Source organism: Vitis riparia, chromosome 15 (genome assembly GCF_004353265.1).
Source record: "Vitis riparia cultivar Riparia Gloire de Montpellier isolate 1030 chromosome 15, EGFV_Vit.rip_1.0, whole genome shotgun sequence".
In the NCBI taxonomy this organism is placed as follows: Eukaryota; Viridiplantae; Streptophyta; class Magnoliopsida; order Vitales; family Vitaceae; genus Vitis; species Vitis riparia.
Window position 1 is genome coordinate 3,636,848 of NC_048445.1, and position 51,803 is coordinate 3,688,650.

A 51,803-nucleotide genomic window follows, 5' to 3' on the forward strand; every position below is an offset into this window, starting at 1 on the left:
TATAAAGGGCCCATCAATCAAGGCATATTAACGAAAATGCCTCGATTTTTGTTCCACTCATTTTCTCACATGCAAATCATAGGTTCATAGCCCAACAACAACTACCGAGCATTATTAAATTAGACCGTGGAGGCCAGAAGTGTAATTAACCTATCTTTCAGGGGTAGTTTTGGCAATGAAAAAATAAAAAGTCTATACCCAAGAGTCTGAGTGGGAGTAAATTCGCATTGAAGCATTCAAACCTGACACAAAATAATCTTGGTGACGTATAAATTCATAGCGTAAAATAAAAGAAAACATTAATACATGCCCTTTCCATGTGTTTTTTTTTTTCCTGTATGTAAAAAATAATAATAATTTTCAATTTTATCTATCTAAAAAATAAAAAAATTAAACCAAATTAAAATTATACATTTAGTACCAAACTAAAGGGCTTTTTGTCTATACGACACTTCTTCAAAACTAGGAGGCCAAACTCGAGCCTTGTCCAAACGTTTATTAGGCCTGTCTCATTGAGCCCATGGGCTTCAAATACTGTGGGCCCATGACCGGCCCCTATCACGACCAGAGTCTGTATAGTGTATACCACTGAATAGGTGATGGCCAATGAAGAGAGTTCAGCCAGACGGTGGTAGGCGACAACGACGGGGTTGGGCGGCGGAGGCTGCAGCGACCACCACTCACACTGTAACCTATCTCAGTATTTGCAGTGTTGTTTGAGTTTCTTTTTTAGGTTCTTCCTTCTTTGTATTGAACAAAAGCTAAGGTTCGTTTGGCTGCTGAGAAAGTGTGGGAAGCCCGAGGAAATTGTAATTTTGAATCTTTAGATTTGGAGAACCCAATTAGACAGAAGCCTCAGCTGATCTAAACCTAATACAATCATATGACATTGTTGAGGGCGTGAGGCAGGTTTTCCATTTTTCTCTAAATTCAAATTCTCGTTATCTTTCTTTCTCTTTCTTTTATTTTCCCTAGTTTTCTAGAGAATTAAATTTGGATGCATTCTTTTCTATTGTAGCAAACAATGATTACATTTAGTTGTGAACATTTCTGGAGAGCAGAATATTATTTATGGCTTTTTAGAGAAAAAAAAAGCTTAAAAATAAAAAATATGATATTTTCTTATAATATATTTTAATTATTTTAAATTGTTTTCTTATTACATTTGAAAAAAAATAATAGGATAAATATAAAAAATAATCGAAAATAAAATAATACTTTAAAATTTTATTTTTAAAAAAATATTCAAGAAATAATATTTTTCCTTATTCACTTATAAATTTAATAATTAAACTCGTGTTTCTATCATTAATTCAATCCCCCATCTAAAAGCCTACAAAAAACATCGTAATTTAAATTTTATTTCATTCATCTTATTTAGGATTATACGTACTTTTTTTGTAATTTATAATCGTTTTGAAAATTCTAACATTACTGCGTAATCAACTTATGATTAAACAAGTATGATTGACTTAATTAATAATAATAACACAAAAGGAAATATAATGGACTTATAAAAATTTGGAATAAAATTAATTTGGAAAGAGGTTCAAGCTGTTAACAACTCCATTCTTGTCAACACCTCGATCCTGGACTGCATATGGAAGTTAGTCATTCTCATTCTTTGTTAATACAAATAAGATGTATTTATTTTTCTAGCATGATATTCTACCTTCACCCAACATCAATTGATTTTTTAAATAAAATTGTCAAAACTAAATAAAAAAAAATTGACATAGAACTAAGATTTAACATCGAGGTCATGGGTTTGGTCGCCAAAGGCTCATATTATAAAAAGGAAAATAAAATTTAAAAAAGAAAGAATTGAAATAAGTAATAAAATAAGATAACATAAATTTTTTATTTATGAGACAAAATTTTTGTCAATTACAATGTGGGATGGGTTTCATGGGTAGAAAATAAAAGTGGCAGTAGCATGGGGAATAAATAGCTAACATTGGACTTATGCAAACTTTATGTCAAGTTTTACAAAAAAAAATAAATAAATAATGTAACGTTGGGTTTTTATTTGGTTTTTTTTTTTTCAAGTTTCATTAATTTAAACTCTTAAATAAACATAAATATTTAAGTGAATATTTATTTTTATAATGATAAGTATTAAAATAATATAAATTAAATAATATAATAATTATTTTTAAATTTAAAAAAAATTATTCATTTAATTATATATAATAATAGGATATAAACGTGTATAATTAAAAAAAGATGTAATTTGGATCTTAAAAGGATGTTATTCGGATTCTAAAGAATTGTTTTTTTATATATATTTTTATCTAAAATATAAATATTATTTTAATTAATTATATATAATAATGATAAGATATATGAATTAATTACATATAATAATGATAGGATATAAGTATATATAATAGAAATGATAAGGTTATTTTAGGGGAAAAAAAAGTGTTTAAACACTCCCTACTTTTATATGTATATAGATACAGATTTTTTGTATAAGTTATGGACCGACTTATGGGCTTAGTTGGGTTTGAAGGGAGATTAACAAGGGTATTTTTGGAAAAAAAATGACATACACCTGTTACTTCTCTAATAGGAGTAGAGATATATAAAGATATATATGCACCGTGCCAAACCCTTCTCTCAACACTCACCTGTATTTTTCACACATTTTCTCACAAACCAAACAGCAATCGTCGCTTCAAGAAACAGCAAGAAACAGAAAGAGAGATATAGGACCAGAGATCATGGACCAGAACCCAGAAACCATGTACTACCAATGCATAGAAATGGCAACGGGGTGGGTTCGGGACGGGTCGCCCCCATCCCAACTCCGCCCCGTTTATTCAAAACAAATCCCATCCCCGTCCCATTTAAAAAATTAAACGGAGCGGGGCGGGGCGGGGCGGGTATGATAAATTCCCATACCCGCCCCGCCCCTCCCCGCCCCGTTTTTTTTTTTTTTTTAATTCATAACTGAAACAACTGCTGCCCCTCCTTCGCGTAACAACCTGGACTGGCCCTAAACTCCTCTGAACGGTGAGATTGAGCAGCAACTTGGTCAACCGTGGCCCTCCCTCCGGCGACAGTCCAGAGACACTCCTACTTGAGAGCAGGTCCAGCAAGGTCTTTGGACGGCGAAGCTCCGCCTGGTGGGCCATAGTCATCGGAATACCAGAGTGGAACGACGATGATCTCTAGGCCAGCTTCCTCTTCAGGTTCTTCTCTTTGTGTCCTCTCTGGTGAATCTTGGAAGTAGACATGATGATAATAGTAGATTTCTAAAAGGACGGGAAGGAAATTTCAATGAACAGATTATCTCAATTGGCAGTAATGGAAGAATCTGAGGTGAGGGAAGCCAAGAAATGGAGAAGAGCTAGTGCTCTTTGGTTTCCAGCGACAAGAAGCCATACCTAGAACGGTGGAAGAGTGAATAAAAGAAACATTAATCGGGAAAGGGCGGGTCGGGGTGGGGCAATACCCGAACCCGCCCCGGTTTTTTTAAACAATTCCCAAACCCGTTTATTTAAATTTAACCCCATCCCATTAGGGGTGGGGTGGGGTGGGTGGGGTGGGGCGGGGCGGGGTGGGTACCCGAAAAAACCCACCCCATTGCCATCCCTACCAATGCAATGCATGCGGTTCTCGTAAGAAAAGCGAGCATGCCTCCAGCGACGACTAACCCCAGCTCAAGAAGCTAGAAACAGCCTCCGTCCACGATTACCAACTAGGAGGTGGTTATCTCAGAGCCAATACTTGATCTCTGACCTACTCAGCCCTTCCCCTAGGATGCCTCACATTTAGGATCCAAGTTCTCGTATTTATGCTCCCTTATGAAACACACACCTTACTTGAAAATAAGACTTTTATATAAAATAAGACTTTTAAATTAATACGAAAATTAAAACATTAAGTGGCAATTCAACAAAATGAAATAGTTAATTGTTTACTAACTATTTTTTATTTATTTACTTTTAAATTAGTTTCAAACTTAATTTTGAAAATAAGACTTTTATATAAAATAAAAATAATAATTTCTACATTTGTACTAAAGCTATACATTAAAGATTTATTATCTAAAATTAGTTTAAAAATACAATTTCTAAATTTGTATTAAAGCCATAATTTTGAAATATGTTTTCAACAAACCTTGTTCGTTTTCAGAAAAAGAAAATTGAGGCATGCAGCTAATAGGATTATTTTGAACAAGAATTTTCAAAAAATCAAAATATATATTTTAATAGCCCAAATGAGTAGTTTGAATTGAAATTATCAACATTGATAGAAACTTAAGAGTATCCATGGGATATAAATAGTTTAAAAAATTATGGAAATATATAAGTGCATAGAATAAAAATAAATAAATAAATAAAAACCTTAGAATCGTCCGCATTGTGTGATCTGATTAGTCTCTATTTTTAGTTTTTACTACCTTTTACAAAGTCGATGTTCTAGCAGGAATCTATATATTTTATAAGCAAACTTAGTTCTGTCCATTCTCACTCTGCACCACAAGAAATGAGGGCTTCTATTAACGTATTGAGTGTCCAAATAGGGCCTAAACCTAATATGCTTAAATCAGGCCGAAGCCCACCTAATTGGCCACCGGGCAGCAAGCAAAAATTGTTCTTAAAGGCAAAACCATCTTGAACCCAATCCAAACCTACCCTAATCTAACCCAAGGGTCGGCAACAAGGCTCAATTTCATCCTGACCATATGCAATTTAAATATAAAACTTTCTAACAAAGAAATATTCATGTTTGTGTTTTAAATTCAGAAGAAAAACTCGTGGAATTGGCAAGATTGTGAAGGCAAAATCATTAAAAAAAAATTGTTCAGAAATCCTAACCAATTTCTTCTCCAATCGAAACCAAAAAAACAATATACTATAATCGATTTTCAAAAACCCTAAACTAGCTAACCTCAAGAGTATGAGAGATTGTCGCAGGCCAAATAGAGAGAGAAATCAACAAAAAAGGTAACCTAGTATTATATCAGCAATCGGCCCATGATTCATTTTCCAACAATCAACAACCAACAAAAAATTGAAATCACCCCATAATAAAACCACTTCACAAAAAATTGAAATATCCTAAAAGTACTGCATCAAAGCCTACTATGATTCATTTTCCAACCATCAACAACCAAGAAAAAATTGAAATCATCTCGTCATAAAATTGTTTCACTTGCACTTAATAGGAGTTGGTAGTTTTTACTACACGGGCATCCTCAACAAATCTTCAAGTAATCTTCAAGCCGGTCTGCGCTCACCTTCTCTTCTGTTTGATCATTCATAACTTCTTGCAAAATTCCTTTAGTTTCTTAGAAACCAAACACACCCCACCAAAAAAAAAAAAACATACACGTGTATTGTTCTGGTGAAAGCCAGTATTCTTTGTGTTTGTCTACAGAAAAGTTTTATATTTAAATTGTTCTTAAAGGCAAAACCATCTTGAACCCAATCCAAACGCACCCCACAAAAAAAAAAAAAACAAAAAACAAAAGACATCTAGTACGCATAAAATTAATTAAGCTTTTTCACTTTCAAAATCCTGGTTGTACTCCAAATCTTCAGAATGCAACCCAAGATGGCAACTAGAATTAAATTCAAAGTATTCAACATGAAAAATATGAGCAAGTATCAAATATGAAGAAAAATCTACTCAATCCTGTCGGGCTTTGTGGAACCTAGTCTTGTTTGATCTGGTTTGACAACCCGACTCATGCAATATTTTTAATGTGCAATATTCGTGCAATATTTTTTTAATGTGCAATATTCGTGCAATATTTTTTTAATGTGCAATATTCATGCAATATTTTTTTAATGTGCAATATTTGTGCAATATTTTTTAATGTGCAATATTCGTGCAATATTTTAAGTTGCTATTACAGTTGTGCAAATGATTGTCACTTCTCCATGGACAAGAGTCTTGGGCACGGGATCGCCGGTGATGGAACAAATCCCTAGTTGTGAGGTTGGTGCACTCGGTTACTTTTTATTTTTATTTTTTGGTTTTTTTATTGCTAAGAAAATTAAGAAGTTTTAAAAGAATTAAAACATGTATTTTAATTTCTAATGTTTCCACGAACATTTTATTTTAAAGATAAAACAAAAGTTGAAGAAGATGATGGGGAGTGTTACAAAAATGAAGAAGTGGTGGGAAGAAATGGAACTAGAGGTGGAAGAAGATGTAGGGGTTGTTTAGAACACTCAATTAGAGCAAGAAAGCGAAACTTAATGATGTTGGGAATAACAATGTAAGTTGGTTTTTAATGTGCAATATTCGTGCAATATTTTAAGTTGCTATTACAGTTGTGCAAGTGATTGTCACTTCTCCATGGACAAGAGTCTTGGGCACAGGATCGCCGGTGATGGAACAAATCCCTAGTTGTGAGGTTGGTGCACTCGGTTACTTTTGATTTTTATTTTTTGGTTTTTTTGTTGCTAAGAAAATTAAGAAGTTTTAAAAGAATTAAAACATGTATTTTAATTTCTAATGTTTCCACGAACATTTTATTTTCAAGATAAAACAAAAGTTGAAGAAGATGATGGGGAGTGTTACAAAAATGAAGAAGTGGTGGGAAGAAATGGAACTAGAGGTGGAAGAAGATGTAGAGGTTGTTTAGAACACTCAATTAGAGCAGGAAACCGAAACTTAATGATGTTGGGAATAACAATGTAAGTTGGTTTTTAATGTGCAATATTCGTGCAATATTTTTTAATGTGCAATATTCGTGCAATATTTTAAGTTGCTATTACAGTTGTGCAAGTGATTGTCACTTCTCCATGGACAAGAGTCTTGGGCACGGGATCACCGGTGATGGAACAAATCCCTAGTTGTGAGATTGGTACACTCGGTTACTTTTGATTTTTATTTTTTGGTTTTTTTGTTGCTAAGAAAATTAAGAAGTTTTAAAATAATTAAAACATGTATTTTAATTTCTAATGTTTCCACGAACATTTTATTTTAAAGATAAAACAAAAGTTGAAGAAGATGATGGGGAGTGTTACAAAAATGAAGAAGTGGTTGGAAGAAATGGAACTAAAGGTGGAAGAAGATGTAGGGGTTGTTTAGAACACTCAATTAGAGCAGGAAACCGAAACTTAATGATGTTGGGAATAACAATGTAAGTTGGTTTTGTTTTGTTTTTTTTTTTTTTTTTTGTCAGAAAATGGAAAGGGGCTAACACAATGATCGGAGTTGATGGATGCAGGTAGCAGGGGGGCAGGAGAGGCAGGCGAGGACGAAGAAGTTTGTATTCAAAAGGAATGGGAGTACTTGAGGATCGATCTCAAATGCCCATGCTCAAAGGCCTACCGAATCCTCCTATGACACTCCAATTGCTATTATAGCTAGTTGAGTGGTAGACTCTGGTGCAGTACTTTTATTACATCTGATCGAGGTTGTTCACAAGTAGGGAGTTATTGCCACTGGGACTGACAGCCACCTTAGAAATTCCTTGGACAAAGACAATTTGTATTTTTGAAACTCCTTGGACAAAGACAATTTGTATTTTTGCTAGGCAATTCGCATAGTCAAAATTCTTTATATGAGGTGAATGAGCAAATTGTAGGGAGCCACACACAATGCAGGAGTTAGAAATTGGTCTTTGGGGATCGTCTCTCTTCCTACTTCTTAGATGTCTCATCTCCGTTTGGCAGATAAGAAAATAGAAAGAAAATGCATGAAAGGTCACGGTTGAGAGAAGGGGTTTTACAAGGTTTCTGGATTGCTGTTTGGTAGGGGTTTAGACAAACAGGTGTTTGTGTACATATAGTTCTGGAACATTCTACTATGCGGTGTGAATTCTATGATAACCAGTGAATTCACTTGGACGTGCTTCCTACAATTCCGTTTACTTAAGAAGGTAAGGTTTGTGCAGCATGACCCAATGGTAGTATAAGAAAACAAGTTTCAATTAAACCGATATTCGAATCAACCCTTTTACATGATCTTCTAGTAACAAGCACTTGCACTTAATAGGAGTTGGTAGTTTTTACTACACGGGCATCCTAAACAAATTTTCAAGTAATCTCCAAGTCATTTTGCGCTCATCTCCTCTTCTATTTGATCATTCATAACTTCCTGCAAAATTCCTTTAGTTTCTTAGCAACCAAATGCCCTCCACGAAAAAAAAAAAAAAAAAAAAAAAAAAAAAACAACATGCACGTGTCTTGTTCTAGCGAGAGCCATTATTCTTTGCGTTTGCCTGCATAAAATTTTTTTTCCCTAGAATTTTTCGAGAACCAAACATAACCTAAATATAAAATGTAACTAGAATTTAAAGATTATTTGTGTCTGTTTATGACAAAAAAAAAAAAAAAAACAACAAATTCATTGTTCTAGTACAAAGGAAAGCTTGGGTCATTTGAGGTCATGTCTGATAAGTTGTACACTTATTTGATATTGTTTTTACTTTGGTAGAAAATTTTCCAAATGGACTAGAAGATATTGATTACCATTTTTTTCTGGCAGATACTAGTTTATGAACGGAATGCGATAAAATAGTAAAGAGTACCCATGCACAACTGTAATAGCAACTTGAATTACTAAGTATTGCACAATTGTAACAGCAACTTGAATTACTAAGTATTGAACATGAGGAAAAATCTAAGTCAATCCGAAAAAAGAAAAATGGGTTTGGACCTTTTTGTTGGTGCCATTCCTAAATTGGTATTCAAGTCAACCACTTTACATGATCTTATAGTAACAATCACTTGCACTTAATAGGAGTTGGTAGCTTTTACTACATGGGCATCCCAAGCAAATCTTCAAGTAGTCTCCAAGCCACTATACGCTCACCTCCTCTTATGTTTGATCATTCATAACTTCCTGCAAAATTCCTTTAGTTTCTTAGCAACCAAACACACCCCACCAAAAAAAAAAAACATGCACGTGTATTGTTCTAGCGAGAGCCAATATTCTCTGTGTTTGCCTACAGAAAAGTTTTTTATCCCTAGCATTTTTCGAGAACCAAACATAACCTAAATATAAAATGTAACTAGAATTTAAAGATTATTTGTGTCTTTTTATGAAAAAAGAAAAAGAAAAGATAAACTCATTATTCTAGTACAAAGGAAAGTTGAGGTCATTTGAGGTCCTGTTTGAGATGTTGTACACTTATTTGATACGGTTTTTACTTTGGTAAAAAAATTTCAAAATGGACTTTAAGATATTGATTACCATTGTTTTCTGGCAGATACTAGTTTATGAATGGAATGCGATAAAATAGTAAAGAGTGTCCATTCACAACTGTAATAGCAACTTGAATGACTAAGTATTGCACACCTGTAACAGTAACTTGAATTACTAAGTATTGAACATGAGGAAAAATTTGACTCAATCCGAAAGAAGAAAAATGGGTTTAGACCTTTTTGTTGTGGCCATGATCTTATAGTAACAATAACTTGCACTTAATAGGAGTTGGTAGTTTTTATTGCATGGACATTCTAAACAAATCTTCAAGTAGTCTCCAAGCTGCTCTACGCTCACCTCCTCTTCTGTTTGATCATTCATAACTTTTTGCAAAATTCCTTTAGTTTCTTAGCAACCAAACGCACCACACAAAAAAAAAAACATGCACGTGTGTTGTTCTAGCGAGAGCCAGTATTCTTTGTGTTTGTCTGCAAAAAAGTTTTTTTCCCTAGCATTTTTCGAGAACCAAACATAACATAAATATAAAATGTAACTAAAATTTAAAGATTATTTGTGTCTGTTTATGAAAAAAAAAAAAAAAGACAAACTCATTGTTATAGTACAAAGGAAAACTTGGGTCAATTGAGGTCATGTCTAAGATGTTATACACTTATTTGATACGATTTTTATTTGGGTAGAAAATTTTCAAAATGGACTAGAAGATATTGATTACCATTTTTTTTCTGGTAGATACTAGTTTATGAACAGAATGCGATAAAATAGTAAATAGTACCCATGCACAACTATAATAATAACTTGAATTACTAAGTATTGAACATGAGGAAAAATTTGAGTCAATCCGAAAAAAGAAAAATGGGTTTAGACCTTTTTGTTGTGGCCATTCTGAAACTGGTATTAGAATCAACTCCTTTACATGATCATATAGTAACAATCACTTGCACTTAATAAGAGGTGGTAGCTTTTACTACACGGGCATCCTAAACAAATCTTCAAGTAGTCTCCAAGTTGTTCAACGCTCACCTCCTTTTCTGTTTAATCATTCATAACTTCCTTCAAAATTTCTTTAGTTTCTTAGCAACCAAACGTCCCCCACAAAAAAAAACAAAAAAATGCACGTGTATTGTTCTAGCGAGAGCTAGTATTCTCTGTGTTTGCCTGTAGAAAACCTTTTTTCCCTAGCATTTTTTGAGAATCAAACATAACCTAAATATAAAATGTAACTAGAATTTAAAGATTATTTGTGTATGTTTATGAAAAAAAAAAAAAAAAAGACAAACTCATTGTTGTAGTACAAAGGAAAGCTTGGGTCATTTGAGGTCCTGTTTGAGATGTTGTACACTTATTTGATACGGTTTTTACTTGGGCATAAGATTTTCAAAATGGACTAGAAGATATACTAGTTTATGAACGGAATGCGATAAAATAGTAAAGAGTGTCCATGCACAATTGTAATAGCAACTTGAATTACTAAGTATTGAACATGAGGAAAAATCTGACTTAATCCGAAAAAAGAAAAATGGGTTTAGACCTTTTTGTTGTGCCCATTCCTAAACTAGTATTAGAATCAACCCCTTTACATAATCTTATATTAATAATTACTTGCACTTAATAGGAGTTCGTAGCTTTTACTACTCGGACTTCCTAAACAAATCTTCAAGTAGTCTCCAACCTCTGCGCTCACCTCTTCTTCTGTTTGATCATTCATAACTTCTTGCAAAATTCCTTTAGTTTCTTAGCAACCAAACGCCCCCCACAAATATATAAAAATAAGTAAAAAAAAAAAAAAAAAAACATGCATGTGGAAACAAAATTTTCCGCAGAAATATCGGTGGTCAACGCTAGTCAAACCATTGGGGCAAATTTGCCCCTTTTTAATAATCTTGCACCATATATACATATATTAAAAGTTTCATATACACAAAATATTAAAACAATACTTTAGATAACAAATTAATTATAATTATTTTATAATTAAATAAAAAAATTTCATTTAATTGAGTAGCAAAAAGTTTTTAATATCATTAATATATTAATTAAATATTAAAAAAAATTATACATTTATCATAATTTGTTTTATATCATTTAATACAATTAAATTAAATATATCATAATTTTAATATTAAATATATTTTAAAATTAAGCATATTATAATCAAATATCACAATATCACAATATTATTATCGAATAATATTTGATGTAATTTAATAATCAATATACACTTATATATATATATATATATATATGTTAATTTATTCAACAAAACAACTTTAAAATGTCTATTATACTTCTAATTTCATTTCTAAGAGCTTTATTTTACATTTTCAAAAGTTTAGATCAATTTTAAATCAATCGATATTTTATATCAAAATATCCGTCGATATCGATATATCTATAAAATCGAACTATCGACATATCCGTTATTACCGATATTTTTATCCTTGGTTAAAAGTACTATTACGATAGGAATTATATACTATTTTTTTTAGTTTATGATAAGGTATGTACAAATTTTAATTTTCAATCAAATTAAGAAAAAATTAATATAAATGATTAAATATAAATTTTTTATGAAAAATAATTTTATATTTTGTTTTATGTAATAAAAAATTAAAAATTTTAATAAATCAAAATCAAGTTTTTATCTTTTTTTTAATTAAAAATATTAAACATTTTAATTAAGAAAAAAAGTTAAAACCACGGTAAAGTTAGCAACCTATATAAGTAAAAAACTAAAATTTTTCATTATATATTTATTTTTATACTATTTTTTCTTATTAATTATTTATCATATATTATTATTATTATTTTATATTTAAAGTGTTCATAAATAATTAAAATCAAAAGATGAAAAGAGTGAAAAAATAAATTAAAAATATTTCATGAGAATGTGTAACTAACATATTAGACAAAAGTCAAAAACTAAAATGAAGAAAGAAGAAAAAGATTAAAATAAAATAAAATAATGTGGCATGTTGATTCACCAAATTTCAAGCTTAAAAACATTGATAAGCATGATAGAAAGAAAAAAGAAAAAAAAAGTGTGGTATGGTTGATTGTCATATGTCAATTTCTTTTTCTTTAAAATCAAAACAACAATTATGAGTTCTTTCCCTTGTCTTGTCAAATCTTAAAATAAATAATAAATAATAAATAAAAAAAATTATGGTGGTTGATGGTAAGCTGTGGAAGAAAGAAAAGTTGAAGGGCACTCTTGAAATTTTATTCATATCAATGTCAGAGTGTAAAATCCATATTTTTTTTGTTAATGTAGATTTATTGATTTTAATTTTATTTTTTAATACATTAAACACAAAATTGTAACTCATTTATTGTTCCTAGTTATTTCCTGAAATAATACAATCATGTGCATCACATAATCGAAGCATGTTTGTCATATTCATTCATTATTTAGTATTGATGTAAAAATAGAAGGATTTCGCATTAGTCAAAATTTATTTTAATGTTGGCTATTCAATGAGTAAGCCCTTGCACATGGAAGTTAGTCCTTCTCTTTCTTTGTTGTCGTAGATAAGATTTACTTATTTTTTTAGCGTGTTAACATATCTTTATTGAATATCGATTGGTTTTTAAATGATATTGTAAAAACATAATAAAAAAAAATCGGCATAAGAGCTAAGATTTGACATCAAGGTCATGAGTTTGATCATGAAAGTTGTATTATAAAAATCAAAGTAAAATAAAAAATAAAAAAATTGAAACAAGTAGTAAAATAAGATTAAATAATAATAATAATGAGGTGTACATACCTATTTTGAAAGTAATAATCATATGATTCATCGCAAGGGCACTCTACCTACCAACCAACAAGTTTATTGTTTCAAATTTGGCTATGCCTAGCTTTCCAACCTAGTACAATTTACACCTCTTTAATTTCATCTACCCTATGCCTACCAACCGATAAGTTTATTGTTTTTATCTTTTTATTTTTAATGATTTGGACAATTTTACACATAGTATCATTCTTTGTTACAATAGAAACACTTGTTATTTTCCCCAACTTTGATTTAGATCTAGATCAATTTTTTCTGCTATTATTTCTTTCTTGTTTTCCCTCTAGCCATCAAACCTTCATATGAGCCATTTTCTCTCCTCTTGAACACCTTTTTCTTCAATTCTTTTAAGTTTAAAGCTGTTCTAACATCCTCTATGGAGAGAGTATCTCTACTAGACATCATGGTATCCATAAAGTGTTCATAAGAATTCAGTAGGAAACACATCAAAATTATGGCTTGGTCTTCATTATCAATTTTAACATCAAAATTCCTTAAATTCATGACAGTCTTATTAAACTCATCAAGGTTGTTGTACTTTCTTTCATTTGGAGAGTAAACAACAATTTCTTTAAATACAAGCAATTTGCAAGAGATTCTATCATATATAGACTTTTTAGCCTTGACCATAACTTGATAGTTATATTCTTTTTTGCAGCCTCACGAAGTACCTCATTACTTGAACACAATAGAATAGCCTTGTGCGTTTTCTCCATAAGTTCATCATTCTCTTCATTAGACGTCATTGTTAGTAGAGTCTATCTACCTTTTAGTAGTATAGACAACCCCTATTGAACGGTAAGACACACATATTGATGTGTCACAAACTAAAATTGTTTCTTCCATCAAATTTCTCAACCTCAAAATTTGTTGTCATTCCATGACTAAAAACTAGTGCTCTAATACCAATTTGTTGTGAAAAATTACAATAAATAATAATAATAGGAATAAAAGAATAAGAGAATGAAAACAAAATACACAAAGCACATGATGATTTACGCGGTTTGACCTAAAGCCTACATCCATAGACGAAGACAAAAAAGAACTTTAACTGTTATTGGAGGTGATTAGAACACTTAAGCTCCCACATCTTGAAGGCTCAATTACACCCATAAAGAAACTCTCTATATTTTGGTCAAAATCTCTTCTTATATCTTTTCCTAATTAGAAAGTAAGATTACCAATTAACTAATGGGAGATACTTTTTAATATATACAATAGCTATAAGATATGCTTATGGGTGTGTTTGGATTGTAAGAAAAATCCTGATGAAAGAATAGATGAATGATAAGGAAGCAACAGTGCTTAGAGCCATCAGCATCAGGAGAATGGGCATGAGAAAATAGCATGACTTTTTTTATAAAAAAAAATTGTAAATTAAAATAATATTTAATTCATTTCTATAAAGGAAAATTTTTTTGAAACCCTCATGAAATTTGGCTTTTTATTTTTATTTTTAATTAAATAATATTTTATTCATTTCATTTAAAATAAAAAATTACTGAACTCTCATCACATTTTATATTTTTTATTTTTATATTCATTTCAATTAAAATATATAAAAAAAACTGAGACCCTCATGACATTTATTTTTTTTTAATTTCTTATCATAATATATATATATATATATATATATATTTGATATTTTTAAAACACTTATTTTCTAGAATATTCTTAAAAACTAATTTTGAGAAATCGATTGTTAAGAAAATATGATAAGACCAAAATAAATTTAATTTCCAGATTTATTGTATAAAATCTTGGTATTATTCTATATAAAATTAATTCATTTTTAATTCAATTATACTTTTAAAAAAATGAGACTAACAATCATAAAAATTTCTCCTTTATGATATAAGAATTTAATATTAATGTGTCTTTCAATATCTAATTTTTATTTAAATTATATAATAAAAATTCTTTTAATTTTATATCCTTTCAAATATTTATTTTTTTAGTTTTGCAATCCTTACTATTTTTAAATTAAAATATTTTTTTAACTTTTTTTAGTTATGAGCTTCCTATATATATATATATGTATGCACCCTGCTGAAGCCGTTCTCTCAACTTTCAACTGTATTTTTCCCTCATTTTCTCACAAAACAAACATCAATCGTAGCTTCAAGAAACAGAAAGAGAGATCTTCAAATGAATGATAAAGAACCTGAGATAATGTTCCAGAACCCAGAACTTCAGTTTCAAGAAAGCATCTCCGACTACTGCAATCTATGTGATTCTCTCAAGAAAAGAGACCTCACTACATCCCACGATGCCTCCGGCGATGGCCAACCCCAGCTCAAGAAGCGAGAAACGGTCTCCGTCCACGACTACCGCCTCCGCGGCTTCTCCAGGGTCGCTGTTCCTCCGCCAAATTTCTACCCCAGTCTCAGCCGCACGAGCTCAGATCTCATCAACTCTCCCGGCCTCGACCAGGCGAAACGGTCCTCCTTGGAGAATTTTTCCCGCTCGCCTCAGGCGATGAACCCCAATGTCTCCACGCTGTCGCCGTCACTGATGAAAGGGGGTTCCACGGAATTGCCTCCTCTTCGCCGGTCCGTTTCTGATCAGCTGCCGGTGGCTTCTCCACCAAGAACCGAAGTCAGTGGTCACGGCGAGATGGGTACTGGATCCCCGGCGGTGTCCCAAGAGAACCCTGATCCTGAGGTTGGTGCACTGTATTGTGTTAATTTTGAAGTTTTTGTTGTTTGGTTGCTGAGAAAATTGCGTTAATACTTTTAAGTTTGTTTTTCTTCTCTTTTTTCATTTCTATTTCTATTTCTATTTCAACTATCTTTTTTCCTTTTTATTTTTTTGTTTGTTACTAGTTTCTTGGCTCTTGAAAAATGGAGAAGATTCAAGATTCACGTATACAAGTAGTGTCAAAATTTTGGGTCTCTGAATAATTGGTTGTGTAATCTTATTTGGATGTATGATTTCTCTTGGGGGCCCTAAATGATGAAAAAGAAATTCAAGATTCAAATTCTGGGTTCCTCTTGTTTTCCCGCGTTTCCTAAGAACCCTTGCAGCCCACATACTTCTATGATACTAAGATGCTTTTACGTATTGTAATTTCAAATTATTGTGTGCTTGGTTTGCTGAGAAATTAAGGAAAAATGCAAAACAATTTACAGAGTATTTTGTTTCTGTTGTTTGTATTACAGCTAGTTTCTTGGGCCTTCTTGGGTCGTTTATATTCGACAGTTTTCCTGCCTTGTCTCAGAAACTAAAAGCCATTGAAAATTTTTGAATGGTTGCAGAGGTTGAAGAGAATGACAGAGAGGATTAAAGAGATGAAACAGTGGTGGCAAGAAGTAGTGCTGGAAGTAGAGGATTCTGAGTCTCACCACAACAATACAAATGCATGTGTTTTTTTTTTTTTTTATAATTATTATTATTATTATTGTGCGTTTGGTTGCTAAGAAAATTAATAGAAAAAGAATGACTCTGTTGGATGCAGGAGGAGGAAGTGAGCATAGAGAGGGTGGGGGAGTACCTGAGCATATACTTGAAGTGTCCCTGTTCCAAAGCCTACCAAGTTTTCATCTCTGAAAGCGACTGCTACTTCAAGCTCATGTAGTGTTAGGGTGTATTTCTGTCTTTACTGGTTTTTGGTACATGAATACTCTTCTTCATAGCTTCATCGGCTGATTTTAATACCAGTTTAAGTGAAAATAAGACAGATTTGAATGGCTTTAAACCATTTTTCAGATTGTATGAATTCAGACAACACGCCAATACATTTGTGCTTACATGTTTTTTTAGAGTTCTTTTCAATATTTCCCTCCTGAAATATTCCTATGATATTTCGCGGGGTCCTTTTTCTTGAGGTAACCACATAAGCAGCAATCGTGGGAGATGATTCTTATTATTTCAAATCTTATAAGTATATTTGTCATAATCTCATAGCAGTAATTAAATTACATGTTAGATTTAGCTTCCAAAGTTATATGATCAATATATGGTTTTGGAATTTTTATTTTTTTTATGTTGAATAATATATTTTTATTTATTATAATTGATTATCACAATGTAAATTTAGAAGTGATATATTAATAAAGTTCATCCTATGCCTTCATGAAATAAAATATTTAAAGAATATTAAAATTTATATATCTTTGTCTCCAAAATAATACCAATAAGAAAACATGAAATAAAAAAAATTATGAAATTCAAAATTTTTATGTAAAAATAAAAAATAAAAAAAGAATTGAAGCTTAAAATAATATAAAATGGAAAATAGAATTGGATATTGTGAGTTGTAATATGGGAGATTACGAGTTACTTTTAAGTGTTCGAATTCATGTGGGAAAGCTCAATGGAATCCATCTCAATGTCATTATTTCTTATTTCATTTCCTTCATTTTTATTTTTTATTTTTATTTTGTAAGTGATTGTAATTTTGTACTTCTTGTAATAAAACGACTCTATATAAATATTAAAGTTATATTTGGCTCTCAAAAAATTTAAGAGAAAGAAAATAGAGAAGAAAAATATAAGAAAAGAAAATGTGAAAAAAAATAAAATAAAAATAGAGTTAAAGTGAATAAATTATTTTTATTTGATATTTTAAACTTATTTTATTTATTTTAATTTATTAATATAAAGATAAAATAATTTAAAAATATATAAGTTTTTAACTAATTTTAATTTTTTTTTTTTTGAATTTTCTATAAAAACAACGGATGATCAAATTATTTTTCATAATATTTTTTTTTCTTTTTTTAGCACTTTTGGGAAACAAACATAACCTAAATTTTGGAGTTGTAGACAATGTGCATGGGCAAAAAATGTACCAAATATATATTAAGAAAAAAATTGACATAGAGCTAAGATTTGACATCAAGGGCATGGGCTTAATCGCCAAAGGTTCATATTATAAAAAGGAAAAAAATTAAAAAAAAAAAAAAAAGAATTAAAATAAGTAATAAAATAAGATAACAGAAAAAATAAAGTGTCCATGCCTATTTTGAAAACGATAATCATTTAATTAACTATAAGGACCACTTCAACTACCAACCGACAAATTTATTGTTTCAAATTTGGTCATGCCCACCTTTCCAACCTAGTACAATTTACATCTCCTTCATTTCAGCTACCTGCCAAAATGTTAATCCTCTTCTTTAATTACTCAACATGGTACTTATATTTGTCGGTGGAAGCTTTGGAAGGTAAGGGGCTGACACAATTCAAGACAAGGAAAAATAATGGCTTTCCCAATTCAAACATTGTTCCCCATTTGGGGGTGGGGGGAATGCAAATGTTAATGCCATTTCCATGGAAGAAAAATAAAATCCATTAAATTTTAGTACTTTTTTCATCTAGTAAATGGAAATAAATGATGGTGATTGAATGAATTTTGGGTCAAAGTATTCATCGGTAGTTTCAATCATGCACCCTACTCTAGAAAGTTCATGAAGTGGGTCCACGGGTCAAGGGACAAAAGGCCCTTTAGTGCCTTTAATAATGAGATCAACTTTGTAAACACAACCCTAAACATCATAAAGTATGGGTCACATTTCTTGGATTATGCCCCAAATCAAGGGACAAAGAGGAAGGATTATGGGCACTTTGCATATCCAATTCTTCAAATCCTACTCAAACCCAACTTTTTGTACCCCTTAATCCAAGTGGGTTTGGCCCAAAAGATTTGTTTAGATAATGGAAGCTACTCAAGAGGTGGAGAAGGCTTGAAATAAACAGTAGGACAAAGACCGGAGTACTACCAAATACTGATTGAAGCTAACCCTGTCTAATCATCTTTTCACTGTTGTTTTCTTCTTCTTTTACCAACTCCCACTTCTCCTTTCCTTTTATATGATTTAACAGCGGTGGGATATGCCAGTGGGTGTGTCTGGATTGTGAGAAAAAACCAGATGAAAGAGGAGATGAATGGAGCAGGGAGTCATGGTGATCAGAGCCATCAGGATCAAGAGAATGGGCACGAGAAAATAGACTATGTGTTTAAGGTGGTGGTGATTGGAGACTCAGCGGTTGGGAAAACTCAGATTCTCTCAAGGTTTACCAAGAATGAGTTCTGCTTCGACTCCAAGTCCACCATTGGAGTTGAGTTTCAGACTCGTACTGTCACCATTAAATCCAAAGTCATCAAGGCTCAGATCTGGGACACTGCTGGCCAAGAGAGGTTTCTCTTCTGCTTTGATCTCCCTCCACACATTCAATTATTTATTAATTGTTGGTTTTATAGTTTTGTTTCATGATTCTTCAAGTGGGTTTGGTTCCATTTGTACTGGATTTTGATTCTTTTGTCCTTTTTCAGATTAAGTTTCACATGGATTGGTCAAGAATCTAGGGAAATTTTGCAGAAATTTTTTGCCCATTTGGTTATGTTATTTCTTATTAGTTTTAATTTAAAAGTTTGACAAGTCAAATACGCAAATTTGGGTTTTTATTTTTTATTTTTTATTTTTTATTTTGTAAAATTAAATAATATTTTATTCATATCTATTAAAATAAAATAAAAATCTGAAACCCTCATGAAATTCGTCTTTTTATTTTTAAAAATAATATTCTATTCATTTCAACTAAAATAAAAAATTTCCGAACCCCTAAAAGAAATAAAACCATCCTTATTATTTTTAAATTAATAAATTTTATTTATCGAATAAATTTATTTTTTATTTTTTTTTTCTTTAGGTATAGGGCGGTTACGAGTGCGTACTACAGAGGTGCATTAGGGGCCATGCTGGTGTACGACATCACCAAGCGTCAAACGTTCGATCATGTGGCTAGGTGGGTGGAGGAGCTCCGGGCCCACGCCGACACTTCCATCGTGATCATGCTGGTTGGAAACAAGGCCGACCTGGTGGACCAGAGGGCGGTTCCATCAGAAGACGCTGTGGAGTTCTCAGAGGATCAAGGCCTCTTCTTCTCCGAGACCTCGGCTCTCAACGGTGACAACGTGGAGACCGCGTTTTTCAGGGTCTTGGAGGAAATCTACGGTGTTGTGTCGAAGAAGGCTTTAGAGTGTGACGGAAAATCCAACGGCTGCGATGCGTCAAATCTCAAGGGCTCAAAGATTGATGTGATTTCAGCATCTGATTTGGAAATAAGTGAGGTTAAGAAATTATCTGCTTGTACCTGTTAATCACATGGAAAATTCTATGATATCCATGATGAAAATTTTAAAAATAATTACATATAATGTTGTATGGTATTGAAAAATTATTTCCCTACATATGGATTTGGAATTTCTAGTTTGGTTTATGGGCTTTTGAATTTCTAGCTTGGCCCAATTTATAAGCCCAACCCAATTGGACCTTGTTGATTCAATATTTATTTTATTATATTGTTTACAATCATGACATGACCATATACAAAATCTCATATTAAATTATATTAATTAAAAAATTAACATAAATAGACATATATTAGAAAATTATCCAAAAACTACAACCCTCTTTATGGTTGGGACTTCAAAAAGTCATATTAGGTTGAGTTGGAAGAGTTAAAACTTCTTAATCTCAATCATATCTCGAAAGCTTAACCTAAAGTTCATTTAGTAATCAACTAGGTCCGATTAAATTAATTAGGTTAAAGCGTCCAAATTATAATGTTGGTCCAAAAGAAAAAGCACCCTCCAACATTAGAAAAAAATTTGGAAGTTTGTTGAGTTTAGTACCAATAAAAGACTAAGCTAAAACATCGGTGAATTAGGTGTTATCGATGACAATCACTAAACTTTAATCATGTCAATCATAAAATATTAGTCGATCATTTCCCAACATAATCATCACTTATTATCTTTTTTGTTAAGCATATATGTTAAAAGTTGCCAAGGCCACAAAAAATAGCAAGAATTTTTTAGAAAAAGTTTCGGGTATCAAAGAGGCACTGGTGTTTGTTTTTTTATTGAATAAAAAAAATCTAATATTTTGATTTTTTTTTTATTAAATAGAAAAACAAATAGCACCTAAATCAAAATATAAAATAAAGTGATTGGATTTGGTATAAAACAATGAAAGCTAAATACATATATGATTGATGTATGTTTTTATAGGTATCTAATTGGTACTATAATTGGCCCTACTTTTATCTCATGAGTTGTTGTACCGAATAATTCTGAAACTTTGAATTTATCAATGATTGTATACATTAATTTTGAACAATTGGTCGCGAAAGTAGTTGTGTATGGTAGAGGATCATTATTAGGGCAGGTAGCCCTACTTAAAAGCCCTTATAGGCATTAGAAAAGGTGGTGTAGGACACATCTTGGTGCCAGGCAGTTTGGTCTGTCCATCAACAGACCCAGCTGGCCTAAAAAAAAATTTTGCAATTGAAAAATAAAAAATGATTCCTAAATACATAAAAAAAAAAAAAAAGAGAGAGGAGAAAAACCCAGAATCATGACTCATTTTCATGGTAGTGGGTCAATTCAAATTCCCATTTTCCTTGAAGGAGAAGGGAAGTGGAAGTCACTAGTCAGTGTTGTTTTCCAGGAAAACAGTCCCTCAGTGTGATTCTGAGCAGTAATCCGAGTACCGAAAGCCTCATGTGACACTGGTTGGACTCGAACGATTCTTTGCGTATACTACAAAGGCTAAAGGACAAGTGACATTTACCAAGAAAAGTCAATTCATCATCACCAATCATCATAGCTTGAAAAAGCCGGCCTTTTTGGCTACAATAGAAAAAATGGGGGAAAACTGACTTTCCAATACTTCATATCAGACCCTCTTGTGTTGCCCAATGCCCACTTCCAAAAAAAAAACAGAAAAAAACCCCAAAAATTCTTCTCTTTCCTTTTCCTTTTGATGGGTGGGGGCCGGGGGGTGTTTTATAAAACTGTTTTCTAAAATGGAAAATATACTACCAAGAGTTTGTTTGGCTGTTAAAATCAATTTTTTGTTTTCAAAAATAGAAGATTATTTTAAAATTTTAACATTATTTGGTCATTGTTTTCTAAAAACAATTTTTAAAAATAAAATAAAATGAAATAAAAATAATAAAAATAATTTTCATCCATTTTTAAAGACGGGCTCTAAAATCGAGAAAACTAAACATCTATTTTGGTTCATTATCATGGGGTTGTGATTTGTTTGTTTAAAAATAATTTTTGAAACAAAATTGGTTATTATAGAATTCTTAACATAGAATTTCGTTTCTCTATCATTGTAGCCACTAATTCTGTCCCATTACCCGTAACGGTTGCATTAAGAATCAGATGAGACGTTTTCCCAAATTTTTGTAAATTTGAAAATATTTTTTAAATTATTATAAATTCAAATTTGTGTTCATAATTACCATTTCTTATAAATATAGTGATAAAAAAATATATGGAAATTAGGATGCATATATCATTCAAAAAAATCTTGTCATTTACAAGACTACAAAAAAAAAAAAAATCCCAAAGAAATAATAATTGTAATAAAAATAAATGATCAGATGACCAAATCTTGCTGCCTGAATTCACGTCACATGCAATTGCCCTTCGGCTTTGTTTTCGATGTATTCTAAATTTCTAAGTAGTACGCAAATTAATTCCTGTACTAATGAATCCTCCCAAAATATTATATATTAATTATTATCACGATCGTCGTCATCATCGTTCATTTTGGTTTGAATCTAAATCGAACGATCCAGATTTTCTGCTGCTCTTCAACCTCAAGAAGCCGTACAGTTTCCGGAACTCTCTCACTGTGTGCACACTTTCCCGGCAAAGAAAGCCGCCGCCCTGGTCGCCAGCTTCTTCCGCCGGTCTAGGCGGTTTATCGGCGCTCCGTTGCCCAATTTTCGCCGGGCTCCTTGAATCGCCATTGATTTGCAGAGCTGTGATGACGGATTTTAGAGCCCGGCTCGGGGAGCTTCGGTTGACGATCATGATCTCGCCGATCTCCGCCGGGCTGAGGGTGGCGCCGCTTTGGAAAATCTCCTCCAGTTGAGGGAAAAGCTTGTGATCCTTGACTCCCAGATAACTGTTGGCTAGGGTTTTGAAAGCGTTGAAATCGCAGAGAGGGAAGTAGATGTGGACATCGACTCTTCCTGGTCTCAACATGGCTGGATCGATGTGGTCTTTGGTGTTCATCGTGAAAACCATGACTCTCTCGTCTCCGCAGCAGGAATTCAATAGCCCATCCATGAAATTGAGAACGCCGGAGAAGCTCAGCGTCGTCGTTTTGTCGACCACGAATCGGTCGAGGTCTTCCACCACAATAACCGACTTGTTTCTCGTCTGCAACAGAAGCAGTTTCAGATCGGAGTCGTCGGAGACTCTCGATAAATCGACGTCGTACACGTCGTAGCAGAGGAACTTTGCCATTGCAGCGACAAAGCTCGATTTTCCTGTGCCGGAGGGGCCGTAGAGGAGAAAGCTTCTCTTCCAAACGCGGCCTAACCGGTGGTAGTACTGCTTCGATTTCAGAAACGACTCCAAGTCCGATTTGACTCTGTTCTTGAGGTCGGAATCCATGGCGATCGTCTCCAGCGTCGAGGGGTGCGAGAACGGCACCGACCGCCACCGCCCGTCGGCGCCGTTCATGTAGAGACTCACCTCCCTTTTTCTCTGCTCAAATTCGTCGAACACGGAGTGTATGTGCTGCAGATACGGCCGGAGAATTCGCCGCTTGTCCTTCTTCCTAATCTTCAACACGAAGGTCCTGCAACTGTTTGCATGGGCATTCGTCCACGAAACCCTAGCCCCCAGAAACGTGTCGTGGACGGTCTGATTCGGGTCCAGAGCCAGAACGATTTCGTTCGCCTTCTTCCCGGAGAATAGGTTCGTGAAATCAGAATCTTCCAGAGCAACCAACGAATTAATATATACCGAAACCTTTCTGTACAGATAATTGTCTTGCGTGTTTTCATTGAATTCCGGAACCTTGAAGAGCTGATACGCCTGAAACCAGTCTCCGACTCTCGACCATTTTTTCAGAGCAACCGCCACGAGACCGAGCACCAGAGCCAGAACCCAGATGGGATAATGGAAAACCATAATGGGTTTTGAAAGCTAAGAATTACGGTGAATGGAGACTTTATATACAGAGAAATGAGAAGAGAGGAGAAGAAGATTGAGGGGTCAGAGGCCAGAGAGAGCGAAGGGAGAGAAGGATAATATAAACTGCTTTGTTTTTTCTTTTTCCTTTTGCCTTTTCCTCCCTCTTTCTTATTATTATTAAATTAATTAATTAATTAATTAATTTTGAAAATTTTAATTTATGTTCTACAGTTTGGAAGGGATGGCAGAACTCCCTTTTGTTTGTATTTCGTTTCCACCCACTTCCTAAATAGACTTATTTAAAAGCTGAAGAAGCCATGTTTGATTGTGAATCATTTTTGTTTTTGTTTTTATTTTTATTTTTTGTGAAATATTTCTTAATTTATAATTTGTGAATATGGCATATTAAGATAAAAATACATATAAAATTTAGAAAAAAAATTGAAAAAAGAAACTTATCATATCTTTCTCAATTTTTAAGATTTTCTTTTAAAACTTCAAATTTCTAATTTTTTTAAAATTCTTATTAAAAAGGAATAATATCCAAACAATTTTGGATAAAGTAATTAATTTTAGAAACAAAAGTCATGAATGGAATTGGAATTGACTTCTGAGAAGTGAATTATCACATTCATCATTCATTATGCCAGCCAAAAACTGACCAAAATTAAGGAGAAGACAACACCCATTTCACAAGACCATCAATTCTCTTTCCCCTTCCCATGATATTTCTCACCAACCAAACACCCAAAAGGAAAAAATTACCAGCCTTTCCGCAAACATTTCGTGTGAATTACGTGTAAACTCCCCAAATGACATCATGGCATTGGCAGAAAGCCTCTATATTCCAAGGTTTCACTTTCAAGCTTGAGGTTGTAGCTCCCCACTTTTCCAAAAGACTATTTCCCTAACATCATCACAGCTTCTATCTTTTTGGCCTTTTTTTCATATACCTATATATATATATATATATATATATTTTTTTTTTTTTTTATGTGTATTTTGTCTTTGGCCCTACCAAGCCGAAAGGTTGCACCTTGATCGAACAGCCGAATTCATATTTTGTATATTCTTCTAGCCACTTTTTGGGTATGACTATAGCCAAGATTCAAGGGTCACAATAAGAAAAAGTCTCCTCTTTCCTGCCCCTGTCTCCATTGGATTTTTACAAGACAAAAGTGTTTTTTCAGGTTTAGTAAATGCTTTTATACTCGTTTCCCCAATTTTGGTAAAATTTAATATGAAAATTAAAAAAAATCATAAAGCAATAATATATATATATTTTTTAAATTATGATTATGAGAAAAATGAGGTGATGTCAATTCAATTTGCATGATATGAAATGTTTTTCCGTGTTGAATATCTATTAAACAGCACGTGGTATTACTTATATTTAGTTGACAAATTTTAACATTGTATTGAATTTGAAATTGATATCGATGGTCAAATATAAGATGGAAATATCCAAATATGATCACAAATAAACTCAAACAAATGAGTACTAGTCAAAAGTCTAATTCAATCTATTTATTTATTTTCATTTATTAGATTCACTCACACGTACGACTTTAGTAGCTTGATACACATATTGGTCTTGGGCTAAATTCATACTTCGAAATTGGAACCATTTATAGTACTAAAATTCAATATGGTTCACTCAACCAAAAGGTTTCGATGTTATAATGATGATGAAATCTTTATGGCAAAACTTATAAAAATGAAATTCAATTGAACATTGGTCAAGTTACAAATCTCCCCCATGGAACTTACCTCAATTTTTTGATTCATTCAACCCTAAAGTTCAAACCCTACATTACACTAGTCAAAGATGCCCCTTATCATAAGTTAGTAAAATAGTCAAAACTTAGCCGTTTTATCAATTTCTTTACCTATTCCCCCATTGAATGCCAAACACTCCCTCCCTCACACGCCACATCCCATGTTCAAAAATCAAATCATTTTATTCTCCGTCCAAATCAAAGACACCCTTTTCGTACTCAATTTTTTTTTTTCACTCTAATAAGTTGGTTTTTGAATATATAAAAAATAAATAAAATTCGTGTATTAATTTGATTTATTGTAATATAATGTCCATAAAAATAAACCATTCTATGTAAACTCAAAAAATAAGTCCTTTTTTGAAAATAACGGAGGAAACAAATTCATTTTTCAAGTAAATAAGATGGTTTTTTAAATTGGATTTCGAAATTTTTTGACCCAAACAATAATAATAATAAATTTTAAATAAAAAAATTCTTTTATTGAATGAACTTTAAAATAATTTTCAATCTATTTATTTGGACATGAGGATGGGCCGCACGATTAAAACTTTAATATTTTTTATAAAAAAATTTAGCTGCTACATTTTTTAGCCATCTCAATGTTGACAACAACCATGAGTTGCATTTCTATTTGTTAATAAAAATATTTTTTTTAAAAAATATTATAAGTAATTTTTTAATATATTAAAGTGGGTTTGATAATAATTTTAAAAAATATTTTTATTTTTTTTAATATTTTAAAAATAAAAAAGGACTAGAAGCAATTTCTAAAATTATTATGAAACACTTTAAGTAATTTTTTAAGTTTTTTAAAAATATTTTTTAAAAATATCAAATATTTTTAAAAAACCAATTTTTAAGTTAAAAGTAATTACTAAAATCACGATCAAATTGATAATAAAAAAACTAAAAACACTTCCTTGTACGTATAACCCATCCCATCCCACACGCACAACAGTATCAACCAATAATTGGCATCTTTATAATTATTCAATAAGTTACTATATCGCATTAATTTTCAAATATTGGGTGCACCCATTGTTGGTGCCAAGCCGGACAACATTCATGTGTCTTTTTCTTCCAAGACCCACATCCCCAAACTTCTCGATCACTAAACTTTAGCCCCCAATATTGATACTATTAATAAAGTTTTCTTGTTCAAATTGTCTAAGGTGTATCTACCGTGTGTTATACGTGTAAAAGTAGATGGGCTCAGACCAGAAAAGGTCAACATGACTAGTCCCCATTTGGCATCTCTCCACTTCCCAATGCGTGTTACTACCAAATTAATTAATTAATTCATAATTAAAAAATAAATAGATAAATAAAAATGTAACTTGTCTATCTCAATGGGTATTTTTCTAACCATGGGTTGTCTTGATAGGTTGGTTTGGATTGAAAGATGAGGTTGATTTGGCCTCCATTAATGATTTTTTTAATTGACTTACCACCCATGTTGGTGTGTACTAATCTAAAATGAACCAAGTCTTTAATATTCTATAGTTTTTGTGGAACAATTTTTTAGGTATAAAGTATAATGCGTGGCCATAAAAATTCACTATCCTATATCATACTAATAAAGTGTTGTTACATTCTCTTCCATTATCTTAAGATAGAACCATTGCTAAGAGTTGGTCCAAAAATTTCTTCTTTTTCTATTGGATTCAAAAGGTTAGGGTTTTTTTAATATGGGAATCCTTTTTGTTTAAGTTATCTATAGATTCCAAAGATAAGAAAAGTACGTCCAAAATGCTGATGAGAGGTTCTTCCACCATTAGTTATCTTTATGTTTTTCTATTGAAATTTTTTTGGTAGGTGAAAAGAAGTTACTCACTTTTTAAACCGATCTTGTTGGCAATGTTCCGGAAAATTTGAGATAAAATATAAAGGAACGTAAAAGAAAACAAAAAGAAAGAAAGAAAAAATTAAAGTTAATAAATTATTTTTATATATTACTTTAGATTTATATTACTTATTTTAACTTTTAAATATACAAATTAAATAATTTAGTCCTAATTAATCTTAATTATATTATATTTTATATTTTTGGTACTTTTCATAATGTAAGTAAACATGAAAATAATTAATTTCTTTAATGTTATGTTTGATTTTTGAAAAATTTATGAAAAAATGTAAGGAAAATAAAATAGTGAGAAAAAGTAAGAGAAAAAAAAAGACGAAAGAAAATAAAAAATAGATTTAAAGTTAATAAATTGTTTTTATATACTACTTCTTTAAACTTATTTAATTTGTTATAATTTTTCAATATGAAGATAAAATAATTTGATAATACATAAATTAGGACAATCGAATATAAAAATATCATTTTTGTCAACTTTTTTTATTTCCTCATAGTCAAATATAACCTAATATTTTTTTTTTTTACTTTTCTTACTATTTTTGGAGAACCAAACATAACTTTTATATTCATATGTAAATACTGATATATTGATATGAAAATTTATGAGATATTCCATTCTAAAATTTTAATAATTTGAAATTCTTTGAATTTATATAATTTTTTATATAAAATGAATGTTAAAATTTAGCGTTACTCTTTGTTGGTGACATATCATTGTGTGATCAAGACTAGGGCACGTAATTTAATTTCTTCATCACTAAATTTATTAAAAAATCAATATTTTTTTTGGATTTATCAAGCTAGGAAAATTTTTCATGGGCCATATTGATCACAAGTTGGCATGTGTAGAGTCCCCATCTTGATTTTTGCAGTCCACTTGCTCTAATAGTTGAGTTTGTCTCAACTCTCAAGTGGATTTATTTATTTATTTATTTATTTTATATTTTTTATTCCATGCAGTGTTTGGATGGGGCATATATGCTGAAAAATGTTTAGTGATTGGAGAAAATTCCATGCTATGAATAATATCAAACCTCAATGTCTAAACAAATCTAAGCCATGAAATTAATAAAGAGAAAATTTAAAATATTTATGATTATATATGCCACAACTTTTATTTGCTTTAAAAAATATAGCAAATAAAATTTAGAGTTTATTTGATGGTTCGAAAATACTCTGAAAAATCGGTTTTTAAGAATTGTTATTAAAAACAAATTTAAGTTATTTTTTAATAATAAAATTTTGTTTGAAAACTTAAATATTTAAATTTATTTTCCCAAAGACTTCCTAAAACTATCTATAGAAGGAAAAAAAAAATGAAAGTCTATACAAAAATTTTACACCAAAATCTCCTTTTGGGTAATTGATGAAGACCCACTGAAAATTTTCATATGGGTGTTGTTTTTCTCTGGATCCAAACACAAACAAAGGGAAAAATCTAGATAAATTGGAGTGTTTTATGCTTGAAAACGAAATTTTAGGAGAAGGGGATTGTCATACATGTATGGTGGTTGTGGCTACAAAATTGCCTAATTCAAGGAAAAGGAGACAATAGTTATATTTATACACACAGCAATATTCCTTCCCATCTTGTCTGTTGCTCAATCAAACTACCACGTGTGTTTGTTAATGGACACAAGAAATGATAGGTAGACGTAGTGTATTGTGGCAAAATTATAAAACTTAGGATAAAATATTTCATATCATTAAAAAAAGAAAAATTGGGGACGTGAAGAGAAAAACATGGGCCTACTAGAATCCTTGTACGTGTTCCAATGTTGAATCCATATTTATGCTAATTGAACAAATAGCTTAGATTTGGAGTTGGGTTTGTCCTCATTCCGTAACTCATCATTTCCTCGGCGGCCACCCACAAGAGTTTTGAACTGAGAAAAGCTGATTGCCATTGGAAGTACAAGGCCCAGCCTGAAACTCATCAGAGATGAAAGCACAAACCCAGCGTCTTTGGGGTCTGACAAGTGAGGCTACCTTCAGAACACCCATGGGCCTTGACATAGGCCCAGTCAGGTGTTCATTTTTCTCCAGGGTTGGGCAAGTTTGAGAAGGTTCTGGTGATGGCGAGTCATTGATTCATTGGTTCTGAAAAGTAAAAGGTCAGTGGCAGGTGGCCCATTTTCCAGCCAAAGCAAAGGGAAGGGAAGATATCGAGATCCCACTTCCTTATCCTTTGGAGCATGTTATCTTTTCTGTGTCTCTCCTGACACATAAGAGAAAGAGCATGGCAACCACACTCAGCCTCCTCAGACTCTCTATTGTTTCCCAAAAATCACACCAGACCCACTCAAAACTAGTAAATCGCCCCAACCCAGTGAGATCAGTCATTTCCCAGCACTCACTTGACCCCCAGAGACTCCTCTCTGAGACCACCCACCGCCTAAAATCAGCTGCTCTTCCCCTCACAGCACTCACATTGCCCTTCCTTTTGGACTCCAAGGTAAGCCCAGTTCACCCATTTCTCCCCTCGTTTGGACAACAATGGAACTGTCTCATCAACCTTATTTGCTTACCTCTTGTTGTTTTGTATTGGGTGATTGGCTCGAGTAGGATGCACTTGCTGTTGGTGGGGAGTTTGGGATTTTGGAGGGTAGAACATTTGCCCTGATTCACCCCATTGTGATGGGTAGCTTGTTCCTCTACACCTTGTGGGCTGGGTATTTGGGTTGGCAATGGCGTCGAGTCAGGACAATTCAGAATGAGATCAATGAGCTCAAGAAACAAGTCAGGCCTGTTGCAGTCACACCGGAAGGATCCCCACCTGCAGAAGCGCCACCGCCTTCGCCTATTGAAGCCAAAATCCAGCAACTCACTGAGGTAGGCTCAAAACCCCCAAATGAATAAAGTGGTTGAGCTTCATTTTCCCCTTATGAATTCACCTGAATTTAAGGCCATACTGTTGTTTCTAGGCTGTGAATTTAATTTCAATGTCTGCAGACTAGGCAGATCTTAGTATGAATTTTATATCAAATCCCCATTTATGGAATATGCTTGAAATGTAGTTACTTATGCTGCACATTCTCTATCAAAATTCAGGAGAGGAAGGAACTGATTAAAGGGTCCTTCAGAGATAGGCACTTCAATGCAGGTTCAATACTGCTAGGGTTCGGAGTTTTTGAAGCAATTGGAGGAGGAGTCAACACATGGTTCAGGACAGGAAAGCTATTCCCAGGACCTCATCTCTTTGCAGGAGCAGGTATAGCGTGAGGGTTTGCGTTTGAAGCCACCCCCACTACTTTGAATGATGTTTTCTTGAGCTGGGTTGAGTTAAAATTACCAAAATTTTCATATCTGCAACAACCCGAATGATATTTCTGATTTGCTTTTCCTTGTGCAGCTATCACAGCATTATGGGCAGCTGCAGCAGCTCTTGTTCCTGCAATGCAGAAAGGGAATGAAACTGCCAGAAATCTTCACATTGCATTGAATGGGCTGAATGTGCTGCTCTTCATATGGCAGATCCCTACCGGAATCGATATAGTATTCAAAGTGTTTGAGTTTACTAATTGGCCTTGAGGGACTGCCATTCCAAATGTGAGGTTCTTCACTTCATCCTCATCTCTTTTTAGGCCACTTTGTACTACTTATAGCTTTGTAAGATTGACTATCTTTCATCAAGTATGGGAAAATTACACTTAACAGTTTCTGATGACTATGCACATTGTGGGAAATCATCAATGTTGTTATGTTACATTTTGGAACATCCATTTTCGGGATTGAATCGGTGCATTGCATTGAGAGGAGAAAAATTGTCCTGTATTAGTATCATCTGTACTTTTAACAAACAAGAAGCTCGAATCTGCAAGGAGACAGAGCTCAACCTGAAAAATACGTGAAAAGATGGTTTTTCTGGTAGTCATTTTGGATGACCCAGGTACCCAAATGGAGGAAATTCAGGATTTTCGTCAAGACGTATGAGTTCCTCAGCCTTTTAATCTTTTTAGTCTTCCAATACGGCGTCGTTTTATTTCAGATGTTTGATAAAAACGACACCGTTTAGGTTTCTCCGTTTGCCTTGGCCCGTCTGAGCACTTGCCTGGGTCAGGGTGGGCTCAGACCACTCCATCTGTAAAGTATTTCGTAGGTCCAAGAAAAGATCAAGACCTAGCCCAGTCCATTCTGGGCCACCATCTCATGGGCTCATCCGGTCAAATTTTGGATTGGGTCAAGGCAGAGTCAGCAAAGCCCTATTCCCAGTCCTGTTGGGCTTCCAATCACGGAAGCCACTAAAATTAAAGCCCTATTTAGAATAGCTTTTTAAACGATAGAAGGACCTTGAGAAGGTTAATGCACCTTTAAGGATGTTTAGACATGGGCAGACACTTCTAATGTGTCTTAAGATACACGAGATTTTAACATGATTCAACCGAGCATTCCCATATCTACAAATAAGAAAGAGAGTCATTCTTTTTTACTATAGAAAATATTAAAATAGACAAAAAAAATAGATACAACAATTGAACTTTAAAACATTTCATATTTCTTTACTTCTATAAATACACTTTGAATTGCAAGCCTTCACAATAGTGGGTACCTCCCAATTTTTTTTTTGGTAGTCTTCACACATTCTTTTTAATCTCATGACTTTATAAAGATATTCTTAATATCACATATACTTAAACAAATTTCACCTTTGCATGTGTCTCTTTTGATTTCCTTCTATACATCAAGGAAATCACCCAATGTGCTTAATTAGAAAATTTTCACATCATAGTTGGTTTATGCCCACATGCTTGTCATATGCTATAAACACTCCTCGTTTGCCTTTAGTAGATGTCCAAGGATTCGAACGGTCTAACCCCTTTACTAATTCCATTTTTCAAGATGTAACTAGGGATGGCAATGGAGCGGGTCATTTCGGGTACTCGCCCCGCCCCGCCCCTAATGAGATGGGATATTATTTTCCTAAACGAGTATGGAATGGGTTTGGGATTTTTTTTGAAACCTGGGACGGGTTCGGGTATTGCTCAGCCCTGCCCCGATTATATATAAAATTAAAATTAAAATTAAATTTAATTTAAAATTTAAAATTATTTTAATTTAATTTTTATTTTATTATTTTTAATATATAGATAATAATAAAATATTTTTAATAAAATAAGTTATAAAAATATAATAATTTAATTATTTATAAAATATATTTATTTTAATATAATTAAAAATTTTAAAAGTAATTTAAAAAAAATTAAAATTAAAATTAAATAAAAAGTTAAACGGGACGGGTATGGGAATGTAGTATACCCGCCCGCCCCGTTTAATTTTTTAAATGGGATGAGGATGAGAATTGCTTTAAATAAACGGGGCGGGATTGGGAGGGGGGCGCCCCGCCCCGAACCCCACCCCGTTGCCATCCCTAGATGTAACAAGTGTGTAGGAGAAATCACACTAATTCTGAAAAACGAAGTACATGTTTCATGTATCATATCCTCCAATGAGAGTATAATTAATTATATCTTAAACAAAATTTCAAGCTTGGCACTAATAAAACTTTTTGTGCTAATTGAAAATTTGATACTATTTGTTGTGCAAAAACATAAACATAAAACAATTTACACCCAAAGATCATGGTGTGTGTGTGTGTTGTTGAAGAGAGAATAATTGAAAAACAATGACTTAACTTTTCCATTGATTAGAAATATACATAATTGTAATATGATTTAACCAATCATACTTACGTACGTGCATATACGAAAAAAAATAGAATTTATACTGATTAGAAATTTGGGACACTTTATGGCAATAAATTCGAAGCATTTGTGCTTATATTTCTTTTATTATTTAGGCAAAACTTTGAAATGTAAAAGTTAAATATGGTGGATCCCAATATTTTTATTTTCCATTAATATTTGTACCTTGAACTGGTGGACGTATCCGCACATCCATTGTTCGATCTTGTCTGTCAAGCATTTGTGTCATAGAAAAGGAGCTAAAGCAAAAGCAAAAGATTGTAAAAACAAAGAATATTTCTTGTGGGCGCATCGCTTTATATTCCTTTCCTCTCTTTTTCCCCTTCATTACGATTCCTTTGGTATGTTTGAATCCACCAGAATTCCCATGCGAAGCTCCCAACCCAAATTCTGAATTCATAACATAATATTAACCATTACATTTATGGCACGTTTATTAAATTACTAAGAAACAAAAAGAAAAAAAAAGAAAAAAAAAGAAAAAGAAAAGTCAAAATATGAAACGAACAAATAAAAGAAAATGGAATTAGAATCAGAAATATGATCATAGCATTCACATAATTATTAGAAATAAAATAAAAATGAAAATGATCGATTTTGAATTATTTATGGGAAAAAAATATTTTTTTTATTATTATTTTAAATAACTTCAATTTTAATATGATTTTATTTTTATTTTTTAAAAATAAAATTCCAATATTATTTTTTAAAGTATTTTTAAATATTTAAATATGTGATGAACGTAAGCCTCATTTGTCATTTTGAGGAATTCAAATGATATTCCGAACTAAAAAAATCCACATTCCTAATACTAATTTAAGATATTCCACAAAAAGAAGAATTGAGATTTTTGGGTTTTCATGGACTTGCTTTATATTTTGATTTTTGTTAAAAAAAGAAAAAGAAAAAGAAAAAGAAAAAGAAAAAGAAAATTATTAACGGTAAACTAAGAAGACCCATTTCACGTACAAAAGGAAGAATGAGATTTTTAGATTTGCATGGACCTACCTCTATGTTTTGATTTGAGTAAAGAAATGGAAAGAAGGAAGAGAATCGCTACCATAGCTTCCATTCTTTGGGAATGAAGTAAACTGACCGTTAATTTTATAACATTGACGTGAAGGGTGGAGATTATTAGATTAACAGTAGGGGAAGAGCAGTTGAATTCATAAGCAGAGATGCATGGAATCAAAGCACAACATCATCACGTAGGGCCATCGAAGGTGAAGGAAGCTAAGGTGTAGAAAAAGAGGAAAAGGAAGAGGCATCACCAGCCTGGCAAGCAAAGTCAGAAGGAAGGTATATAGAGAGACAGTACATCAACTTGCACTAACTTTCCCGAAGCATTCGAGAAAATGGTCTTGAGTTGAACTTTTTTGATTGTCAAGCACTAGATTATGCGCCGTAATATGAACAACTACGGCGGCAGCTGAATGGGTTGTAACACTGATGCGAACTTTATGGTTGAAAATCATTTATTAAACATTATGTAGTGAAAATTATTCTTCAGCCTTTGGACGATGATTGTCAGCATGATATAGATTGCAAAGGTTAGAAGATTAAATTAATTAATGGGATGTTTGGATAGAACTGTGGAAGGTGGGTCTCATGCTTTCTAACGTATTCATGTATAACTTGGAAGAATAGGGACTTACATAACAATTTAACTTTCCCAAACATACCCTAGTATCAGTATTCCCAACGGGAAAGTTGTCTTGTTTTTTGGGGTGATGACTGTTAGAACATTTAAAGGTTAAATATATAGAACATTTGGATAAAAATTAATTTGGAAAGTGGGTTTCATGAATGGTTTGGTGGGACTTTCCAAATTAAGTTCAATGGCTCCATGAAAGCTAAGTAGAGAAGACTGATATCCATGTGGGGTTGCAGTCTAATTTCATCTATCAATGGATATGTATTTGATTTGGTGTTGAATAGCTTAAAGATATATGGTATGGCTGAAAGGGGGAAACTCTTCAGAATGACACAAGGGAGCTGTGAGGGGTTGAGAGTTGATTCCAGCCTTACTTTTGAGGTTTTTTGGAGAGTAAACTGTATGCTAAAAAAAGGGCCAATTCTCCTGAAACACTCCAGGAGATGATACCAATCTTAGGAGCGAGTTTTTTTATTTTATTTTTATGCCGTAGGAGCAATCTGAATCGGATGCTTTTTTTTTTTAATTTTTTTATTCCTCTTTCTTTCTGAATATTGTTTGCCGATTTGTTTTGAGCAGTAGTATCAGGGTTTTAGATGTCTTTTGCATTTTTTTGGGTGCAGAAGTTATAAATAACAAGTGCCTGAAACTTATTTTTCTGTGTCCATTCCTTGGTCTCTTTCTTCGTTTCAGATTAAGTATTTGGGCGAGTAGCTCCAGATTATTTCTGTTCCATTATGGCAAACCAGCCTGCCCCAACCCGCCCATGGATCCGCTTGGGTTCCATGAGGCCCGTAGCGCCTGCACCAGCGCCTGCAGCTGCGTCCGCAGCTCCTGAGGCTCAGCCTCAGGCACAACCTCAGCCTCCTGCAGCTCGACCTATTGTTCGACCCTCATTTGGTCAGGTATTTAGGCCCACAACCCAGCCTCAGCAGCCACCTTTCCGGGTTGGGAATGTATCAGTTCCAACTTCTCCGATTCAGAAAACTACCACATCCGTGCCAACATCTCCGGTAGTCGCGAAACCTTACGGTACTTCATCAGTGCCAACATCTCCAGTCCAGAAAGTGGTCACAACTAGTGCTTTTCCAGCCACAACATTGTCTTCCGTGCCAACATCTCCAGTTCCAAAATCTCCCAAGACCTCTGCCTCCTCCTCTTCAGTGCCAACTTCCCCCACAACCAAAGTCATCTCAACCATTCCTCCCATCACCACCAGTACCACCACTGTTATCACCGAATCGATCACAGTACCGGCCCAGGCACCAGAACCCCCACAGGCACAAGCACCATCACCGGGACGGGCACGGGCACGGGCATTGGCACCAGCCCCACTATTGTCCAAGCTTTCAGCACAAACCACACCTCCTTCTGAGAAAGTCAAACCACATGCTCCTCCCCCATCTCCTCTAACTCTGCCTCCTGCCCAGCCAAAACCCGCTCCTGAGCCGATTGAGCAGAAGACTGTGGTCATCGAAAAGCCCAAGTCACCATTCAGGCCCTCCATTGGTGGACTGCAAAGTAATGTGGGCGACTCTGTGAAGCCAAGCATTGTCCCTGGTTACGAGAAGCGTGAGCCGGGGACCAAAGACCAGAAAGTTAACCTCAAGAAAGCAGACTCTGAGGATGCCAGCTTGAAGATCATAACGCTTGCAGGTGACAACACTGGAGCCGTAATGGAGCTAAGCCCCGCCCGCAAGAAACCCGACCCTGAAGGCAACTCCAACCCTCTTGTCAAGAAGACCGACCTCAAAACTTGGTTGGGGACCAAATTAGGAAGCGATTCCAGTAGCAGCGATGAAGAGAAGTCGAAAAAGAAAGACAAAGCTCACAACAAAATGGGGACCCCATCACCACCCATGAATGCATTCACGAACAGCAATGTTCAAGCCGTTAACAACTCCATTCTCTTCAACACCTCTTGCAACCACCACGATCCTGGTGTCCATGTTTTCTTCACTCGTCGTGGTGGCGGCCGTGGACTGCATATCAAGGACCATGGAGATGGGCAAGATAAGTAGAGATCAAACAGCTTGCACGCATAAAATTAAGCTTTTTCATTTTCAAAATTCTTACATTATATAAAAGGATATATATATATGTAAGAGAATAAATAAAAGTGACTGGTTATGATAAAAAGGCATGGGTTTTGATTCTCCATGGTTGTGTTCCAGATCTTCAGATGGAATGTAACCTAAGATGGTGACCCATATGCCCTCATTTGAATATTTATGTGTTTGTAAGTGTGAGGTGACGATGATTGGGGAAGAAATTAATAAAAGGTGCAATTTGCATTTGATTTGAATTAGTATCGAATGTATGAGTTGCAATTTGATCACCTTGTGAGGGATGAGAGCTAGCCTTACAATGTTTGCTGTCATTTTTCACCTATTAATATATATTAAATTCGAAATTATTTTTCTTCTATTTTTTGAATTTCTTTCTTTGTTTATAGCAAAGGATACGTGCTATAATTCTTCACAACTTCCCTTTGTTTTGTTCTTCAATTAGCCATGCAAACGGTCGAACCTTCTTCTATTGGAATTGGGCCAGGCTTAGCTTGGTCCTAGTAAGCATTCCAGCTTGACTCCAAGTATGATAATTTAACAAAATTTGATTACTTTTATAAACATGTGCCAATGTTTGGTTTAGCAGTGGTATATATGTTAAGCTTTTGAAGGGGTTTAAACCCCTTTGTAACTATTTTTAAGGTTCTTCTTAGTAGATCTGATGAGCTATGTGCTCGAACTTTAATTGGGTTTTGGCTTGAAATTTGTAGACAATCTGATTTGGATTTCAAGTTGATTGGCTAAATATAGACCCAATCCCTCGACTCTGTTGCTCCCCCTTCTACCATATATCTTATGTGGATCTCAATTGTGGCAGGGGCAGGGTCAATCAAATCGTCCACAGGTACAGAAGCTGTTTGAATAGAAGTTATGGACCCTCATTGGTAGAAGTAATTCTTTCTTTCTTTTGTAATTTATCCCATTAAAATCCATCATATGATTTACAATAGTTATGTTTTAATCAATTCACATACATTACTGATATATTGTATAACCGTTTAAGATAGTTGAAAGTAATATTAACGTTTTCATTCATCGAAATATTCATATATTAAACCACCACAATATGCATTGATAAATCACTTTTGGATTGACTTGAGAAGTCAAAAGTTCTTTTTTAAACGTCAATAAAAGATTCTAGAATCATATTTGAATTGATTTCAAAAAGGTTAAATGCAAAGGTCTTGACCTTATTTGACTAATTTTATTAAAAAAATCTCATGATTTTAAAAAAAATTAATTTAAAAGTAAGAAAACTGTTATTCTTTCTTTAAGAAAAATTTATTTTGATTTTATGTAAAAACCTATTTCATATGTAATAAATCTTTTACAATAACAATAATATTATGATTTTTATTTATTTATTTATTTTTTTAGAATTATGACTTTGGGTTCGATTCACCTTGAAGTTATTTCCAATGGGCCTACATGTATTTGGTACGAATTTGACTTTAGCTTCATTACTTAAAAATAAAAAAGTTTTTTAAGATGATGTGTTATCCTATTAGCTAAAAACTTTAATAATTTAATTTATTAGAAGTTTAACTATATTCTTAGTGAATTAATATTCAATTTACAATCTAAGTTTCTCTGAAAACCTCGAACTCATTGGTTGCCTTGTTAGGCTACTAAGTTCACGTTTTTGGCTCCAAGTAGCAAGGATCTTAAGTTGAAGAAAGGTGAATTTGGGTCTCACTAGCTGCAAGTCCCTCTCTTCTTCTTCAATTTTTTTTTTTTTTTAAAGAAAATTTAACCTCCAAATGATACTTTATATTATAAATACATTTTTTTAGCTAAATAATCTACTTTTTATTTATTTCTTTATAAATACTATGATAATTATAAATATTTAGATCATGAGTTAACTTTTAAATATCTTCCATTAATAAGACAATAGAATTAAAAATATATATTTTTTATTATAATAATTTATCATTATTTTTAAGTTACCTTCAATATCTAAGTTCTAAATATCTTTCATTAATAACATAGTAGAATTAGGAATATTTTTGAGTCACCATTGTTTTTAGTGGTTAGCTCACCATCTCTTAAATTCATACATTCCAAAATAATTATTGATGCAATACCCATATGCTTACTTGCAATTATTTTTATAATTCCATTAGAGTCTTTAATAACTATCCTAAAACACTTCTATTCTCTATCCTTGAATCACCAAATTTAAAGGCTTTATCTCAACTGCCATAACAATCAAATTGGAGTTTAGGCAAAATATCAATTGTTCTATTAACATTAACTTAAGTTTTAGATTAAAACAAAATATGAGGAGCTAGATTTTTTGATAGCTTCCTAACTTGAGATACAAAATTAGGGTGACGAGCTCCTCTAACATTCAAGGCCACGACCTTCATGGGATAGGATTGGATGGTTTGATGTCTCCTTAGCCTTCTTCTTCCTTCCTCATATTCCCTTGTTTTTCTTTATTTATTTGTTCCTTATCCTTTTTGAAGAGTTTAAGCTTTTTTTTTTTTTTTTTTTCCAAAATAGGTCTATTTCCATTTGTTTCCATTTTGATTGCACAATCACTAGCTTCAAAACCCTTTGGGAACGATTTTTTCCTTTTTAGATACCTCCTTACCCTCTCCATCATGCGGATCTATTTCAATAGGAGAATCACAAGGCAGAGATCCAAACATGGAAATAAGGTTAGAAGTGAGCATTATTTTTTAATAGTTAAATTGATTTTGCAACAAATTTTCTCAACTTCTTTTTCCTCGTGTTGAGTATCATTGTCATTCACAAACCATCTTTAGCGTTGTCACCAAAAGTGATGGGTAATAGAAGCACTACTTGCATTTGAGTTGCCCCTTTCTTACCCTTTGATGAGCCCTTTGGATAGAGTTTTGTCCCAAATTGGAGTGACCCTTACTAGGGTTAGGACTAGTCTTTCAACCCAAAGGCTTGGTCCTTTGCTAAATAAACGAACAAAAAGAAAAAAAAATTCATTATATTAAAAAAACTAAAAATAAGAAATTTAAGTGTCTATTTGAATACATTTTTTATTTTCCATTTTTAACATAAAAAAATAGTTATAATTTTGAAAATAAAATGTAAGATCTTTGGAAAACTTATACTGAATAGGTAATGATCTTAAAATTTGTTTTTAAAAAAATTGAGGTATCAAATTTTTACTACCTTGATTTGAAAGTGATTTTTTAAAAATATGATTCAATATATATATATATATATATATTGTTATTAAAAATTCTACTTTTTGTATGAAATTTATTGTTACTTTTCATTTTTAAAAATAAAAAAAATAATACAAGTATTCAAATCTACACTTAATTTTTATTTTTTCATTGAGATAACAAGAAAACGGAGGGCCAGCCATGACTCCATGACCAACACATTTGAGCAACCATGAACATACAGAAGAATTAAGTTAGACAAAAATCGAAGTAATTTGGAGTATATAGATGGGGTTTTGTATTGAAAGCGCTAGCATCTCTTTGGGATATCAATGTGCCCTCTAGCAAGAACTTGAGATGTGTGAGACTTGGTTCCACAAATATACCATTAAAACAAAAAGCAGTACAATATTTCACAAAGGAAATTATGATGTACAACTACAAGCAATACTAATTTTGGGTTTTAATGTTCAGGCGCCTGTATAAAGTGAGGGAGAGGTTCAAGGCTCCACATTCCATACTTTACAGTCGTAGAAAGTACAGTTGATACACTTCCCAGTATCTTTTATGGGTGCATGATCCCACTGGATTCTTAGACTACAAAGGAGCCAATAGGATATCTCCCTCGTATCCGCTGGCCTTGAAACATAAGCTAATAGTATCAAGCTTTAGTCTTGCATTTCCCTTACATATTTAAGATGATGGATAATGCGTTGTATTTGTTTAGTTCAATAAAAGTTACAAGGGCAATGAGAATAAAGATTGTGGTGGTGGCATTAATTGATTCTCAAAATTAAGGATCTCGAATATCAGAGTCAAGTCCTGTAAGAAATTCACTTCTTCTAGACCATGTCTTAGGAAGCATATGTTTCACCGTATTTGCACTTGGTGGGTTTTGATTTTTGAGCACTAGTGTTAGGATTTTAGATGTCTTCTGCATTTTTTTTTTTCTTGGGTGTTGAACTTATAAATACCAAGTTCCCGAAACATAATTTCTGTGCCCATTCCTCGTTCTCTTGTTCAGGTTAAGTATTTGGGCGACTTGCTCCAGATTAATTCTGTTGGATTATGGCAAGCCAGCCTCTCCAATCTCGCTCATGGCTCATCCTGGGTTCCATGAGGCCAGTAGCCCCACCCCCAGCACCTGCGGCTGCGTCAACAGCTCCTGATGCTCAGCCTCAGGCTCAAGCTCAACCTCCTGCCCCTCCGCCTATTTTCCGACCCACATTTGGTCAGGCAATTAGGCCAACAACCCCGCCTCAGCAGCCTCCGCCGCCTCCGCCGCCTCCGCCACAACCACCCACTGCTGCTACTGCAGCTCCACCTTTCCGGGTTGGGAATGTTTCATCGGTTCCGTCTAATCCGAGTCAGAACACCACACCTCCTTCTGAGAAAATCAAACCACCTTCTCCTTCCCCATCTTCTCTAACTCTGCCTCCTGCCCACGTAAAATCCACTCCTGAGCCGATTGAGCAGAAGACCATGCTCATCGAAAAGCCCAACCCACCATTCAAGCCATCCAATGGTGGACTGCAATAGGATGTGGGCGACACTGCGAAGCCAAACAGTGTCCCTGACTACGAGTAGCTTGAGAAGACCAAGGACATGGAGAGCAAAGACCACAAAGGTAATCACAAGAAAGCACACTCTTAATGATAACGGCATGGAGATCATAACAATTGCAGGGGACAAGAAGGGAGCTATAATGAGGCTCAGCCCCGCCAGCAAGAAACACGACCCCAACTCCAACACAATGGCGACCCATCATCACTGGTGAAAAGGACAAATATAAACAATTAGAAAATAAGATTAAAATTGGGTAGAATTAAAACTTTACTATCTTTCACCACTTTTTATTTTTCAAACATTACATGATCTCGTATTTATAGATGTTTAAAAGTATCAACTGTGCATCTTAAACCGGAGAGAACGACGATCTATTAAGACAGTGTGTAGAGATATGCCATATCTTGGGCCTAAGCCCATTCAATTTGTGTGAGTGGGCAATGGACAAAAAAAACGCATTTTATTCTTTATCCGCTTCCGATGTGGGATTGCACGAAGGGAGGGTTGAGAAAAATCCATAAGATATGGATGTAACCTGGGGGTTTGAACAAACGCATGGGCAGCACCACTTCACTGCATATGCTATACATGTAAAATTCTTCTCAAATTTTTTATTATAGTAAAAATGTAAATATTATAAATAAAATAATTTAATATATATAAAGCAAAATGAAATAACTTTTAATAAATATATTTATATTTATATTTAAATATTATAGATACCTATGTTATTTAATAAAATATTAAAATATTAATACATCTATAGTTTAATTTGATAATATTAAAGATAAAAAATAAATATTCTTGATTTTTAATTTTTTTATGTATCTAAAAAACTTTATATAATATTTTTAATTTTAATAATATATAAATTATATATTTATGATGTTACCGATTTTGAAAACATTGCAAAAATTGAAGTATTCTCACTTTCTAAATTACGTTTAACTTTCCAATACAGCGAAGAAAACACTTACACCAAGATCATGATCATGGTTGGTGCAAGAGGTGTGGAAGAGAATGGAGTTGATAACTCCTCGTATATTGCTGTTCACGAATGAGCGCGCATTCATGGGTGGTGAGGGGTTCCCCATTTTGTTTTAAATCTTGTCCATCTTTTTTGACTTCTCTTCGTCGCAGCTACTGGCGTGCTTCCTAATTTTCTGCTCCACCAAGTTTTGGGGTTGCTCTTGATGAGTGTGTTCGAGTTGCCTTAGGGTTCGTGTTTCATGCCGACGGGGCTTAGCTCCATTATAACTCCCCTGATGTTCTCTGCAATTGTTATGATCTTCATGCTGTCATCCTGATCACAGTCTGCTTTCTTGTGAATGTTGGAATTTTTATGTGTGGACTTACATAATCAATTTGATAATATCATAAATCAGTGTTAATTTAATTTTTGCATTGTGGTCCATAATGAGACTGGACACATATTGTTGCTTGATTTTTTATGGGCTCACCCTAATTCACTTGACTGGCCCATTAAGTCAGGTAGTCCAAATAAAGTGTGTAATGTGTAATATATATATGAATTTATATATATATATATATAGATGTGTGTGCATTTGGAGAACTCCTCTTTTCTTTTCTTGGAGAGCACTGCACACACACACACTTGCACTTTGGACTGAATTTTGGGAGGCAAGGGAAGAGCTCATTGATCCCTAGTTCTCGTACCATCACGCACCTGGAGCAGCTCATTGGATATCAGAGAGAGGAAGAAATGGCTTCCCATGGCATAAACCAAGGTAATCGGTTTTTTTTTTGCTATTAAATGCATGCTTAAATGTTAACATGTGATCCTATGCTATTTCAATTCTCTTCAATTGGTATCAGAGCTAGCATGGATGACATTTGAGCTGCAATTTTGGGTTAATTTTTTGTTTTCGTTTTCTGATTATGGAAGCCATTTTTTAGGGTTTTCTTTTCATTTGATGTTTATTCTTGGTTTTCAAGCCTGATTGAGGATGGAGACTTGTAGAGAATATTGTTTGGAGCAAAACCCATCAATTTTTGTGATTTTTGGAGCTCATTTGATGATATTTCAAAAATTAGGGCTTGTTTGGTTCTTGCTATTATGTGTTTTTTGTGCATTTTTTTGGGTTTGGATTGAAGATGTTTGAGGATGGAAATCTAAGTATTTTTGTCGAAAAATGCGCAAAATTAATTTTGGGTGGAAATTTTTTTTTTCTTCTTCAGAACCAAGTCGTGTTCAGCTAGAGGAGAAGATGAATAGGGGGCCCTACTGATGTCATAAAAAAAAAACAACAATTTTTTTTTTTTTTTTTTTTTTTGCCTTGGTATTTTTGGATTGATTATGCATATGTTAAAATTATTATGCATTTGTTAAAATTGACTTTATTGGGACAATTATTATAATTATTGTTTTTATGGTATAATTTTTATTTTATACCAATAATGTTGTCCAAGGTCAATTTTGTTAACTATTTAAATTTATTGTGGCAATAAACAACACTTGTGTGATTGCCTATTGCAATTCCAAGTGTGTCAAATTGCGCAAATTAAATATTTCAATTTATCATGACAATAGTGAACAGATATGTGGTTGCCTATCGTGACCCTATATGTGTCAAATTGTTTTTGCTGAGATAATTTAACTCTCACATTTAGTTGCTTTATTATTGTGATTACTAAGATCCATACGGGTACTGTAATTGTCCTATCGATGATAATAATACTTGGTAGGATGCTTAGATTGGTGAAGGAAATTAATTGTATATTGTGAACCGTACTAATTTTCTTTGCCCTTTCGGTAATAAAATTAGTACATCTTGGTTGTAATATTTAATTAGTTGTCCTTACCGCTGTGGAATTTTCAAAATTCCAAGCTATTGCTAAATTGAGAAATTATGGAAACTAGCAAATGCACGATATTGTAATAACATGCATATTGTTGAATTTTGCTATTTTCCAGCTATCAGCAATCCTGGTATTTCTCTGCAATTGTTTGCCATCAAACCTCTTACTGGAAATAATTTTGAAGAATGGTTTGAGTCTTTTAACATGTATATGACTCTGCAAAATCTGGACTTGGCTTTGAGGGTTGATGAGCCAAGTAAGCCCACTGATGTGAGCTCTGCAGATGAAAAATCATTTTATGAAAGATGGGAGCACTCCAACAGGAGTTGTTTGATGGTGATGAAATACACTATGGATAAATCTATCAAAGAATGCGTACCAAAGACGGAAAGGGCCCAAGACTTCTTGGAATATGTGAAGGCTAATTACACCAAGATTGATAAGGTAGAAATGGCAACTCATTTGAAGCTTCTCACAACTACTGTATATGATGGAGTTAGTGGGATTAGAGATCATATCATCAAGCTAAAACACTAATTCAACAAGGCAAATGAGATGAAAATGGAGTTGGGTGAAAAATTTCTGAAATGGTTGATACTTGAGTCTCTTCCTGTTTCCTTTGATGCAGTGAAGTTGACTTACAATGCCTTGAAGGAAGAATGGACTCTGGAGGAGTTGATGTCTATTGTAGTGCAACATGAAGTCTCATTGAAGAAAAATGAGACTCACTCCCTTGCTCTTGTAACTGATCAAGTCAGTAATATGAAGAAAAAACCTCCACACAAGAATTTTGGAGGCTTTAAGTAGTTTAAGAGGAAAGAGAATTCAAATCAAGGAACCTCCAATGCATCTGCTTCTTCTAATGTTGCAAAGAGTGAGAAATTCAAGGGGAAGTGCAACTTTTGCCACAAGATTGGCCACAAGCAAGCTGATTGCTTCAAAAGAAATGTGAAATTGTGGTTGTGGTTAATTTGAATGCAAACATGATTGAGACAAATATTGTTGATGTTCATGCCAATTCTTGGTGGTTAGATACTGGTGTCACTATTCATGTCACTAATTCTTTGTAGGAGATGACAAACAAAAGGAGGCCGTCAAAACATGAAGAATGTGTGTATATGGGTGACAGAAGCAAAGTGAAAGTGGAATTTTTTGTCATGATAAAGCTGAAGTTGATCACAGAAAGTTTTTTGTTGTTACATAATGTGGCTTTCATACCCTCACTTCGGAGGAATCTGATTTCTGTATCTTCTTTGGATAGACATGGTTATTCTTTTCACTTTGGAGGTGGAAAAGTGGATATTTTTTGCAACTCAATCTTAATTGGCAATGGTGTTTTGTTTGGAAATCTTTATAGTCTCAGTTTGCATCATGGTTCATTATGTGATTCATTTTCTGTTAATTCTGTTGTTGGTTGCAAGCGTGCTATAATGAATTTGAGTTCTTCCATGTTGTGGCACAAACGCCTAGGTCATATTTGTAGGCAAAGATTCGAGAGATTGGTTAAAGATGGTGTGCTTTCTAATCTTGATTTCTTAGACTTCGAAACTTGTGTTGTTTACTTAAAGGGGAAGATGTCAGCAAAGACCAGAAAGGAGAAGATTGATAGGTGTGGAAGTACTTTAGACTTGATCCACACAGATATATGTGGTCCTTTGACACCAAATGCTTTAGGGGGTTATAAATATTTCATCACTTTTATTGATGATTTCTCTAGATTTGGTTATGTTGAACTATTCCATGAGAAATTTGACTCCCTAAATGTGTTTAAAGCCTTTAAGGCTAAGGTGGAGTTGCAGTTGGGAAAACCCATTAAAGTTGTGAAGTCTGATAGAGGTGGTGAGTATTATGGGAGATATGATGAGACTGGACGGAATCCTGGACCATTCGCTAAGTTTATGTTGGAATGTGGCATTGATGCGAGATATACAATGCCAGGCACTCCTTAACATAATGGGGTTGCAGAAATGAGGAATCACACATTGTTAGATATGGTGAGGTGCATGTTGTCCAATTCCTCTTTACCAGAATTTGTGTGGGGTGAAGCCTTAAGGACTGCAGCATATATTTTGAATCAAGTGCCCAATAAGTCTGTGCCTAAGACACCTTATGAGTTATGGTCAGGAAAGAAACCCAGCCTTCACCATTTCCATGTTTGGGGATGTAAGGCTGAGGTTAGGCCCTATAACCCACAGTCAAAGAAACTTGATCCTAAAACCATTAGTGGTTTCTTTGTTGGCCATTGCATTGGATCAAGGGGTTCTAGATTTTATTGTCCATCTCATACCACCAGGATCATTGAGTCAGACAAGGCTGTATATTTTGAGGATGAAGTTAATGCTGATCCAAATTTTGTGCCTCGTGAGATACCTTTTGGAGAAGAGCATGTTGTGATTCCTTTTCCTACATCTCATGTTCCAAATGTGGATGTTCCTATTGTCCAACAACCAACCACTAATCAAGGAGAGCATGGTGATCAAGTGGAATCTGGCCTTCCTGTAGATGATACTGTTGTTAATGAGGTTCCTTTGAGAAGATCACAGAAGGTTCGTAGGCCGGCTATTTCAGATGATTATATGGTTTATTTGTAGGATCATGAGTATGATGGTTATGATGCTTTTGATCCAGTCACTTATCAAGAAGCAATTCATTGTCCTCAATTCACTTCTTGGAAAGAAGCCATGAATGATGAAATGAATTCTATGTATATGAATGGTGTTTGGGACTTGGTTAAATTGCCACATGGTTGTAAACTAGTTGGGTGTAAGTGGGTCTTTAAGACCAAACGTGATTCTAGTTGGAAAATAGAGAGATATAAAGTTAGACTTGTGGTTAAAGGTTATAGTCAAAGAGAAGGAATTGATTTCAAAGAAACCTTCTCACCTGTGTCGACCAAGGACTCTTTTAGAGTGATTATGACCATAGTAGCTCATTTTGATTTGGAGCTACATCAGATGGATGTCAAGACAGCTTTCTTGAATGGTGATTTGGATGAGGAGGTGTATATGGAGCAACCTACTGGTCTTGCAGAAGTTGGAAATGAAGATTTAGTTTGCAAGCTCAATAAGTCCATTTATGGTCTTAAACAGGCTTCGAGGCAGTGGTATCTAAAGTTGGATAGGATTATCACCCAAAATGGCTTTAAAGAGAATACAGTTGACAGATGCATATATTTGAGGGTCAGTGGGAGTAGTTACATATTTCTTGTTTTATATGTTGATGATATACTACTCGCATCAAATGATTCTGACTTGTTGATTGAGACAAAGCACATGTTGTCAACCTATTTTGACATGAAGGATCTTGGTGAGGCTTCTTATGTTTTGGGCATAAAGATTCTTCGTGATAAGGCTAATGGAGTGCTTAAATTGTCTCAAAGAGCCTACATTGAAAAGATATTGAAGAGGTTCAATATGAACAACTGTAAATCTACTAAAGCGCCAATTGTGAAGGGTGATAAGTTTTCAAAGGCTCAGTGTCCTCAAAATGATGATGAGAGAGAGAGAGAGGAAATGAGGACCATTCCTTATTCATCTGTGGTTGGCAGCCTTATGTATGCTCAAGTATGTACACGCCCTGATATTGCTTTTGTTGTGGGCATGTTGGGAAGGTAATTGAGCAATCTTGGGAGTTAACATTGGAAAGCAGCTAAGAAGGTCCTTAGGTATTTGCAATGAACTAAGGACTTAATGTTGACATATCAGCGCACCAGCTTACTTGATGTAGTTGGGTTTTATGATGCTGATTTTGCTGGTTGCATAGATGATAAGAAATCCACAACGGGCTATATTTTTATGATGACAGGAGGAGCTGTATCTTGGAAAAGAGTCAAACAGACACTTACAACATCCTTAACTATGGAGGCAGAGTATGTGGCATGTTATGAGGCTTGTTGTCATGCTATGTGGATGCGGAATTTTATTTCAGCTTTGGGAGTTGTTGACTCCATTTCTAGACCGCTGAAATTATTTTGTGATAATTCCGCAGCTGTTGCTTTCTTCAAGAACACTAGGAGCATTTCTCGCTCCAAACATATTGATGTAAAGTTCTATTTTGTTAAGGAGAAAGTGGCAGAGTCTCTTATTGATATTAAACGCATGTCCACAAAAAGTATGTTAACAGATCCATTAACAAAAGGTTTACCCATAATTGCGTTTCAGGAACATGTATCTCAAATGGGGTTGTTGGAAGCCTAGGTTGTATTAAGTTAGTGGGAGCCACTTTTTGGTATTGTAATACTATGTTATTGTTGGAAGGATTGCTATTATTATACATTTCCCTATGAATCAAGCAATGAAACATATATGATTGCTTTTGATTATTTGTTTTTGATGAGATTCTATGGGACATTGATTTATGATTATGTATATGTTGTGATGTTTGATTATGTAGTCCAAGTGGGAGAATTGTTGGAATTTTTATGTGTGGACTTACATAATCAATTTGATAATATCATAAATCAGTGTTAATTTAATTTTTGCATTGTGGTCCATAATGGGACTGGACACATATTGTTGTTTGATTTTTTATGAGCTCACCCTAATTCACTTGACTGACCCATTAAGTCAAGTAGTCCAAATAAAGTGTGTAATGTGTAATATATATATGAATTTATTTATATATATATAGATGTGTGTGCATTTGGAGAACTCCTCTTTTCTTCTCTTGGAGAGCACTGCATGCACACACACTTGCACTTTGGACTGAATTTTGGGAGGCAAGGGAAGAGCTCATTGATCCCTAGTTCTCGTACCATCACGCACCTAGAGCAGCTCATTGGATATCAGAGAGAGGAAGAAATGGCTTCCCATGGCATAAACCAAGGTAACCGGTTTTTTTTATTTACTATTAAATGCATGCTTAAATGTTAACATGTGATCTTATGCTATTTCAATTTTCTTCAATGAATACCTATGTGGTCCTTGGTCTGCTCACGCTTCTCGTAGTCAGGGACAAAGCTTGGCTTCGCAGTGTCGTCCACATCCTTTTGCAGTCCACCATTGGAGGGCTTGAATGGTGGCTTGGGCTTTTCCATGAGCATAGTCTTTTGCTCAATGGGCCCACGAATGAATATTACCTGGGCAGGAGGCAGAGATAGGGGAGATAGAGGAGGAGCAGGTGGTTTGATTTTCTGACTCGGATGAGATGGAACTAATAAAACACTGCCAACCGGGAAAGATGGCGCTGCAATAACAGCAGGCGGTGACAGCTGAGGCCGGGCCGTAGGTTTAAATGCTTGACCAAATGTGGTCGAAAAATAGGCAGAGGGGCATGAGTCTTGGACCTCTCCCTCACTTTTAAGGGCACCTGAACCTTAATGTCAAGCTTGTGATGGTGCTTAATTAATTAAAACCCTAATTTTTCATATGTTAGAAATAACTTATTGAAAATCAACCACAATTAAAAAAAAATATTTAAATAGAATTCTAAAAGAAGCGCTCCATATGTACTTCCCGCATTTATCTTTGTTTTAATGAACCTGATGTAATTAGCATATTTTTAATTAATTAAAATTTTGATGGATATTAAAATTAATTATGACAAAGCTTTCTAAACCTCCAATGTTTGAATCTCAAAAGTAACATTTTTGTATTTTTGGAATAAAGTGCTCCTTAAGCCTATATTGAAAGAATGCAAAACTCTTTTTTATTTTTATTTTATTTTTATTATTATTAATAATAATACTTTTTTTAGTTTTTATACTAATTTTTTTAAATTATTAGTTTTGTTGACGTATTTAGGTTTAGTTGATAATTTTGGTTCATTTCTTATTTTGATCAAATATAACTTATTTCCTTAGGCCATATTCTTGTACATTCGGCTTTCATCTCATCATGTCTCGCTCTGACTTGATTCAAACTCATTAATGTTGAGATAAATATGTACTTATGGATGGTAAAACTTATAAAATAGCTATGATAGAAGCTATGGGAAAAGGATCAAAACTTGGGAATGAGGAAACTAAGAGAGGGAGTGCGTTCAAACACCCAGATGGAGTTCAAATGCTCTGAAGGAATTCAAACGCTGTTAAGGAGAGTATTATCCATGCCCAAGATAATAAGAAGAAATTGAAAAAATAAAAGGGAAGAAAGAAAAACAATTTCGAATTTAGTACTAATTAATGAGTGAAAAATCACATCATGCATATTCTAAGGCTAGCCCTCATCCCTCAGAATGGGATCAAATTGCAACTCATACATTCAACACTAATACAAATAAAGTGTCTTTTATTCCTTCCCCATTCACTATCAAATCATATCCCACTAAATTCCTATACTACAAAGGAGCCAATAGGATATCTCCTTCTTCTACCGGACTTGAAAATTAAGCTAACAGTATCAAGCTTTAAAGTGGGTCCAAACTGCTGTATGAAGTCTTGCATTTCCCTTGGATGGATACTGATGATATGCATTGTATTTGCATGGTTCAAAGAGAGTAACCAAGGCAATGAATGAATGTAGGACATGATGGGCTAACTCAACTCCTGCTAAGGAATTCACTCCATTTAGACCACAGCTTAGGAAGCAGAGGTGAGATGTTTGATCACATTTCACATGCATGTGATCCATATTCTCAAGAGGACATTCCGTATGAAACCCAAAAAAGAGGCCAACTCTCCTTAAATAACCCAGAAGATCGAAACCCATACGAGGGTGCAATCTCCTGAATCGGATGCTTTTTTTTTTTCTGTTCTTATTTCCATTTTCCGTCTGCATATAGTTTCCCATGTGTTTTGAGCACTAGTACTATTGGAGTTCTAGATATGTTTTGCATTTTTTTTGAGGGGTGCAGAACTTATGAATACCGAGTTCCTGAAACTTATTTTCTGTGCCAATTCCTTGATCTCTTGTTCAGGTTAAGTATTTGGGCTACTTGCTTCAGATTGATTCTATTGGATTATGGCAAACCAGCCTCCCCCTTCTCGCCCATGGCTCATCCTTGGTTCCATGAGGCCAGTCGCCACACCTCCAGCACCTGCGGCAGCATCACCAGCTCAGGCTCAACCTCAACCTCAACCTCCTGCCCCTCGTCCTATTTTTCGACCCACATTTGGTCAGGCATTTAGGCCTACAACCCAGCCTCAGCAGCCTCCGCCTCAACCACCCACTGCTGCTACTGCAGCTCCACCTTTCCGGGTTGGGAATGTTTCATCGGTTCCATCTAATCCGAGTCAGAAAACCACACCTCCTTCGGAGAAAATCAAACCAACTTCTCCTCCCCCATCAGCTCTAACTCTGCCTCCTGCCTACGTAAAATCCACTCCTGAGCCCATTGAGCAGAAGACCATGACCATCGAAAAGCCCAATCCACCATTCAA

At 33.9% G+C, this 51,803-nt stretch overlaps 6 protein-coding genes across 6 annotated transcripts; 5 read left to right on the forward strand and 1 right to left on the reverse strand.

Moving 5' to 3' along the window:
- The first annotated feature begins 15,013 nt into the window (after window positions 1-15,013).
- LOC117932733 lies at window positions 15,014-16,688 on the forward strand. The gene is made up of 3 exons (XM_034854026.1): window positions 15,014-15,593; window positions 16,187-16,288; window positions 16,387-16,688. Exons 1-3 carry the CDS (start codon window positions 15,078-15,080, stop codon window positions 16,504-16,506), a joined length of 738 nt encoding a protein of 245 aa, XP_034709917.1. The 5' UTR covers window positions 15,014-15,077; the 3' UTR covers window positions 16,507-16,688.
- Window positions 16,689-18,603: 1,915 nt separating this feature from the next.
- LOC117931784 (ras-related protein RABA3-like) lies at window positions 18,604-20,186 on the forward strand. Its single transcript, XM_034852850.1, has 2 exons — window positions 18,604-19,071; window positions 19,584-20,186. Exons 1-2 carry the CDS (start codon window positions 18,803-18,805, stop codon window positions 20,032-20,034), a joined length of 720 nt encoding a protein of 239 aa, XP_034708741.1. The 5' UTR covers window positions 18,604-18,802; the 3' UTR covers window positions 20,035-20,186.
- Window positions 20,187-22,282: 2,096 nt separating this feature from the next.
- Window positions 22,283-23,991, reverse strand: LOC117932803 (AAA-ATPase At2g46620). Its single transcript, XM_034854135.1, has one exon. It carries the CDS (start codon window positions 23,875-23,877, stop codon window positions 22,489-22,491), a length of 1,389 nt encoding a protein of 462 aa, XP_034710026.1. The 5' UTR covers window positions 23,878-23,991; the 3' UTR covers window positions 22,283-22,488.
- Window positions 23,992-29,662: 5,671 nt separating this feature from the next.
- Window positions 29,663-31,258, forward strand: LOC117931647. The gene is made up of 4 exons (XM_034852644.1): window positions 29,663-29,977; window positions 30,088-30,354; window positions 30,574-30,733; window positions 30,875-31,258. Exons 1-4 carry the CDS (start codon window positions 29,762-29,764, stop codon window positions 31,051-31,053), a joined length of 822 nt encoding a protein of 273 aa, XP_034708535.1. The 5' UTR covers window positions 29,663-29,761; the 3' UTR covers window positions 31,054-31,258.
- A 4,271-nt stretch (window positions 31,259-35,529) lies between these two features.
- Window positions 35,530-37,186, forward strand: LOC117931606 (mucin-2-like). The gene has a single exon (XM_034852590.1). It carries the CDS (start codon window positions 35,616-35,618, stop codon window positions 36,897-36,899), a length of 1,284 nt encoding a protein of 427 aa, XP_034708481.1. The 5' UTR covers window positions 35,530-35,615; the 3' UTR covers window positions 36,900-37,186.
- Window positions 37,187-41,167: 3,981 nt separating this feature from the next.
- LOC117932618 (proline-rich receptor-like protein kinase PERK9) lies at window positions 41,168-41,638 on the forward strand. Its single transcript, XM_034853897.1, has one exon. The coding sequence runs from the start codon at window positions 41,168-41,170 to the stop codon at window positions 41,636-41,638; it is 471 nt and encodes a 156-aa protein (XP_034709788.1).
- Window positions 41,639-51,803: the final 10,165 nt, after the last annotated feature.

Excerpts from the sequence above, each read along its gene's own strand:
- LOC117932733 (XM_034854026.1), top strand. The coding sequence starts at position 15,078 with ATGAATGATAAAGAACCTGAGATAATGTTCCAGAACCCAGAACTTCAG. Across the intron at positions 15,594-16,186 it reads AAGAGAACCCTGATCCTGAG|AGGTTGAAGAGAATGACAGA; the intron begins GTTGGTGCACTG and ends GAATGGTTGCAG. Across the intron at positions 16,289-16,386 it reads CTCACCACAACAATACAAAT|GAGGAGGAAGTGAGCATAGA; the intron begins GCATGTGTTTTT and ends TGTTGGATGCAG.
- LOC117931606 (XM_034852590.1), top strand. The coding sequence starts at position 35,616 with ATGGCAAACCAGCCTGCCCCAACCCGCCCATGGATCCGCTTGGGTTCC.
- LOC117931647 (XM_034852644.1), top strand. The coding sequence starts at position 29,762 with ATGGCAACCACACTCAGCCTCCTCAGACTCTCTATTGTTTCCCAAAAA. Across the intron at positions 30,355-30,573 it reads AAATCCAGCAACTCACTGAG|GAGAGGAAGGAACTGATTAA; the intron begins GTAGGCTCAAAA and ends ATCAAAATTCAG. Across the intron at positions 30,734-30,874 it reads TCATCTCTTTGCAGGAGCAG|CTATCACAGCATTATGGGCA; the intron begins GTATAGCGTGAG and ends TTCCTTGTGCAG.
- LOC117932618 (XM_034853897.1), top strand. The coding sequence starts at position 41,168 with ATGGCAAGCCAGCCTCTCCAATCTCGCTCATGGCTCATCCTGGGTTCC.
- LOC117932803 (XM_034854135.1), bottom strand. The coding sequence starts at position 23,877 with ATGGTTTTCCATTATCCCATCTGGGTTCTGGCTCTGGTGCTCGGTCTC.
- LOC117931784 (XM_034852850.1), top strand. The coding sequence starts at position 18,803 with ATGAAAGAGGAGATGAATGGAGCAGGGAGTCATGGTGATCAGAGCCAT. Across the intron at positions 19,072-19,583 it reads GACACTGCTGGCCAAGAGAG|GTATAGGGCGGTTACGAGTG; the intron begins GTTTCTCTTCTG and ends TTTTTTCTTTAG.